Raw genomic sequence first — 71,937 nt, forward strand, 5'->3', positions numbered from 1 at the left:
ATTCATAGCCCTTTTATATACATTAATGCCCAATTTAGAAAGGCTCTAGTTCAAAATTACAAGGAAAAACTGAGATATATACAAATTCTGAAAAGCATATAAGACCTGAGTAATTGGAGATATACCATGTTCTTGGATGGAAGTCAGTATTGCAAAGATGTGGCATGCCCCCACGCCCAACAGATCTATAAATGCAATGCAATCCTAAAATCCCAATAGGACTTAAGTAACTCGACAAGCAATTTATCTAAAAGTGAGGGGCATCTGGGTGGCTCGGTGGGTTGAGCTTCCAACTCTTGATTTTGGCTCAGGTCATGATCTCATGAGTCATGGGACGGAGCCCTGCAGTGGCTCTGCACTCAACAGGGAGTCTGCTTGAAATTCTTTCCCTCTGCCCCTCACCCCACTCGCACGCACGCTCTCCCTCTCTCTAAAATGAATGGATAAATCTTTTAAAATAAGATAAAATTTATCTGAAACTGAAAATGTGTAAGTTTACCAAAGGAAAAAAATAATTTTTTTTTTAAAGATTTTATTTATTTGAGGGAGAGAGAATGAGAGAGAGAGAAAGCACATGGCGGGGGGAGGGTCAGAGGGAGAAGCAGACTCCCTGCCGAGCAGGGAGCCCGATGCGGGACTCGATCCAGGGACTCCAGGATCATGACCTGAGCCGAAGGCAGTCGCTTAACCAACTGAGCCACCCAGGCGCCCCCCAAAGGAAAAAAATTTAAGATAACTCTACTGACCTGCCTTAATGGCTAAACAGAATGTAAAGCTAGGATAATCAGTGTTATATTGGACCAGGAAAGTGCAAATTAAAACATACTACTTTTCTCACATTGGATTGGCAGAAATGTAAGATAAAAGGAGTTCATGATTGTGAGGCAGGAATGTCCTCATTCAGTGCTGATAGAAGTAAATTGATAGAGCAAGGTTACTAGATTGGTAGAATCTACCACTACCAAAGGAGTGATTAAAAACACACGCAATCTTCAACCCAGCAAGTGCACTGACTGGTAATGTGCCTCAAACAATGACTCGTACAGAAGAAGGAATGTGCAAGGATATTCGGAGAAGTACTGTTTATGACAGAAGAAAATTGGCACTATCCTTGAAGTCTATCAATAGAGTTCAAATAAACCTCCACAATGAACTTCAACAGGTCACTCGAACATTCACACTAGGGATTATTATGCATAAGATAATTAGGTAGATTGATGGGGGCTGACTAGGTAAGATCTCCAGATGTATTTTAAGAAATAAGTTGCAGAATACGCACAATGTAAGATTTGTGTTTAAAACAAGCAAACTCTGTCCCCATTGTAAATGCATGAAAAATGTCTGCAAGGACATACACAGTGGTTTCCTTTGCAAGATACCATAATTGTAGTAAAGATAATCAAGGGGCCCTTTAATCTCAACTCCAATATTTTATTACAATGTAGATGTATTTATGATTTATTCTGGATAAAAAAAAAATCAGCTAGCTGACAGACCTAGAGGTAACTTTAATAACTTAGGTACTAAAAGATACCAACAGATGAGGGGTAAAGAAACATGTGAAGTAGAGAAAATGGAATTCAAGACAAATTCTTGTGGGGTGTCACAATTGGGAGATACTGATTACCTGGAAATTGGAGGCTGCTGAAGGGACAGAGGCTCTCTGAAAAGCACACTACCCAACAGCCTAATTTTGCCTAGAGGACAAGTTTACCTCAACATAATTCAACCCAGAATATCTAATGTGTGAAAAGAACTGTTAGGTGTTGGGGATTTGGACTTTGTCCTCACTCCAACCAATTTGATCCTTGCCACAAGGTAAGGCAGATCAGGATCCCTGTTCTTTAGATGAGGCTTATGTTAAGTACAAGAATGAGCTAGGGCTGCATGACAGGATTGAAGCTTGGCTCTGACTCTGAAACCAGTATTCTCTCCTAATGCCATTCTCCCCACACTGGACAAGTGTGCAGTCCTCTATAATCAGAGTGGACTATTACGTGCCTTTGCATCTTATTTTTTTGTACCTGTGTATTTTAACAACTTCCTGATCTCTTCCACCCCCAGTCCAATCTAGACTATGCTGCCAGATGGATTTTCCTGAGGACTCCAACCTAGCTCAAAAATCTTTATTCTCTGGCCCCACCTATTGTATTTCCTACTCCTTTTGGGTCACTTTCCTGTAGGTCCCCTAGACTGTAATTTCCAATTTCTGCTGTTCCATATTGCAGTACTGACTAGGTGCAGCGTAAACGCAGCTTCCACCCTGAAGCTTTCTCATCCTCTGAGCACAGACTGCACACAGATTGGTTAAGGGCCTTCCAGATCAATGGCAATCTGACAGCAGCACTCTCCCCTCTCCTCCACGAGCAATTTCAAACCTGCGTTCTCTGCAAATCTACATTCCCTCAACCCCCTTTCTCAGCATGTGACCTTGTTTTCTAACTGGAGAAATTCAGAGATCAGAGACCTCTGATATAAGAAGGCTGGTATGAAGGTTGGGAATGTGGACTGGCTTAGAGACACCAGAACAAGGTGGCAGGTTGGTGTTAGATTCATGAGTGTAACGAGCCATTGAGTGATTTTCTGACAGCCCAACTATAAATTAAGCTTCTAAACCCTTCTTTTTCTTCCTCATGCAAACGTTATCAATCCCTCCTTTTCTCTAGGCTCCATTCTGTCCTCTTTCCTCAAAAACGGAATTCCTTTCCTCCAATTAGTTGCTTTTCCAGAAGCATCCAAACATGCCCATCACTCCTTTACAAAATTAAAACCTCCAAACTCCATGTAACACTTCTCCTTGCCTCACTGCCCTCTATCCCTCACACCTTGACAATAACCAACATACTTTCCGTGGCTTCCATGTCCACCTCCTGGTTTCCCACCTCTGATCACTCCTTCCCCATCTTTGTCTCTGTCCCTGGGCAATCTTGAGTGACTGCTTACATACCCATGAACCCCAAATCTGTCTTTAAGAGCTGTCACAACTATCCCGGATACTGCTATGAACCAGTCACTGGGCTGTCCAATCATGACCTACTTCCCTACTCCACAAAAGTACACCACATAGGAGGCAACCAGGCTTGAAGATAGGAACATGCTTAAACCACACAGCTTTTCAGCAGCAGAGCCAGGACCTGAACGCAGGTTGTCAGCACCCATTATCTACCAGACTGGGAAGTCTGTGTGGTGCCTTAAAACTCCTATCCCCGGAGTAACCTTGCTCCAGCTCTCTTCTTCCACAATGAACCAAAAGTACAAACCAGGAACTGTTAGCACATTTGGCTTTCTTACTTTCCTTCTAGCCCAAACCATGAAGGCCTACTAAATGGTGGCACTACTGCCTCTTGGTTTGGACCACCGTCAAGGTGAGGAATACTGCCAAACCTGGTACCACCTTTGACCTTCCCGTACCCTTCCCTTAAGATTCAGTCCCAACAGCATGACCGAAATCTGAGGGATCACCATTTGGAAATGCTCAATGGCTTGTTACACTCATATATCTAACACTAACCTGACACCTTGTTCTGGCGTCTCTCTAGCCAGCCCACCACATTCCCAACCTACATACCAGCCTTCTTGTAGCTTAAAATCCCCATTTACCTAGACAACTCCCCACCCTTCAGGAAAGGCTGGGTAACCCCAAACTGCCTGCATTACCCCTATCTACACCACATCACTTGCTTATTAGTATCACCAAGCAAAATGAGTTTTGTCCCCATGAATCCCAGTGAGGCTCAGAAGCCAGCTTTTGGTTAGAAATAAAAGGAAATAAGAACAGAAAAACTTTATTATACCATAACGTTATTTAGTTTACTTGTCTTGGTTCCCTACACTTTATTTTTTTAAAGAAAATTTACTAACCTCTCAAGCATCAAAATCTGCTGGGACTTTATAGGAAATATATTTGTACAAGGGGAAAAACTCACCCAGTGCTATAAACGATCCATTTCCTATGAGCACGCTAGTTATGACTTTGTGATGGCTTTATACTGGACAGACCGGGGCTAAAAAACAATACTCTTAACGGTAACATCAACAATCCTATCAATCTGCTCCATAGTCCTGACCCTAGCAATAGACTTTATGCCACAGATCAAGTACACTTGCCAGCGTGTCAAAAAGAACCTTTATTACTTGTTTTTAATAGCCTCTTATGCTCTTTATGCTTTCTTGCCAGATGCCTTTGGAGCAGGTGCTTTCTGAGCTGGAGCTTTCTGACCCTTCTGAGCCTTTGGAGGTGCTGCCTTCTGGCCTGCAGCTTTCGGGGCAGGAACCTTCTGGGCTGGAGCCTTCTTGCCCACAGTGGCCATCTTTTTGGCTGGAACCTTTGCAGCAGCTGCTGCAGCCGCACCCTTAGCAGCAGGTGCTTTTTTAGGAGACGCTTTCATGAGAGCTGCTTTTTGTAGCTTCCTAACTTCAAGCTTGATTATTCTGTTCCTCTGAAAAATTTCAATGTAAGTTATTTATCATGTATGCACACAAAAAACTCTTTTGTTGTTCATCCTATATGTAGCGAATACATATGCAAGAAAACAAACCTTATGTCTAAAACCCCTATGAATTCAACTTTGATCTACCAAGCTTGGGCAAGCAGAATTACCAGACAAGTTTAGGGTTAGAATATAAAAATCCTGTATTAATTTAAAAACTTACCATTTTCTTTGCCTTCATGACTTTATAACGATCAAAATCTGTCATCTTGGCTTTCTGTTAAAAATAAATAAATAATCGCTCATGCCACCTATCACCCCTCCCAAAAAGAAAAGGTCACAATTCAAATGACCCTAAGCCATTACCCTTTCTCTGGCTTCAATCTTCTTGGCCCATCTTGTGGCTGCCCATTTTGTATTGATATCTGCCTTCTGCCAGGCTTGTCGGACATACTTCTGGCGGGCACTAGGAAAGAGCCAAGATCAGATTAAGAAATCAGCTTTGAAGCCACACAGATCCAAGGACAGCTTTGAGCCCTCTGAAAGCACAATTTATACTCCCTTAAGTTAAAAAGCATAAGCAAAATGATGTCAAAAGTACCTTTCTCATTCATTATACCTCCAGCCCTAGGTGACACCATATGCCACATACCACTTGGCACACTATGTCTTACTTGAATGTTGTTCACTAAAACAGGATGTCTTACAATCCCAAACACATGATTTTATTTATTTTTAAAGTAAGCTCTAGGTCCAACATGGAGCTTAAACTCACAATCCCAAGATTAAGAGTCACATGCTCTACAGACTAAGTCAGCCAGGAGCCCCTCAAACACACCATTTTAATAAAAAATGCAAACCAGCTCATTTTCTGTGTTTAAAAATTACCTCTGATCTTGCATATAACATCACTCTACTGTAGTGGATGTATACAAAGCAATTTCCTTTTCATAAAGAATGAGGTAAAGCTAATCCTCAGGCCTTCTGTACAATAATGCTTAAAGAGATGTGGCCAAACACCACAAAATCTAAGTATAACCATTCTGAAGTTTCTTTCAAATATTTCAAGTATCAAAACCCTGCATGCTTAAGAAATAAACTAGCAGGACATGTTACAACACATGTTCCACTGCGGCTGTCTGCGATGGTACCGAGAGTAACCACCACAGTGTTTTAACTTCCATAATCTACATCACATCAAAAAAGAATCACTACTGATTCCCTCAATTCCCTATAAAGAGTCGGGAATAGAACCTCCTTAGTAGCTATTAAAACAAGATGACATACGTCAAATACTTAATAACTGACAAATACTAAAAGCTCAACTAATGACAACTAGTATTGTGAGAGAAAAGAATTAGTATTTTTGTTTTGAAGCTAAAGGTGACTAAAACATGTTTGGGAGACCAGAATTCCTTAGGAAGGTCTTTGTTGTGAAAATCCTGAAAGGGGACAAGAAAAAGGACGGCAAATCTGGATAAAGACAAAGCCAGAGAACTGGCAGGGTGGAAAGATAATCACAGGACATTTAAAAAGTAAACAATGGCCACCTACTTCTATTCTGAAAATCCCTCTTCTGAATTGCTTACTCTTCAACACTGTATACTACATTCTCAAGAAACAAACAAGATAGCAAAACTTTTTTGAATTAATCTAAGCAAACTTTTACCAGTATATAAGCAAAGCTGAGGGAGGGGTATTGGGTGGTGGATAGTTACCTGTGAGGGAATTTGAGGATGAAGTCAGTGAGCTGCATGCACTTGAAAGGCATAGCCTGTCTCCTTACCTGAGTGCAAGGTCCATCAACCAAAGCCTAGAACAAGTGAGATAAAAAAATCTCAGTGCAGAACATAATAGTAACCCAAGCGGATCGTCTATATATAGGTCTTTTCAGAATCACCAAATCTCTACTACTTAAATGCTTTTAAGAAAGATAAAACTATTAGTAGTGTAGCCTATAACCTAACTCCATGTAACTTACTGGACAAAAATTTTTAAGTCTTTAATCCTTATGTTTCCAACAATCAATGTTATGTTCATTCACAATCTTTGGTCAATCCCTTAGTTTGTGGTCCTCAAATACCAACAGTAGCATACAAGGGCACAGAAGGCTATGTGCCTGGCTTTGTTCTAAATTCGCTTTACACAGACGAACTCATTTAAACCTCACCAATGTTTCAACCCATAATTTGTTAAAAGGTATGCCTTAAGTGGCAGAGGTAATACTCAAACTCAGTAATACTGGCCAACTCAAGTCTGTGCTTGAAATCCCCATTTCGCACTGCCTGTCTCCTCAATGGTAAAATAAACCCACCACCCGCAATATTCCTACCTTAGAGGGCCGTTGGGAAAATTACCATCTATACTGCGTATCAGTCATAACATGTGAAACTGATACTTTTCCTTACACTTACCCTGTTCTGATCAATAACATCTACAATTGCGACCAGCTTCCCAGCATGAGGCCCAAAGGAGACGTAGGCCACCCGGCCAACCTCCACGAAACGCCTGAACACCTAAAATCGAGGGGAAGGGAGAGAATGAGACTTATTAAAAATACTCATTTGTTTATAAGGTTTTGCTGTTCAAAGGCAGGGTAACTAAGTATAGCGAAAAGAACGCTGGGGGAACACGCCCAAGTGCCATGGGACGACCTGATGGATGGACGAAATACGCAGAGCCGGCAGCGGCAAAAGCCGGGTTCCCGCAGGCTTCCAGGCGTATGGGGCCTTCAAAGCCCCAGTCCGGCTGGGCCCCGGTACGCCCCGGGCCGCTCCAGCTTTCTAGCTCTGGCGGCCACGGCGCGCACGCGAGGCCCACGGCGTGCCGGGCCTGCACAGCCCTCCACGCGCTCGTCGGCCGCGCGCCCGGGAAGCTCCTAAACTCCGTGATCCCCCCGCCCAGGGACCCTCACCGCACGCTACCTAAGATCCGATGGGGGTCGTCCCAAGCTTTCGTTTTCCCTACCAGGCGGAAGTGGAGCGGCATGGCCGCCAGACCAGGAGCCCCAAACAGCAATACTCACCATGTTGGCGGCGCTCGGCGAGAAGGAAGAAAGCCCGCCGGACCGTGCGCATGTGTAGAAGGCCGCCCCGCCCCTGAGATTAACGAGTCGTCGACGTGAGCACCGATTGGTTGGGGTAGTACGTGCATACGTGCATGCATGCTCACTGGGAAAACATGGCGGGAGCCTGTCGGAGGTTTGCTACCTTTTCACAGCAACGAGCAGTGAGATTAGCTAGCGTTGGTGGTACGTCTTGTCTAGCGGGAGGCAGGTCGTCTCAGGATTTTCGGGTGAGGAAGAGCACAGAAGCTATGCCTTTCATTATAACTGTGTCCACATTTCATTTTACTTCTTTTAACGTTCTTCCGTTTTTCCTTCTGTTACTCATAAGTATTTCAGATTTTGGTCTAAATGTTGTTACTCATGGCTTAGTACTAGATTTTTTTCTCTAAGTGATCCCAGCAATTCTGTTAACATTTTATTTTAAAGTAGTTAAGACTTAAAAGAAAAGTTGCAAAACTAGTACAAATAATTCCCATAAATGCTTCTTAGATTCCCCAAATATATACATACTTATGTATGTGTGTATGTATGTATTTATTGAGAGAGAGAGAGAGAGACGCAGAGGGAATTTATTTATTGAAAGAGAGAGACAGACGCAGAGGGAGAAAGAGAATCCTAAGCAGGCTCCACACCCAATGCAGAGCCCGACGTGGAGCTTGATCTCACAGCCCTGAAATCATGAACTGAGCAGAAATCAAGAGTCTGATGCTTAAGGACTAAACCACCCAGGCACTTCTCCCCAAATGTTAACATTTTATGTTTGCTTTATTGTTCTATCATTTTTTTTAAAGATTTTTATTTATTTATTGAGAGAGAGTGATAGCATGAGAGGGAGGAGGATCAGAGGGAGAAGCCGACTCCCTGCTGACCAGGGAGCCCTATGCAGGACTCCATCCTGGGACTCCCGGATCAGGACCTGAGCAGAAGGCAGTCGCTTAACCAACTGAGCCACCCAGGTGCCCCTGTTCTATCATTTTTTTTCTGAATCATTTGAGAGGATGTTAGACAAAATGTTCCTTTATCTCTTAACAGCCATTTCCTAAAAAATGAGGACATTATCTTACATAATCAGTACAATGATCAAAATCAGGAAAATTATACTAACATAATCTATCATTTATTCTGTAGTTTTATTCACATGTTATCAGTTGTCCCACTTATGTCCTTTAGTGCAAATAAAGGAAAATTTTGTTTCCTGCTTCATGATCTAATGGAGGGTTACAAGTTGGAAGCTATCATGTCTAGTCTTAATATCTATAATAGTTCCTACATCTTTGTCTTTCATAATACTGACATTTTAAAATACAGGCAAATTGGTTTATAGACTTTTTTTTTTTTAAAGATTTTTAAATTTATTTATTTGACAGAGACAGTGAGAGCAGGAACACAAGCAGGGGCAGTGGGAGAGGGAGAAGCAGGCCTCCCGCTGAGCAGGAAGCCCGACGTGGGGCTCGATCCCAGGACCCTGGGATCACAACCCAAGTTGAAGGCAGACGCTTAACGACTGAGCCACCCAGGCGCCCCTATAGACTGTCTTTCAATATGACCTTGTAGTTTGCCCCATGATCAGATTCAGATTATGCATTTTTGGTAGAAATGCTGTGCCCTTGATGCAAAACATAAGAATACACGCATAGGATATCTCTTTGCCTAAATATACAGTGTTACCTTTCATCGCTGGATTAAGGAGATCGTTGTACTGGCAATTCCCAATTGTCTTTCAGTCCTTTCTTCTAAACTCTATGCTAGTATTTTCCAGGACTGTTCTACCAGCCTCCTAAATGACCTGCTTTCTCCACTGCTTCCCTTAATCTATTCTCTGCTCATCAGACATAGGGATCTTAAAAAAAAATAAATCAGATAACATCACTTTATTGTTAAAACACTTCAGTGGTTTTCTACAGTATTTTCAAATAAAATCTAGGGGTGCTCAGGTCATGATCCTGCGGTCGTGGGATAGAGCCCCACATTGGGCTCCCTGCTAGGCAGGGGAGTCTCTTTCTCCCTCTGCCCCACCTCCCGCTTGTGCTCTCTCTCTCTCTCAAATAAATAAAATCTTTAAAAAAAAAATAAATAAATAAAATCTAAACTTCTTACTCTAGCCTATAAAGCCCTGCATCATATGCTCCTATATTCAAACATACCTGTGTCATCCCTCCTTTCCCATCCTACTGTGCCTCAGCTACACTGGTCTTGAACAGGCCAAGTTCTCTCCTTGTCTGTGAGTTTTTCACATGGTGACTCGTCCTGCCAGGAATGCTCTCACCTCTGTTCATACTCAATGCATGGCAGTGCCAACCATCTCTTGTATTTTTTCCCAGATATTTCTTCTAAGAGACTTAACCTATCACATAAAAAAATAGGTTAGTCCCCTTCCTCCTGTCTTAGCTCAATTTCTTTATTTCCTCAGAGCTATTATCACAATTGCAATTGTTTGACTTATTTTTCTGTCCACAGATAATAGTTTTGTACCAGTTGGAATCAGTTCCATGAGGGCAGGACTTTGGCCATTTTTTTCTTTGTACGGTAGCCTCAATAAACAGGTAGTGAATGAATTAGTATTTAGACCTTGGGATCTTGCTTTATAATTTCCTTTTTTTTTTTTTTAAGATTTTATTTATTTTTTTTTGACAGAGACACAGCGAGAGAGGGAACACAAGCAGGGGGAGAGGGAGAGAGACAAGCAGGCTTCCCGCTGAGCAGGGAGCCCGATGTGGGGCTCAATCCCAGGACTCTGGGATCATGACCTGAGCCGAAGGCAGATGCTTAACTACTGAGCCACCCAGGCGCCCTCTTGCTTTATAATTCAAAGCAAAAGGCATGAATAAGAAAGTTCATAGCAGCACTTTTTTTCTGCTAATAAGCCCCAAACTGGAAACTACTCAAAGGCCATAAGTAAGAGAATGGATAAAAGTTGTTAGGAATGGAGTCAACAGCAACTATAAGGAACAATACTGATGAATTTACACATAACACCGAAATAAGCCAGATACAAAGAGTATATGCTGTATGATTTAATTTATATAAAATTCAAAACAAGCAATCTATGATTGTTAGAAGTAATGATCATGTTTAACCTTGGTGCAGGCAGCAGTGGCTGGGGAGTAAGAGGCTTCTGAGCTGTTGGTGATGTCTCTTAATTGTCAGCTTGTGACAATTCAAATCTTTACTCTCAGATTTGCACATAATCTGATTTGCAGGTCTAGGGAGGGGCAAGAATCTGCATTTATTTTTTTTATTTTTTTTTATTTTTTAAAGATTTTATTTATTTATTCATGAGAGACAGAGAGAGAGAGAGAGAGAGAAGCAGAGGGAGAAGCAGGCTCCCAAGGAGCAGGGAGCCCGATGCGGGACTCGATCCCAGGACCCTGGGATCATGACCTGAGCCGAAGGCAGATGCTTAACCATCTGAGCCACCCAGGCGCCCAAGAATCTGCATTTAAAAACAAGCTCCCCAACTGGTTCACTGAAACACTTGAAGAAATACCTTGGGATTCTCCAGTTACAGAATTATTTTTCTAAATTTCACTATCTGGGGGCGCCTGGGTGGCTCAGTCGTTGAGCGTCTGCCTTCGGCTCAGGTCATGGTCCCAGGGTCCTGGGATTGAGTCCCGCATTGGGCTCCCTGTTTGGTGGGAGGCCTGCTTCTCCCTCTCCCACTCCCCCTGCTTGTGTTCCCTCTCTCACTGTGTCTCTCTCTGTCAAATAAATAAAATCTTAAAAAAATAAAAATAAAAATAAATTTCACTATCTGATCATGTCACCCCTGTTTAAAGTTCTCCAAATGTTCATTTTTATCCCCTATTCTACGGGATAAGGTCCAAACTCCCTAGCCTGGCATTCAAGGACCCCCAAAATCTCACCCCAACACCTTCCTAGGTTTTCCCCCCAGCAATTATGCATCCCTCACTCCTAATCCCGTTGTAGCTATAAGTCTCGCGGCTACTCATGCAGTTGTGTCCCCTCTTCCAAGGATATGATCCCCACTCTCCCTGAAGAATGACACCACGTCCATGAAGAAGCATCTAAAGACCCCTCCCCAAGCAACTCCAAGGAGGTTTTCAGATTTCTTCGAAGCTCCATTAGAATGGGTAGGTAAGTCCAACTAAGACTTACGTACCTCGCGAGGTGGCGGGCGTCCAGGAATGAGCAAGAAAATCAACAGCTACAGACCTCAGAAACCAGACGACCAGCCCAAGCGCACAGCTGAAGTTGGCTGGGTACGCCCCTTCCAGGACCCCCAACGGGCTCGTCCAATCACCGGGAGGAAGGGCAACTTCAGGACCACGCCAGGACCCAATATGGCGTCATGGACACGCCCAGTAGTTTATCCGGCTCCTCCCTGCGGAGCCACGCTTCCCGCCCTACGCCGTCTCTGCTCGTCCAATCACCGAGAGGAAGGGCTAGCTGAGCGCCGTGCCTGTTAACAAACGTGGCAAGCTGCAGGCATTCTTAGCCTTGGGTCCTTCGGGGGTCATTCGCGTGGGCTATTTTGGAAGATCTGTCGGTCTGAAGCTGCGCCCTCGTGCGCTTGCTTGTGGCCAGAGATGGATGTGACGGGCAAAGACGGGCGCCCCGCTTTGGTTTTCTGCCAGGGAGCACCGAACAGAGAGGTAGAGCTGGTCCCGGGTCCCGGCTGGGGGACGCGGAGGACGGCAGCAACACGCCCAGTTCCCCTTAGAGTCCCTGCGGGCGTCAGTGTGTCCAGAGCTGTACTCCTGTAATCAGCTGGATCCCAGAGTACCTGTCAGCTTCAGCTGAGTAGGTGTGTCTCCTTTGTTTCTTTCAGTCACGGGGGATGGAAGCGTCAGTTTAGCAGACAAAATGTTTGTCGAGTTCCCAAAAGAAATCTAAGCCTGTTCAAGAAGTGAACCGGAAGCTACCTAGAACCCTGACTTACTTCTTGTTCCTGTAACCTTTCCGAGGTGTGAACACATCCCAGTTATGACCAAACTGGCATGGTAGTCATAAGCCTACCTGGCACGATATATTTAGAGTGAAAAAAAAGTGCATGTTACATCTACTTTCAAAATTTTCATTTTAGGAGCCCCAAAGCCGAGCAAGACAGTGTCTCAGCCCAAGCAACCCAAAGCCATCAGGAATAAACCTGTAGTCCTGCAAAATCAGGTGCGTTGATTCATTGTAATGAGGGAGACTGCACACCAGAGACACCATGGGTCATTTAACCAAACGAAGGAAAAGACTGAGCTACAGAATTGTGGGCAGATGTAAAGTTTAGATGAAATTTAAATGAAACACTGTTTTGATAGGCTCGATGCAAAGCAGGACTGTGTAAAGGGGTCAACATCAGTCCTAGATAGCAAAATGGACCCATAGTCCTGTGTCTGAGAATTTTGTGTAGAAACCCCTTTTCTGAAGCTTTGCATCTGAGTGGTTAATTGAAACTTTCATTCTCGGGGCGCCTAGTGGCTCATTCGGTTAAGCGTCTGCCTTTGGCTCAGGTCATGATCATCTGGCTCACTGCTCAGCGGGGAGTCTGTTTCTCCCTCTCCCTCTGCCCCTCCTCCCCCTCGTGCTCTCTCTCTCAAATAAAATCTTACAAAAAGAAACTTTCATTCTGAGAGTCCTTGATTTTAGAGAACAAAGTTTCTACATGAGTAAGAAAGTGGTAGTGCTCAAAGAAGAAGGTTATTATGACACTATACAGATGTAGTATTGGTTGGCAGACATAATGTTTCTTTTTAACTTTATAATGGTCTTTATATGTATCTTTTTTTTTCTGCCTGAAGGAAGAGCCATGCAGATTTTACTTTTCTCAGTCAGAGCTAATGTTTAGGTCACAGAAATGCTGATGAGACATATAGAAGGAAAGAACTCTGAAGGTTTTATCAATGGCGAAGTTTTAGATCTTTTATGTTGTAGAGCAGAAGGTAAGGTCACAAACCACAGGTGATGGCATATTCTGTGATGAGAAAGATGACCATGAGGAAGACATTGGCCTATTAAATCATGGGGACCTTAGTAAGAGCAAATGAAGGGTTTGTTGTTGTTGTTGTTGTTTTAGCAACCCATTAGTTGCCTCACTTCCAGCTACCAGTTCCCAAAGAGGTGATGGACTCTGACATGGGTCAGGACTACTGGGATGTAGCACCCAGCTCTTCAGCAGTACAAGTTTGTCCAGTACTCCAAATGCCTGGATGGGGTATTTTGTGGTCTGTTTTTTGTGTTTAGCAACTAAAGAGGTAGTGTTGGGTTCTGTGCTTTCAAAAGATTGGTCCAGTGTCAAGAAAATACTTGGGAAATATAGCAGATCTAAGGAACGTGTTAAGGCCACAGCAAATGTGAAGGCTTCTGTTGCCTTTAAGTATAAGGAGTTGACAGAAAGAAATCATCATGCCCTAAAATAAATAATTAAACTCCTTATTCTCCGTGGAAGACAGAATATTCCTTTGCATGGAAAGCTCACTAACACTAAGATTATATATACATTCTCACATTATATTACAGAACTGGACCCACTGTTAAAAGAAAATGTTAGCTATGTACTCTGGAAACAGCTGAACACTTGTAAAATGAACTGGTCAAGCTAATGGGCCCCTCAATCCAGAACAAGCTCCAGGAACGGGTAAAAGCAGATACATTTTTTAGTGTAATCATAGATAGCACTGGTATCTCTCCCAAAGGAAGTCTCCCCCTCTTTGTGTGCTGTTTTCACCAGAGTGCAGAAGGTAAGGTGGAACTTTGTTAAGATCTGATTGATTTTGTAGAGGCTGTTGACATGACTGAGAATCTCTTCCAGAGAATAGCAGTCTGGGGTTTACCAGAGGAGCTCCTGCGGGGTTTCATTTTTCCATCAATGAGCAGCTGGCAAGGATTTCTGACAGCTTTCCCGAGGTCTTGTTCTTGACCTCTAAGATGTGGGAGATGGCTTCAGCTATTACATGGTCCTATGCAGTGGAGCCAGTTACCAAGCTTCTAGATAGTGTAGGCAAAGTCATGGACTTCCAAAGGCACTCTCAGAACACTTCACCACTTGGCTGGGATTGCTGCAGGCATTCCTGAACGAGGAGGGGGAACGAGGAGGAGGAGGAGTGGGAGAAAAGCATCAGAGAAAAATGCCAGGTGGGGCAGACTCTCAGAGTCTGAGCCTTTTCCCAGTGAAGTATACAATCACCATCAAAGTTTTCCAGGAAATAGGCACCTACAGGGGTGCTGAGAGGCCGTTTTTATTCTATCAGCAAGTTTGACTTTACGGTGATGACGCTGTGTGTTGAGTACATCTTCATATACTAAATCCTTGCCTCAGGCTGGATTGGCTGAGGCAGGCTGATACTGACCCCATTCACTTGTCTGACGAAGCCAACATTGTCATCCAGAGGTTCCTGAAGATGAGGGGCAGTGGGACCCAGGCTTTGTGTCCAGGTACAATGAAGTAAAGCACGAGAATTGAAGAATATCCTCACACTTTCACTTTTCCCCATAATGTGTGGCCAGCAAGTTTCCCATAATGTCTTCATAGCCACAGGCCTCCAAGAGAACCACAGAAAGTCCTTGTTCATTCCCCCTTCTGAACCATGCCGTTTCTGAGGTGCAGGAGCAGCTGTTGAAATGCTTGCTGGGATTCATTGCTCAGTACCTCATCCCACACCATCTGCATCTGCTGGAGAATGATGAGCCTGAGGTGGCACTGTATGAGGCATTCAAGGGAGATGGTCCCTACCTGGACCGGTTGTAGAGCAGAGCTGTAGAGGTGGATGGCTGAATGGATGGATGTTCCTAGGCAGGGGCAGCCATATAATATCCTTGCTGCCATACACTTGAACTTCATTTCCTACCCCAGCATCAGTACATCCACTATGCTGGCCACTATGCCTATTCATGTCCAATCTGCAGCAGGAGAGAATCTGAATCTGATGAGGCACTCTGGAAGGGAGGAAAGGCTTGTTTGGCCTGGCCCTGACATGAATTCCTCAGGACATCTGATAGGCATCAGGTCTTGGGTGAACTTGACCCAGAGTGGCCGGCAGGCTCTCGGGATTGCTGAGCTTATAACTGGTACTTGGAACTTGCCCCAGGGCACATATTTTTGAGTTTCGCTACTTGATTTATGTGATTGTTTTAAAAAGGCTTTCCAGTGTAAATGGAGCTTGCTCTTTTACTAGGGGAGGTAAATCTTGTGAACTTTTAATGTGGTCAGGTTGAAGGACAATTGCATAAAAAGCAATCAGGCGTGCTCAATATATTTAAAATTTAATCACCGTGGTTCAGTAAAGAAAATAGAATTACGTGTGGAGTTCTTAAATGCAAGTGGCCTTGTATGTTTTCTTTACCTACTGTTATTAGATTAAAATTTTGCAGAGAAACCCTGGGTAGAAACGCAAGCACACTTTTTTTTTTCTTAAAGCAACAATATTTAATCATTAGTACAGTCAAGGAATCCTTTTATGGGACCTGAGACAAGGAAGAGAGAGGAAAAAGGGGACCTTAGAGAGAAGGGAAGAGATAGAGAAAGATAGCAAAAAAAGACATGTACATAGTGAGGAGGCCATCTCTGTTCTGGCAGAGAGAAGCAGGGTGGTTTTGCTGGAAGAAACACAGGCTGTTGAATCAGCCCTGGGTTCACATCTCCCCTCTGTCCCTCTCTGGTTGTGTGATGTTGGTTGAGTTAGTTAACCTTTTAATGGCCTTTCCTCTCTGAAATCGAGGTTTGAGAGCTCTCTGTATTTCCCTAAACATTCCTGGAAGTGTGCACTGGGGTAGAAGATGTGAAAAATACTTTGTAGATTATAAGTTTGTAGATGTGGTTAACTACCCGGTGCTAAGAGATTTGTTGTGAGACCATCATTCATTGATTCATTTATTTAGCAAACTCATATGCACGCATAATGATTACAGCTCTCATTTGTTGCTTACAAGTGCCAAGCCCTGCCCTAAGTAAGGCCCTGTGGTCAATAAGACAGCCTCCGCCCTCAAAGAGCTCTAGTTGTGGAATAGGTCTTCTCTGAGGAGACTGCTCTGTAGCTCAGCACTGCAGCCTGGGATGAATTCACTTGATAGGACTGGGCTCCATAGCCTGGGGCAGCCTCTCCCTCAGAAGCGTTGGATTTGGTTTATTCTCACCTCTGTGCTCATTTGAGCTGGGAACAGGGGAGGGCTTTTCCTCCGGCCTTGAGGGCTGGCAAAGCTCTGGAAGAGTGGGACAGGAGCACCCTCTGTGATGGCTGTGTTGGAACTCACTGATATTCCCTATTCAACTGTAGAATGAGTTTATCTCGGAAAGGTCAGGCTGTCTGCTTGGGGAAAGGGTGGCAGAGATGTAGGAGGTTTGCGGGAGAGCTGGAGGGTTGGTTGGGATCCTACGGTGAGGTTGGTGCTCTTGCACCAGTGGACAGAGTCACTTCTGAAAAAGTAAAGAGACAGAGACACACAGAATGGCCGTTAGCTCCAGGAAAAGTACTTATGATGTCTTAGCTGGCTTGACACTTCAATACTTTGGATATCTTTGACCTATGGTATCTCCTCACTGAGGGTCCTGGGAGGTGGGGAAATGACTGTGATGGGAGACCATATGCTATTGTCAACAGACACTTTGATGATGTTACCAATATGTCTATGACTGAGCAAGTTACGTGCTTTCTCTCAACCTCAGCTTCCTTCGTGATAAAACAAGGATGACGGATGTCAACCTCAAGGGCTGTTAGGACTAAATGGGACCATCTGTATCAGGGCTCTGCAAACTCTTCTTGCAGAGGGCCTAATAGTGAATATTTTAGACATTGCTGGCCATACAGTCTCAGCCACAGCTATTCAACTCTGCTGTTGTAGTGCAAAAGCAGCCATAGATACTATGATAGTGTGATGGAGACCATTTCACACCAGAGTGTATTTTTATCCCTGACCATGGTTCTGAAATGCAGAGAAAGGCAATGAGACTACCCCTACTGAGAGGTCAAGTTCTAAGATGATTCAGAAGTGAGTTTTAGATAGACAAGAGCAAAGCAACAAAATCAGAGGCCTCTTGGAACACCACTGCTTTTTAGGAAGGAAGAGGGCAGGTGGCAAAAGGCATGGGAGGTAAGCAAACAACATACAGACAGACTCTTGGTAAAGATGGCTGATAGAATACAAATATCTAGTTGCATTCCTTCTTTACACTCCACTGTAAAACTGTGATGAGACTCCTTAGACACTGGGCAATCCTTGTTTATCTTCTCATATTTAAGGTAGGGGGTGAAGTAAAAATGGAGGTTGTCAGTAGTTGACTCAAGCTTCACTATAGGATAATTTTACTGGGGAACTCCAAACGCCAACAACCCCTTTTTTTTAAGAGAGTGGGGGAGGGACAGAGGGAGAGAGAGAGAGAGAATCTTAAGCAGGTTTCATGCCCAGTGTAAGCCCGACATGGGGCTCAATCTCAGAACCTTGAGATCATGACCTGAGCTGAAATCAAGAATCAGACGCTTAACCTTCTGAGCCACCCAGACACCCCACCAACAATACATTTTTCCTTCATGGGCTGCTTGGATTCCCCATAAAAGAAGGCTCTTCCAAAGTTCTGCCTGGAGGGCAGGAGTAGCCTAGAGCCCCCAGGGTTAATGGGGGTAGAGGGCTTGAAGTCTAAACACTGAATACACCCCACTTCCCTTAATCCTGCTGTTTGGGGGTATGATGCCTCCACCCTCAACTGATTTGTGCCTTTCAGTTCCTCTGCCTGCACTAGGGAGAGGTAGTCTCTCATCAGCAAAGAGCGGGAGAAGGGATCCAGGGAGCTCCTACTTCTCAAACAGCTTTAAACTAATCTTATTTATTTTATGCCCACCAACCCAACTTCCAGCTGTACCTAATCCACAAATTCCTGAGCTTTTTGAGGATGCTACTATTTAATTGGTTGATTCTTAATTTCCTCATTGATTTAGGTTAGGATTTCTTGGGTCTGCTAAGTCAATTACCGCTGGCTGGTCAGCATTTCACGTGCAAAATGTTGTTGCTGCCTTCTTTTCTCCTGTTCTCCCCATGCATGTGGATTTGTGCTGGTATGGACAGCCTTCTTCAAAAGCAGTCTGGATCCTAACCTTCTCCCTACTAAACCCTTTTCCTCCGCTGTTTTCACATCTCAGTTAATGGCCACCCTGTACTTCCAGATGCTGAGGCAAAATTTCAGAATAATTCTTGAATCCTCCTGTCTCTCACTCCACATACACCAGCAATCTTGTGGGCTCTATTTTCAAATATATGCAGGATCTGGACATTGCTTACAGCCTCCACTGCTACCACTCAATCTAAGCTACCAGCACCTCTCATCTGGATGATTCTAATTGCCTACCAATTGGTTTTCCTGTTTTTGCCCTTGTACCCTTCACTTTATTTTTCTCACTGCAGCTAGACAGTAGACCCTTTAAAACAGAAGCCAGCTGTCCTTCCTTTGTCCAGACCCTCCAGTGGTTTCCTCTTGTCCTGTCTACTTCCTGTTAGCTCTCTGACTTTATTTCCTATATCTTCTAGTTCCTTTTGCTCCAACCACACTGGCCTCCTCTCTGTATCTTGAACATGTTCCTACCCCAGGGCCTTTGCACATACTGTGTCCTTTGCTTAGAATGCTCTTCCACCAGATATTCAAACAGCTGATTCCTTCACTTTCTTCAAGTGTCATCTCATCAGAAAAGACTTTCCTGACCTATTTACATGAAGTAGCAATCCCCATATCCTGCTTCTCGCACTCTCTATCCCCCACACCCCGCTTTATTTTTCTCTGGATTAGTTACAAACCCCTGTGCATTATGTGTTTAGTTTCTTAGTATCTGTTTCCCCCACTAGAATGTCAGCTCCATAAAGGCAAGGATTTTGTCTGCTTTGTTCACTGGTATAGCCACAGCACCTAGAACAGGATCTGACTCAGAGGACACACTCCATTAATATGAATGAATGAATTGAATAATTCTATTAAAAGAAACTGAGTCACAGGGAGCCTAGGAAGTTTAGGTCAAGGTCACTCAGCAGTGAACAGCAGAACTGGGATTTGAACCAGGTTTGTGTGGTGCCAGAGCTTGAGTTCCTAATAATTTTGATATTTGGGAAGAATTTTGTTTTAAAGATTTTATTTATTTATTTAATTGACAGAGAGAGAGAGACAGCATGAGGGGGAACACAAGTAGGGGGAGTGGGAGAGGGAGAAGCAGGCTTCCAGTCGAGTAGGGAGTCTGATGCGGGGCTCGATCCCAGGACCCCGGGATCATGACCTGAGCCGAAGGCAGTCGCTGAACCAACTGAGCCACCCACGTGCCCCTTTGGGAAGAATTTTTAATGAGGTGTGAAGGTGCTGATGATATACCACTGTGAAAGAGGTAAGATATAGTAACTCCAGCATGATCTTAGCTATGTAAGAATGTGTGGAGAAAAGGATCCAGAAAGAAAAATATCAAATATAAAGCAGTGAGTTTCTGAGTGTTTTTAAAAGTATATTTAAAACTTTTTTATTGTAGACAATTGTGAAGTACAGGCAGACAGAAGTACAAAGCAGACAGAATAGTATAACGAACCTCCCCTGTACCTATCACCCCAGCCTCAAGGACTATCAAACCATGTGCCAGCCCTATTCCATTTACTCACAGATGCGATGGTCAATTTTATGTGTGAACTTGGCTAGACTACAGACCCTAGTTATTCATTAATTTAGGTGTTGCCGTGAAGGTTTGTAGATGTGACTAGAGCCCACCATCTGACGTTTTTAAGTAAAAGAGATTATTCAAGATAATCTTGGTGAACCTGACTAAATCAGTTGGAATACCCTAAGAGCAGAGCCAAGGCTTCCCTGAGCAAGCAGAAATTCCACATGTAGTCTTTGCACATACTGTGTCGGTTGCTTAGAAGGCTCTCCCAGCAGGTGTTCAAATGGCTGACTTCTTCACTTGTGGATGGAAGTGTTAGCTCAAGCCCTTCCTGACAGCCTGCCCTGTGGATTTCAGACTTGCCTTCAGCCCCCACGATCACATGAACCAATTTCTTGCAAAACCAGTACCTTCACATATATCTCCTACTAGTTCTCTTTCTCTGGCTAAACCCTGACTGATACACCAGGTATATCATTTCATCTGGAAATAGTTTAGTAAGTATCTAAATGGTAAGGATTCTTGAAAAACAAACAAAAAACAACCCACAATTCCATCATCCCCCCTAAACAAAAATTAAAAGCAGTTCCTTGATATCATCAAATGTTCAGACCTCCAGTTGTCACATTATTTTATAATACTAAAAATATTTTTCAGCTACTGATTTTTTTCAGCATCTTTAGTGAGGGGGAGAAAAAGAAAACGCTGTGTGGGAAGAAATTTCTCCTTGGCGCCAGCAGAGGGCCTCACGTCTCCTGTGTTTTCAGAGGAAAGATGTTTGTCTGGTTTCTCCTATAACCTCGGTCACTCAGCCCAGCGCTCAGCACATAGTAGTCTTCTGGAAAATGTATGGTGAGTGAATGAATGAATAAATAAATGGGTGAAAGAAATACTTTTTAAACCTGTATTCATTGGCTATACTCTGTGCCAGACACTGGCTATGTGCTATATTTTCTCTTTTCTTATAACCATCCCATGAGGTAGGTATTATCCTTATTTTATTTATGAGGAAATCAGGGCTCAAAGAAATTGAAAGGCTTTCTGAAGATCATAGAGGTAGAAAATCTTTGAGTTAACCTAGATCTATGATTTTATTTTATTTTATTATTTATTTATTTATTATTATTATTTTTAAAGATTTTATTAATTTATTTGACAGAGAGAGACACAGCGAGAAAGGGAACACAAGCAGGGTGAGTGGGAGGGGAGAAGCAGGCTTCCCGCCGTGCAGGGAGCCCGGTGTGGGGCTTGATCCCAGGATCCCAGGATCATGACCTGAGCCAAAGGCAGACGCTTAACGACTGAGCCACCCAGGCGCCCCTATTTATTTTTTATTTATTTATTTATTTTTATAGATTTTATTTATTTATTTATTTGACAGAGAGAGAGAGACAGCGAGAGCAGGAACACAAGCAAGGGGAATGGGAGAGGGAGAAGCAGGCTTCTCGCCGAGCAGGGAGCCCGATGTGGGACTCGATCCCAGGACCCTGGGATCATGACCTGAGCTGAAGGCAGACGCTTAACGACTGAGCCACCCAGGTGCCCCCATTTATTTTTTTAATAAAGATTTTATTTATTTATTTGATAGAGACACAGCGAGAGAGGGAACACAAGCAGGGGGGAGTGGGAGAGGGAGAAGCAGGCTTCCCGCGGAGCAAAGAGCCCTATGCGGGGCTGGATCCCAGGACCCTGGAACCATGACCTCAGCCGAAGGCAGACGCTTAACGACTGAGCCACCCAGGCGCCCCTATTTTTTATTTTATTAAAAAATGTTTTTTTAAAGATTTTATTTATTTATTTGAGAGAGTGAGTGAGAGAGCATGAGCAGGATTAGAGGGAGAGGGAGAAGAGTCCCCACTGAGCAGGGAGACCGACCTGGGGCTCAGTCCTAGGACTCCAGGATCATGACCTGAACTGAAGGCAGATGCTTAACTGACAGAGCCACCCAGGCACCCCTATAATTTTATTTTTTAAATGTCATATAAGGGGCACCTGGGTGGCTCAGTTGGTTAAGCGACTGCCTTCGGCTCAGGTCATGATCCTGGAGTCCCGGGATCGAGTCCCGCATCGGGCTCCCTGCTCAGCAGGGAGTCTGCTTCTCCCTCTGACCCTCCCCCCTCTCATGCTCTCTCTATCTCATTCTCTCTCTCAAATAAATAAATAAAATCTTTAAAAAAAAAATGTCATATAAGACATATACAAAGTGTATACATGGTTGGAAAAAGGGGACACCTGTAACTGCTGGCTAGTTATAGAACATTCCTGTCACCCCCAGAAGCCCTGTTGTTGTGGACCAAATGTTTGTATCCCCCAATATTCATATATTGAAGCCCTAACCCTCACTGTGATGTTATTTGGAAATGGGTCTTTAGGAGGTAATTAGGGTGAGATGAGGCCATAAGGGTCAGACCCTCGTGATGGGATTGGTGTCCTTAAAAGAGGAGATACCAGAGAGCTCACTGTCTTTCTCCCCACACAAGCACAGAAGAAAGGCCAAGGGGAGCCTCAGTAAGAAGGCGGGCTGTCTACAAGCCAGAAAGAAGCCTCTCACCAGGCACTGAATTGGCTGGCACCTTGGTCTCAGGCTTCCTGGCTTCTAGAACTGTGAGAAAATGAATGTGTGTTGTTTAAGCCAGCTGGTCTATGGTACTTTGTCATGGCAGCCCTATTACACTGAGACACTCATGTATCTGTTTCCAAACACTACCTCCATCTTCTCTCAAATTTAAGAGTAATAATTTCCTTGCTTTCTTTGAGAGTTGACTTTCTGTGTTTAGTTTTACCTGTTTTTGAACTTCATATAAATGGAATCATATATATATATATATATCTATATGGCTTTTTTTGTGTGTGTGACTTGCTTTTTATCCTCAGTGTCACCTTGGTAAGATCTACCCATTTGAGCATAGATTTGCAGTTCTTTTGTTTTCATGCTGAATGGTGCTTTCTAGTACAGATATATCATTATATATGCTTCCATTTTATGGGATGGGCATCTTGGCTGCTGGTAAAAACATTCTTAGGCATGTAGCCTGTTGTACATTCGAACATATATGTCTAAGGTATATACCTTGGACTGGAATTTTTGAGTCATTTGGTATGCATACCTTCAACTTTATTAGATAATATCAGTTTCCCAGAATGGTTACATTAAATTACATCCCCACCACAGTGCATGAGAGTTCCAGTTGTTCCACACTCACCAATGTTTAGTGTTGTCGGAGTTTTTAATTTTGTCAAACAATGGGTGTATTATGTTAACTCATGTAGTTTTAATATGCATTGCCCGATCCATGAATGAGGTTGAGCACCTTTTCATATTTATTGGACAGTTAGATTTCTCCTTTTTGTAAAATGGCTTTTCACAGCTTTTGCCCATTTAGGAAAATTAGATCATTTGCCTTTTTTTCTCACTGATTTGTAGGAAATCTCTGTATAATCTGGAAACCAGTCCTTTATCAGTTATATATGTTGCAAATACCTCCTTCCACTCTGTGGCTTGTCTTTTCACTCTTATAATCGTGTTTTTTGAGGAACAGACGTTCTTAATTTTAATGTAATAGAATGTATCACATATTTTCTTATTGTTAATGCATTTTGTGTAATGCTTAAGAAACCCTTCCCTTACTCAAGATCTTAACAATTTTCTCCTCTTTTCTGTTCTAAAACCTTTGTACATTTATCTTTCACACTTAGGTCTTTGACCTGCAAGTAATTTTTGAAAATGGTGTGAAGAAGGGGTCGAATTTCCTTTTTTCTCCATATGGAAATCCGGTTGTCCCACATCTTTTCTGCTGCTCTGACATGACACCTCTGTCATCAATCAAGTGTCTGTATGTGAATGAGTATGTTGGACTACCACATTCTAAAGCCAAACTCCTATCTGCCATGTGATACTGCCTTTTTCTGTGAAGGAAATGTGACAGACATAATGGGCTTTAGATTCAACCAGAGCAGAATCTCAACTCACAGTCTCCACCTCCAAAAATGCTTACTAGCTGGGTGATGTTGGCAAGTTATTATATCTCTGAGCCCATGCCTTTCCTGCATGGTCATTGTAAGGAATAGACACAACTTGTGATACCTAATCATCTTTATCTTTACTCATATTTCAAATGTAAGCGCTTCTTTTGGTTGGAGTCTTGGGGCCTGGGTTCTGTAGTATTAATTTTCTATTGCTGTATAACAAATTGCCATAAACTTAGTGGCCTCAAACAACACCCACGTATTACGTTCCAGTTCTATAGGTCAGAAGTCTGGGTGGGCTCAACTGGGTTCTCTGCTTAGGGCCTCAAAAGGCTGAAATCGATGTGCTAAATCTGGTGGAGCTCTTAACTGGAAGTTTATGCAAGTTTATTTCAAGTTTATGCAAGCTTCTGTAAGTTGCTGGCAGAACATAGTTGCTTGTAGTTGTAGGACTGAGGCCCCTGCTTTCTTGCAGGCTGTCAGCCAAGACATTTTAATTTTGTGCAAACTGAGCCCTGAGGTCAATTCTTCAACATCAAACTGTCATATTCTCAACTTACTATTCCTCTAGGGCACTTGGAATAAAGAGCCTGACCTTGATGGCCTGTCTCTCCTCAGTTCCCCAATAGGTCAGCGAGTGGGCGGTAGGGTTTTTGGAGGAGCAACGTACCCAGAACAGATGGGGGACTCCCCAAGAGGTGCTTTGGTGTAAATCAGTCTTGGAGAGGCACTTAGTTGGAGTCTTGGAGTTGCTCTTAGTTCCTAGAGGTTGTTCTTGGGTTCTCTCATGCCTGGCCTCCTCCATCTTCTAGTTAGCAACAGCACATCAAACCCTTCTCATGCTTTAAATCTCTCTGACTTCTTGAGCAAACACTCTGCCTTTAAAGAGTTCATGTGAGGAGAAAAAGCCTACTGGATAATCTCTCCCTTTTAAGGTCAACTGATTGGTGATTACATCTGCAAATCCCTTTTGCCATCTAACAACATAATCTCCCAAGTAACAGTAGGGGGCAAGGCGGTGGGGATCATGTTAGACTCCTGTTTACCATAGTCTTACGAGATACGTTACTTGGACTGCAGATTTCATGATGGTCCATTTGGTAAGAATTTTTTGATATATGTTAGAAAACCCAAAATACTTCATCAGCTTATTCCAAGTTCCTGAATCAGCTAGAAACATTGACTATGACTTGCCTTCATGAAATGTTGGCCCTCTTCCCTGCACAGACATATCTGTTTTTTTCATGCAAACTCTTGGTGATTTGGATGCTATTTTTGTCTGATATCTCCACACTTTATTGCCCACCCTTCTGTCCTTTATGGAAATAACATCAATCAACAAATATGTTGAGTATATTACTCAATATAGCATTTATCCAAATCCAAGATCACACCTGACAAGGTATTAGGCCTGTAGTAGGTATTTCTTAGAATTTTGTTGAATGAATGTGTGATGAATGGGATTCAAAAGGGATTTGCCCTTAAGTAGATTACTGTCTATTTTAGAAATAAGCCATATGTACACACAAGATAAATAATATAAGAATTTACCTAACTAATATGTATGTCCGTATGTATGTATTCCTAACTAGTTTTTAAAAAGTGGTCCAGCAGATCATTTTGTGTGTGTGTGTGTGTGTGTGTGTGTCTGTCTGTCTCTCTGTCTATCTGTGTGTAAGGAAAGCTTTGTGGAGGAAGCAGAGCTAAATTAGGCCTTGAAAAATATGCATTGTTTGGATGTTTGGGAGGATGACCCACAGGTGGGGTAGGGAGAATTGTGTGAGCAAAGGTGCATTTTGGGAAGGGAGCAACCATTCTGGGTGGGAATCAAGATTTGAGTGGCAGGTTGTAGCCTCACAGTTTTGAATGTCAAATAAGATACAGAAATGTTTGACTTGGTTATCTCAAGGAGCCAAAGGTTTATCAAAGTGAAGTACTTCTACTTCTCTGGAATAAAGGTGATATTAATGCATAATTTTCTTAGTTCACTAGGAAAGATTTCCTAAGAAATTTTTCCTCATTTTAAGAACTTCCTCTCAAAAATACCACCTTGGGTCCTTAGGAGAAAAAGTACTGTTTGCAAGGTAACAAACACATTTCAAGTCAAAACAAAATAAGAGTCCTTTATTCCATATTCAGCTAACCAACAACAATCTGAAATAACGTTGATTTTTAGTTTGTCACCATTGGACTTGCTGGAGTTCTTTCTCATCCTTTGTAGGAAAGTGGTAAGCAAGGCTATCTGAGGACAGCATCAAGTACATTTGTGGGAACAGTGGGCAAAACACACACCACACTGTCAATGGAGAAACAGCCCTAAGCAAACACCTAGCAAAGGCAAAAAGATCTGTTACATGATAGCCTCACTAGGAGTCAATGTTTTATGAGAAGACCCAACCATGTGAAGGGCAGGTGAGAATGAAGACATACACACAGGCTGCACTCGACCAGAGTGGGAATCCCACTCTGGAAATGGACTGCAGTTTCCGGGGAGATTTTCTGTGTGTCTCTGTCCTTCAGGTTCTGCCCATATGACAGAGCCTGGCCATAGCCACTGTCCTTGGGGTAAAGGAGCTTTCTCCCCCAGATACTCTATTCTACTAGTCTGAGGGAGCTCAATGTTTATGGGATTGCCAAATTTTAGTTAAGAATCAATGGGCCATAATGCAACATATCTAACTATGTTAAATGCTTCATGGGTGCCTGCCAGCTTCCAAACTTGCCAGGAGGCATATGGTGTTTCTGAGGAAGGAAAAATGCAAACTGAGCCCTGAGGTCAATTCTTCAACATCAAACTGTCATATTCTCAACTTACTGTTCCTCTAGGGCACTTAGAATAAAGAGCCTGACTTGATGGCCTGTCTCTCCTCAGTTCCCCAATAGGTCAGCGAGTGGGCGGTAGGGTTTTTGGAGGAGCAATGTACCCAGAACAGTTGGGGGACTCCCCAAGAGGTGCTTTGGCGTAAATCAGTCTTGGAGAGGCACATGATCTAGGTATTTGACTTTAGGTGCATTTCCTGAAGATGGACATTTCGCTGGCATTGTCTGGTGCTACCCAGGCTGGTTCCGGGCAGGCGTCAGGCTCCAGGAGCTGCTTCACAAGGCTCACTCAGAATCCACTGTGTGGTCGAAGGCATGCTGGGAGCGCCTCTGCTTCCTGGACGAAGCATACAGGCACGCCAGAAACACCAGACACAGCAAGGCCACTGCTGTGAAGAAGGCAAGGATACCCATAAAGGCAGGTGGGTCCATGGGCAGGTGGATCAGGGGGCTTTCGGCTGGGATCTGGTTGGTCAGGCTGAGCATGTAGCCCAAAGACCAGGCTATGCTGCTGTTCCCCACCTGTATGGTAGAAAGATGGCTTAGTTCTCAGGGTAGGGCTCGAGGTGGGAATTACACACATACACCACTGTCATCCTCATGAAACACCCACCAGAAACTGTGGCCTAACGTCAAAGGACTTGCCCAAGTTCAGACACTGCAGAGATTGGGCTAGAATCCAGGTCACTGAGACCCTACCCTCAACACTGTGGAGAAATCGTCGGAGTCCTCACAACCTCGTCACAGGCAAGTAGGATGATGGCACAGTTAATAACAGTGGGAGTTTCTCCACTGTCCGGTACAGAAGTATCTGTGGCTAAACAAAGAGGGTAATGAGCAGTTTACTGAACCCAGGACCAGTTTCTCAGCACAGGGGGTCAGTCTAAATAGGAAACAGACTTTGTCAATATCTTATGTTAGTTCCATCAGTTTTTGTTTCCATGTTTTTAGGCTGTTTTATTAGATACAAAAAAGTTTAAAATTTGCAATCTTCAGAAGGAACTCTATATCATTATGTTGTATTCCTTTGTATCTTGAATGATCCTCCTTATTTTAAAGCCTATTTGGTCAGATATTAAATAACTATACTGAAATTTTTAGAAAATAGCTATACCGTTTTCTTTTGGGTAGTGTTTGCCTGATAGCTAAATTTTTTTATTTTTTATTTTTTAATTTTAATTTAATTTTATTTTTAGATTTTATTTATTTATTTGACAGAGAGAGACACATTGAGAGAGGGAACACAAGTGGGGGGAGTGGGTGAGGGAGAGGTAGGGGCTTCCCACTGAACAGGGAGCCCAATGCGGGGCTCAATCCCAGGACCCTGGGATCATGACCTGAGCCGAAGGCAGATGCTTAACGACTGAGCCACCCAGATGCACCTAAATTTTTTTTTTTAATTTTCAAACTTTCCATGTCCTTTTGCTTAACACCTAAGGATTTCTCTTACAAACAATATACGCTTGATTTTTAACAATCTAATCTGACAATATCTGTCTTCTAACTGGTAGGTTTAGTCCATTTATGATTATTGTGATTATTGATATATTTGGACTACTTCTTTCTAATATCTTAGTTTTAAATTCTCAATTAGTGCTATTTTCCTTTTTCTATATTTTTTTCCTTTCTTGCCTTAAAAATGATATATAAATAAAGTCTGCCTTTACAAGATGAGCATTTTAGGCAACTGTTGTGACCCTTTACCCTGCTCCCTTCACACTGGATATTAGCTATATTTGAATGTTGGGTTGTTATGAATGGGTTTTCTTTTTCTTTGGTGTAAGTTTTCTTTTTTCTTTTTTTAAATATACAGTTTAAGCCACCACATCATTTATTCTTCCTGCCTATATTTTTATAACATTTCCTGGATTTATTTCTCTTACTTTTTTTTCCTTCAAAAATATTTTTGACGTCTCTCTGTGGCAAATCTTCTAAATCTTTTTATGCCTTCATGTTTGAATACTAATTTGGCTGTATATAAACTTCTTTACAAATAAAAGAAAGGGATTTGAAGGCTGGAATTCTGTATCCATCCAAACTAGTATCCGAGGGGACATCACTTTCCGTTCTCAGAATGTACTTTCCTGCTAATTAGATTCATTAGAAGCAAAGTGTAGAGAGTGCATGCCACCAAGAGTCCTTATATGTCTCCAGACAGCCTTATCTTTTTGTAGATGATTCAATTTTGTTTATGTAAAAGTAGACAGTCACAGGCCTAATGCTGGCTATTGATTGGTTTAAACTAATTATTGCTAAAGCTAATATCAAACAGACTGACTCCAGGCTTTATATCAGCTATTCCTGAAATGAGAAAATTCTCCCCAAATCCCGGGAACATAGGCTGGGTGAACATATCAGCAAGGTTGAGTCCTGCCTGGAAACGAGGCCTGGAGGGTGACAGGCCAGTCACCAGTAAATACAGTGACCTCAGGCACATTCCAAGAGAAGTTCTTACTTCATGCTGCTGTAAATCCCTAATACTCTATTACCCTGACATCTGTGTAAAATGGAGAGCAGTTAGTTACTAGCCTCTTAAGAATCACTGCCCTATTTAAAACTTCTTATCCAGCTGAAAAGTCTGATCCTTAAGATATTTATGTATACACTCAACAAACATTTAGTAAACACCTTCTAGGTTCTCGCTCCTGTACTGAAGATAATGAAACAGGTCCTGCGCTCGCAGAGCTCAGGGTCTGTGAGCTCTTGGCCTCTGATTCCTCACCCATGTGGAATGGTCTCCAGTGACACCTTCTCTGGATTCTCCACCATCTCTTCTGGAAAGCTCACAAGGGATTGAAGTCTCTTCAGCTTCCCCTCAGCAAACTGAAATCACCCTCTTCTACATTTCTTCCGCACCTATATACACAAGTCTTTTGAGAGGAAGAGGAGAAAACAACCTGTGCCTTGACTTACTTCTTTTTTAAAATGTATTTGGGGCCAGGTCTCCTCGGTGAATCTGTATCCATTCACAAGCAAGTGGTAGATATAGTGGGCTGAGAAGCAGTAGGAGCGGGCGTATACCTCGTCAAACCTGGGGAGCAGCAGCGGGAGCTGAAGAGGAGGTCCCAAACATATGAGGCAGGCACGTTTGAAAATGCAAGTTTTAGAACACATTTTAAAGACTCTCATCCCCTAGAATTTCATAATACCATCACCATAAAATCATCCAATTGTATCAAATCATAATGAAAATACCCCTATGCAGTATGGAGTACACCACATGCTGTTGTAACCATTGTGCCTATGGTCAGAACATTCATCCACAATGCGTGTATGAGGTAGGTTCCCTTATTACCCCATTTTGTGGATGTGGTGAAAGCAGAACGGCATAAAGTCCCAACTCGGAACAAGCGTACACATGCACACAAATGGAATATACTCGGCTCCGCTCACTGTGTTGTATGGATGCTGCCCCTTTCCCTTTAAATACTGACCTGACTCCAGCTCTCTGAGCAGAAATCCCAGGTGCTTGAGTTGAAGGCTTTCAGGGAAAAGCTCCCCGAAAGATTGAAAGCACTGGCTGTGTAGTAGAATCCTGCAAAAGCCTGGAAGGGGGTCGCACAGAAGGAAGTCAGTTCTCAGAACGTGATATGTTATGGAGCTTTCAGCGTGGGGAATAAAGAAGTGGGAAAACAGGGCAGCAGAAGAGAAACAGAAAGGGGAGAGCTAAATCTTCAATGGGGGGAAAAGGGAATCTTTTGGTGGTTTTTGCTCTTACCACGAATGCCCCTTTAACTTTTGGCTGATAAACCCCATCAAAGGAACAGGCTTCTTGGTCATGGCAAGCTTTGAAGTCAAACAGGAAAGCCACCTTTTCCCTACACAGTGATGGGTCTCCGCTTCCTTCAAAAGTGATGATGTCATCAGGGTCATAATTTACAGGCCTCAAGTCTGCTGTGCACAGGCTGTCAAATATGTAGCCCCCAGTGAGGGTGGTGACATAATTCCGAGGGTAACAGGGGTTGATGATATTGGTTTTGGTGGGAGAATCCTGTAGGTACAAGAGGGAGGTGTCAGAAACCACTCTTTTGTGGAGGGCCAAAGTGTTTCCCTCTTGCAAATCCTCAGTATTGCACCCTCCCATGCCAAGAAAGAAATGGATGGAAAACATGCCATTTTGTGTCAGTGTGCACTTGAAGGCAACTCCCAGGTTGTCTTGAGAGCTCCAGTGGGGGTGGGTGAACCTGCACCAAGCACGATGCCAGGCTCTCGCTCATATTATCTGACCCAGTCCTCAAGACAGTCCTGGGAAGCAGGTTTTATGAAATCCATTTGGATGGGAAAACAAGATATGTTTAGATTAATTGATCATTTTGAATAGAATATCCCCTATCCCCCTAACAAAATAATCCAAAAGGTTACAAATAAGTATATTATGAAAGTTAAGGTTCCCTCCCAACCACTTCTAGCCACCAGATCCCCTCCCTAGAAGTAACCACTATTGCCAATTTTTGTGATTTCCTGCCAGGGATACTTCTTGCATGCATATGCAAATATCTTTTCTTCTCCTCCCTCTTCCTTTTTCTAAAAACGATAAATCATAGTACTCTATACACAGTTATGCCCCTTGCTTTTCTTACTTAAAAATATACCTTTCACATCTTTCCCATCATACGTGTAGAATGGCCTCTTCTTTTTAGTAACTGCATAGCACTCCACTGTACAAATAAACTATAGAGGAGATTCCTTAGATAAGGAATATGAATATGAATATTTAGATGGTTTCCAATCATTCTGCATTATAAACAAGGCTGCAACAAATATCCTTCTTACGTATAAATCTTTGATCCATTTGTAATTTATTCGGTGTAAAGATTGTAATAGGGAACCTGACTTTACTTTTTTCAAATGACTATCCAATATTTTATCTACTGGTGAAAAATATTCTTCTTATCTTATGCTAAATTCCAAAGTGTGTTTGGTTCTATTTATGGACTCCCTTTTCTAAGGAATTGGATTTGAACTCTGTCCAATTTCAAAGCCACTAAAGCATCTCCTGCCGTAAAGTCTTGACTCAGACAATATTTATTCCAACTCTTTCAATTTACTGATGTAGGAAATTGAGATACACAACAAAGTAATGCAATCATTTAACAAAGGCCAGTGACAGGACTCCACACATAAGCGTCCAGAAGACAAGCACTCATCCAATGTAACTCTAATGAGCGTCCTCCAGAAGATCTTAATATGACTGAGTCATATTAAGAAGGTTCACCAAGATGACTGGGAAACCAGACCCAGACTGGTGGAATTTACTTAGTCAGTGTTCGTGATGTAGTCATCTTGGTGAACCTTCTAAGTCGGGGTTTGCTAAGGAGCAAACAGGCTCCTTTCTGCTTCAATGGTATGAAAAAAATTCACAATTTTCAAAAATTGGTATGTCTAATTTGTAACATGTCACACCAGGGTCACCCTATGGCTGAAATATTGGTTTAAAGGGGGAAAAAAAAAGAAATCAATCAACTGGTTATTTAATTTACCCCTCCAAATCTGACATACTTTTTAAGTAGTTAAAATGAAATAAATTATTTCTGGCTTGGCCTGGAGAAGAAGCAAGATAATATCAATTATTTCTAGCTTGGAACACAGAAGAAGCTCAGGAAAGATTCTTTCTTTTTTTTTTTTAAGATTTTATTTATTTATTTGAGAGAGAGCGAGCTTGCGGGTGAGCATGAAGTGGGGAGGGGCAGAGGGAGAAGCAAACTCCCCACTGAGCAGAGAGCCAGACGCAGGGTTCCGATCCCAGGAGCCTGGGATCATGACCTGAGCTGAAGGCAGACGCCTAACTGACTGAGCCACCCAGGCGCCCCTAAAGATTATTTCTATGCTCTTTTTGGAGTTTGAATGATTTGTGATGGCGTTCTTTAAATATAATTTGCCAATGGTCCAAGTTGCTCAGGCCCTCAACATTCAACAAATCTCCCCTGAACTTAGTATTTGCACGGCACTGACACTAAAGGGTCAACCACTAGGCTTGAGAGCAAAGAAGTCCACTGGAAAACTGCAGCATAACTTGGTCTTGGAGTAAATCCCATCAAAAGTGGAAAAGTGGAGATAGGAACTATCTTCTATAGTGATGGAAACTATTAAAGGAACACACCAGGAAACTAATTTAAAAGGAAGGCACAGGACCAATAATGAAAAGTATGTTTTATTGAAGGATACAAACCAAGAACTAAATAATTGGAAGGATATTTTATAATTCTATATGGGAATTCATAATATCATCGATTAGCCAATTTTTTACCAATTAATTTTCAGTCAATGCAACTGCAATCATAATTTCAATGAAAAAAAGTTTTCCTTTCTGTTACTGCTTAAGATGATTTTGAAGTTCAGAATAAATGTCTGAGACTAGAAAAACAAACTACTGCAACTAGAATAATTGGCTCAAGAATGGAAAAATGGATGAATAGAACAGGAAATCCAGAAACAGATCCTCCTTATCCAAGGGATTATTACTGGAATGTCCCAGAATCCCTGAAATAATCAGATTGCAAAAAGTCATCACAACCTTGTTGGTGGGAATTTGGATGGTTTTTAATTTTGTTGGAAGATTGCCTATTTATCCACTTATATAAAAAATATACCTACCCTTCAATTCTATCCTACAGAAGCAAAATCACTATTTCATAAGGTTATATGCACAAGAAGCTTTACTGGATTATTATTGCTGCAGCAAAACAGGACATAGCCTGGTGTCCATCAGGATAGGAATGATTGACAAATTGTGAAATACTAGAGGGTAAAGAAAATAAGTTAGATATCGATCTGGAAAGTCTAGAACAACGTATCAAGCTGTGAACAGTGAAGACATTTGGTGAATAGGGTTGGAAAGAGATTTCTTTCATTGTTACTTTAATATGTTTTTTGCATAGTTTGACTTTTTAAAATAAAAATGTACTTTCTTTTATAACAAAATGACCAATACAATTTTTCTTTTTAAATAATGGTACTTGGAATATTATGTGTCTATAAAATAATAATTTCAAAGGATATTGAACAACACAGGAAACTGCTCATGGTATATTGTTAGGTAAAGGAAAAAGCTGGATATAGGGGCGCCTGGGTGGCTCAGTCCTTAAGCATTTGCCTTCAGCTCAGGTCATGATCCCAGGGTCCTGGGATCGAGCCCCACATCAGGCTCCCTGCTCAGCAGGAAGCCTGCTTCTCCCTCTCCCACTCTCCCTGCTTGTGTTCCCTCTCTCGCTGTCTCTCTCTCTCTGTCAAAAATAAATAAATAAAATCTTTTAAAAAAAAGCTGGATATAAAGCTATATATACCATATGAAGCCAAATTTGTAAATACACATATTCGTGCATGAAAAAAAATAACTGGAAGAAAATGCAACAGTATGTTTAAAGTGGTTAATTCTAGGGTTTTTTGTTTTGTTTTATTATTTAAATTTTTTGTGCCTGCTTTTCTAAATTTTTTCATTCAACATGTCTTACTTTAAAAACAAAAGAAAGAACTTTCTTAAATAGAGGGGAAGAAGGACCGTGAATGCATGTCCCTAGCGTCTAACAGGCTGTCAGAGACTCCAGCCCTGGGGCAACTGGAGGCTTGTTCATACAAAAACAGTTTGCAAAGCTTATATTCAGGTATTGTTCTCACCACACTGTGACAGATGAGGAAACCAGACCCAGACTGGTGGAATTTACTTAGTCAGTGTTCGTGATGTAGTCATCTTGGTGAACCTTCTAAGTCGGGGCTTGGCAATATGTATTTGGCACATGAAAGTACTGGTCAAGCAGGTCTGGACATGCATTTGTGGGTGATCCTCAGCACACCTGGATCCTTCCCCTCACCTGAGTCAGAAGACTTTGAGGGCAGAGCCATCCTCTCAGGCATCCAGAGGTTACCAGGCAAGTTGGAGGGCTGCCCCCGTCCCTGTGAGCTGATGGGCCACAGTAGAGCCTGGGGTCTCCCACACTCTGTCCCTAGGCCTGGGCTCACACCTTGAGACCTACGTTCTCAAGCCCAAATGAAACCTCAGACAGGTGGAGTATTTGCTTCTCCACCGTAGATTCTTGGATAGTCATTCTTTAATAAACATTATAAAAATAAAAACCACACACACAAACATTCCTCAGGGCCAGCCAAATTCAAGAGGTTACCTTCTCTGACCTTCACTCACCCTGGAAAAAGGATGATTTCACATGCTCCCTTTCTCCTGTTTCAAGTTCAGAGGAGACCCTGCCCTCCACCCTTGTCAGGACTAGAGCTGGAGGGAGGGGCTTTAAGCATTGCTAGAAATGAAAGGAGATGGGGAAAAGAGGTGTTTCCAGAACTTCTGTCTTGGGAAGAAGCATCTTGGCTGACGTACGTTAGTGAGCAAGTGGGGAGGAGTGGTGGTTATGGAGACCTTGCTAGGGAGGATTGATAGGGTTCCCTGTGGGGTTTGGCTTGGCCAAGTGGGTGTGATGAGCCTCTGGGGTGGGCACTGGGTCTCTTGAGCCCCAAGGACTGCCTGCAGGATCCCCCACTCTGTCCTTCCCAGGCAGTGCTCAGCCTCTCCCAACAATGCCTGCCACATGCATGTGTACTGAGGCTCCAACCTTTCCTGTGAGGCTCAAAGAGAAGCTCTGGGGAGCAGGCCGGATCTGGAGGGTGAATTCTCACACACACCCCTGCATGACTACTCAGTAAATGCAGGGGTCTGAAGATGTCGGTTTTGCTGATGGCACTTTGGTCAGCCAGACCATGTTTCCCTGCAGGCTAGTGGCTGGGGGAATACTGCTTCCTTCCTTAATTGCCAAAGTAGGTGGGAGGGGTGGGGGTTAACCTATGGTGCTGTGTCCACTATGTTCACAGGCCGACCCAGCCCTTGTCCCCTGTCCCTGGGTCTCACCAGAAGCCAGGATCTGTGGCTTCTGATTGGCCTCATGCCCCTCTAGGTGGTCAAAGTCCCTTTCCTTCATCTTCATCTTCCCTTCTCAGCCATGCATGGCTGAGATGGATGTCCCCCGAGCACTGGAGTTTGGGGTCTAGGGTCTCATCCACGGAGCTTGTGCTTGCTGACACACACCACACTAACACTGAGTTTACCTTAGGGACAGCCTTCCAGCTGATGCCTGAAGTAGCCATCTGTGCCATGGAACAGTTACTGTGTGAATTACTGACCATGGTGATGGAATTCTGTTACTCCCAAGTCCCACCATATAAAGGGCATCAAACCTGCCTAATATAGGCCCATCTAAAAGGAGGCTGAGCCCAGGGAAGGCTGAGTCCTGTCCTCTCCCCTGTCAGCAAGTATATTTCTCTTGGTACCACTTTTGTTATTTTGTCTGCACTCAGGGGAGTCGCAAAATTCTCAGGCTTATTTAGCTATTGGTTTAAAACAGTTTGTGTCCATAAAGGGATCCCAGGTCTTGAATCATATACAAAACATTTGGTGCCCTGGAATTTCCCTAGACTTCTGACTCAAATTCACTGGAAGTGGTCAATACAACAGAGAGAGAGAGAGAGAGCTTGGACCCCCATGAGTAAACTGGAACATGCTCTCATTTCTCTCCACATTCTAATTGGAGTGGAAAGGACAGACCCCAGAAGCCAAGGCCCCCTCCCCTCAAGACCCCCAGGGAACACCTGCTGTCCCCCCTACCTCCCCCGCCCCGGCTCAGGTACCTGAACGAGTATCGCCAGAAACCTCTTCTCAGCCTCGTTCCGGCCATAGCACTGGAAGCTATGTGTGTAGAGCGTGTACACATAGCCATACAGGGACACTTTCATGATGTTGCTGGTGTTCAGCCCTACCTTCTCTCCAGCCGCAAAGGATATTTGGGTGGAGGCACCACCTAAATCCAGGGCACCTGTGGTCTCCACTCCATTTGGATGCACCCACATATGCCACAGGTTCTTCTGCACAGTGGGAAAAGGAAGCAAGAGAAAAGTCAAGAGGCACCATCTGTTTGCCCAGGGCTCTCCACCCAAGACCCATATCTAATTGCTAAGAAGTATGACATGGGGAACATTTGAGGGCCAAATCTCTCCCTTATTTCAAGGGTGGTGAACTCAAATGCTTTCCGAGTCTGGGCAGACAACATAAGTGAGTGAAGCAGATTAGGTGTCGACAATAGGGAATGGTGGGGACTGTGGCAAACTGGGGACTACATGGGCTATACTCTATTCCAGTTAGTTGTTGTCATGTGGAATGTGAGTTCACTGTGACCAGTGCTTCCAATTTTGAGGGGGTGTGGGGGTCAGGACAAGCTATAAATGTGGATTTTTATGTGAAATTTCCAAAATATTAATTGTTGGCAATTAATTAAAATATAAGAATATATTTGAGCGGGAACAACATAGGTGTTGGGCTGGATATGGTTTATGCCCTCTGTAACATGGTGATTATCTCTTGGAGTTGGCCTTCCTTTGAACAAGGGGCAGGGCATGTGGGGACTGCAGTGTAAGGGACCCGGGGACACAGGATGGGTTGGGAAGCCTGAGGGCTCCAGAAATTTCAGAGGGCTGTGGAGCTTTGGGAAGGGTCATTCTCTAGCTACCCTTCAAAAGACCCATAGGCTTTAGATTTAGGTCCCCCCCCACCTCCAATTTCTTATTAGTTAGTAAAGTGATGATATTCCCTCTCCTCTGTGCATGTGGTCCTGCTTATGATACAATGTTTTTGCCCCAGCTATATGTGTCTTTTCTTGGCTATTGTTTCATAGGTGTATCCTTAATGCATTATATGATAAGGATGACACAGGACAGATGCCCCCGTCAACATGCACCTCTGCTTTAAGTGGCCACCCACAGGGGATGGGATAAATAGCAAGATTAAAAACCATGCACTTGTTTTCACACACCTCCAGGAAATTTCCCATTAAATAGTTGGCTGTAATCCATCCATATATCCCTTCCTCTTGCCCAGAAATGATTTGAGCACCCCTAAAATCAAAGGGCTGGGACTTGAAGTAGTTTTGGATCCTTGCAAGGACTTCATTAGCTGCTGTTTCATTTTGTAACCTATGCAAGGCACAGAACACAAAAGGCTGAGTGCCTGGACAAGAGAGTCTTAAAATAATCTCACTCAGGTGAAAAGGTAAACCTCCCCACCCCTCTGCTGGCAGGGACGATTTTCCAGATGTGTGCAAAAATGGCAACCCTTTTTGCAAGTTGAAGCCTCCTAGGCAACCGTGAAGGCAGATGCACTTGTTACCTGTCAAACTGCCAATCAAAAAAATAGCTTCAAGTAAAAATACCCCTCATCCTCTCCTCCCTTACCTATTGCCATCCCATTCTCTAGCAACCAGTTAACCAAAAGATCTTCCTGCTTAATCACCATTGCTCTGTCTCAGATCAGATCAGCACAGGAAAAGGGATTGGTGAAGCCATAGGGGTGGCATAAGTAATCTCCTGGGGGCACCACATAAAGGAGCCCTCATCAGGCCAGAAGGAAGGGGGATCTGAGGAGGAGGGGGGAAAGGAAGAAGGTTGAGTTTTCAACAGTCCCTGCTTTGCTCTTGGGGAGGGCTTTATCATGAGGGGATATGATGGCTATCATGGCCGTCATTGGATTGAAATCCATCAGTGTGCTGACCCACGGAAGAGTGGCAACACAGCATTCTTATATCACCCAATGATATAGCATTATAATATTCATTTGCTGCCATTTTACCTTATGGAAGAAGATTCACTTGGGAGATTATTTTCCCTTTCATCAGTGGGTTAAGAAAGCCAGGGGCACCAGCTCATTCTTGGCTCAAGAAGAAAGAGCCATGTTACCAGCTGAAGGTCATGCTAATTCAGCAGCAAATTGTCACTGCTTAGAAAATAATTCAAGAGTTTTCCTAGTTTTATCAGTTCCCATCCCAGAGGATTCTCATTATTGCTTTTTTTTATATTTGACTTTTCTAGCAATTAAAATGTCAGCTAGTTCCTTAGAAGGAATGGATCACCATCAGAAAGTTTTACAAGGAGGAGTTAATATTTAATTTATTCAAATGGGACATTCACCGTGTTCCCAAGTGGTGCACTTCCTATTCCATGGTTTTTGTCATGGGCTATAAATCACAGAGTCTATTAATTATTCCTTACCGGGAGGACTGTGAGAAAAAGTAATTGAGAAAAAGTTGGGTGCTTTTTTTCCATAAGACAGAAAAGTCAGAAGGAAGGAATTTCTATATCATTTCTATTTCAAGGAAACACAATAATTTTGAAACACACTTCAGATTCCAAGAGGGAGCAAAGAAATCCAATTTTCTCCCACGTTTTACTTGGTCAACCAGGACTTAGGAATAGAAACAAGGAGAGAAAACCCACAAGGAAAAGGCCCAATCCAACTGAGGGTGCTTCCTGATTTCTTTTAATGATCATGTTGAAGTGGCTCTGTTTGTTCCTGTGTATCTTCTTCATGCCCACACATATAATTTTATGTTACTGGCACCACAGACAAAGTGGCTTTGAAGCAAGATAAATGTCATCTTTGGGGGCTAAAACCTTATTTTCAAAGTTTGGAGCAACCTCTACCCTGAGTAGATTTAAGTTTGATGTTTTAAAAACTACTTTTCTTTTATTTCAAGGTCAAGGAAATAAAATAATGGAAAAAAAAAAAAGAGAGAGAGAGAGAAAGGGCTCTCAAAGACAGTACAACTGGGCTCAAAGTCATGGCTACAAATTTAGAAGGATCTGCTTAATTGAGTGAAATGAGCTGTTTATTTCTTAATAGCTCCAAAGACTTTGGGGTGAAGTGCAGAAATTCCACTATTTTCCAGCAGATTCCTGTGGCATTGTGTACATGGGTAGAAGCCACATAAATATGGGCTGCACTCAGTGGAACTGGTTGCGCACAGGTATCAAAAGACCAGGCATCAAAAACAATTTTTACTTTTCTAAAGAATTAGAGGTACACCTCATGAGATTTCATGTTACCTTCCTTTCTTCCAGAGTTCTCAGGAAAATCACCAACGGGGAGGGAATCCATTTTAGAACGATTTCTTTCTGGGTATTAAAATAAAGCCTGAAATTTTTCCAGCTTTTGGAGCCTCAATTTATGGCAGAATATGGGCTTCTTTCTTTCAGATTTGTTCCCAGGAATAGAGTTACATTCTTGGCAGGGTTCAACACATTCTTGGCTATTTTGATCATATGGGCTCCTTGGGGCCATTCCAGCCCTTACCTCAGCAAGCGCATCCCAGCCGTGGCCCCCAGGTAAATGTGGGTGGATCTATGGAGGTGGGCTGGAATCTGCCCCTTGACTTTTTCCATGCAATCCTCAAAGGCTTTGGGGACATCTTGGGGGTTTTTCCCATAGCTGGAGATCCCAGAGCCTGAAGAGCAAGCAATCAGCATTTCTTAGCATTCCCAGAAACCAACAAGAGCAGTACAACTTCTGAATAAAAAACAAATCAGCTTTGGAAATTAATGGGTTTGAGTAGGGGGTTGAAAACAGGTGGATGTGGTCACACTGATGAGTCAACTCCCAAAATATGGAAGGGAGGAATTACAAAAGTGAAAAAAATGAGCCAGGATCTGCTTAAGAAAAAGTCTCATTATGGAAATTTCAAATATAAATAAAAATAGGGAGAGTAGTATAATGGACCCCAATGCACCCATCTCCCAGCTTCCACAATGATCAATTCTTACTTCATCTGCTCTCTCTCCCCACAGAGCAAACTGCAGATATGGTATCATTTCATTCTCTAAATACTTCAGTATGTTTCACTAAAAGACAAAAATTCTTCTTCTTCTTTTTTTTTGTTCAGAAATAATCAATCTTATTGGCCTTTTGCTTCTCTAGTCTCCTTTCATACTACTTGCCTTTGGTAAGTTCACTTGTTTTTTGTTTTTTTTTTAAAGATTTTATTTTTAAGGAATCTCTACTCACAATGTGGGGCTTGAACCTACAAGCCTCACATCAAGAGTCACACACTCCACCAACTGAGCCAGCCAGGTGCTCCGGGAAGTTCATTTCTTGACAGAACTTCTACCAAATAGGTTTAGAGACATAGTGAAAGGTGGAACAGGAAAAATGAAACAAAAATTCAAATCTATGTCCCATGTGTTCAAACACAGAGGGTAAAAAGGAATCTTGCCATGGTTTATCTTCAGGAGACATTTTGGTATAACTATATATAATTTAACAAGACATCATCCTAAACATTAAATATAAAACAATACCCAAAAGTCCACATTTATAAATTTCAAGAAGTAACATACTTAGAGAGACATATAACCCAAACAAACCCATGACAGATTTCCTCAGTTAGGTCAGAAATCTCCATGAAGCTGAAATGAACCGTCACAGACAGAACTAAAAGTAGAGTTAGGCAAGAATTCTTTTAAATAAGCATAGCCACTGCCCTATTATTATGCCCATAAAAACTAAAAATAATCTCTTAATAGAATCAAATTCTAGCCAAGGTGCACATTTCCTCCATATTCATATATTTTCCTCCCCCCCCATCCTTGCCCCTACCTCCTCTTTCTCTCTATCCAGTTTGTTTGAATTAGAGTCCAAATAAATTCCATCCATTGCAGTTGGCTGGTGTGTCTCTTAAGTCTCTTTTACCCATAAGTTCTGTCCTCCCTTTCTGTTTTTCCCTTGAGATTAAAAAAAAATTTCTTTGCAATTTCATTTGTCTTATAGAGTTTCCTACAGCCTAGAATTTGCTGACTGCGTCCCATGATTCATGTAACATGCTGTTGAGTCCCGGCTTTTTCTATAAATTGGTAACTGAATGCAGAGCCTCAGTCAGATTCAGGTTTGGACTTTTTCAGAAGAAATAATTTATAGGGTTTAATGTGCACTTCCAGTGCAAATCACGCATATCTGGCTATTTCTCTTTGTGCTTGAGCAAGCATCAGAGATCATTGCTTAGACCCATTAGCCCAGTAGGATTTATGAAATGGTGATGTTTCATTTCCATCTTTCTTGCTTCACTTATAACCTAAATGCTTTCATAAGAGGAAAACTTCTCTCTCATTAACTATTTGGTTACCCTACAATACAGTTTGTACAGGGAAAGCAGGATAAGTGCTTGAATTTTTCCCCTTCATCAGCTTAAAAAATAGAGATTGCATGTCTTGTATCCTCCTAATTTATCCAGTGAGGGATTTTATTTGTTTGTTGTGTATCTTTAAGAACATATGAATTTGAAGATATATTTGATGTGTTTCGATTCATTGCAGTTATTATTCTTATTGATGGTCCTGGGGTTGGCCAGTGGAGTTCTCTTCAACATGACCCCTGAGTCCTTTAGATGTGATCTCAGAACCTTTGAGAGCTTCTTTGCTCTCTGATATTAGATGTGTGATCTTATGCACTTCTTGCCCCCGCTCTGGAATCAGCCACTTCTCCAAGGAGTGCTGGCTTCTTTTTTTTGAGTATGGTATTTAGTGTCTGAAATTTGGAAGCCTTTGCAAGGCTTTTCAGAGGACAGACTTAGGAAAACTTTGTTTCAAGAGAAAATGCATCGTGAATTCTTTTTTTTTTTTTTAAAGATTTTATTTATTTATTTGACAGAGAGAGAGAGACAGCGAGAGAGGGAACACAAGCAGAGGGAGCGGGAGAGGGAGAAGCAGGCTTCCTGCCGAGCAGGGAGCCCGATGTGGGGCTTGATCCCAGGACCCCGGGATCATGACCTGAGCCGAAGGCAGCCGCTTAACCGACTGAGCCACCCAGGCGCCCCTGCATTGTGAATTCTTATTGGTACTTCCACTTCAAAACTACAGGTTTTTACTTAAGTTGATCTTGACCTTTTTTTTCCTATGCTAAAAATCCTGCTTCCCAGCAACTCCAACTGAATAGCTCGCTTGCTTTATTTCACAATCCACCCACAAAGGTCTTAGGATGACAATACAAGCACTATCACCAACTGTGTGGTTATTGAAAACGGTTTAAGATTTTTTTTTTAAAGTTCTTTTTGTCCTAGGGTATATCCCATTAGGCATTATGGACCCTATGTACAGCATCCATGAATAAAATTTTCTTGAAACACATATATGTACATGCTCATTTGTTGCACATTGTCTGTGGCTGCTTTTGTGCTAAAGTGACAGTTGAATGGTTACAACAGAGACCATATGGCCAACAAGTAACAAATATTTATCACTTAGCTCTTTACAGAAAAAGTTTGTGGGCGCCTAGGTGGCTCAGTTGGTTAAGCAACTGCCTTCAGCTCAGGTCATGATCCTGGAGTTTCGGGATCAAGTCCCGCATCGGGCTCCCTGCTCAGCGGGGAGTCTGTTCTCCCTCTGACCCTCCCCCCTCTCATGCTCTCTCTCTCTCTCATTCTCTCTCCCACATAAGTAAATAAAATCTTCAAAAAAAAAAAAAAAGAAAAAGTTTGCTGTTCCTGGAGTTAGATGATTTATGGGCATCTCCAGCTTAATCTGTCTAAAGCCAAATTCCTTAATCCCTGCCATGCTCCCAACTGACCCACCCCCAGGGCTCCCCTCTCAAGAAGTGGTACCATCACACACGCAGTTGCTCAGGTCAGAACTGGTGCTCAGGCACCACCAACTTAGACATCTCACATTGAATCTTTCATGAAATCTTGTTGGCTCTACTTTCAAAATACCTCTCAAATCTGAGCACTCTTTCTTCCCTTCCCCCAGAACCATTCTAGATCAGAGTTTTTCTATCTTGGTACCACTGACATTTGGGGCCAGATAATTCTTTGTTGTGGGGCCATCCTGTGCATTGTACAATGTTTAGCAGCATCCTTGGTCTCTATCACTAGATGCCATCAGAACCACCAACCCCAATGGTGACAATCAAAAATGTCCCCAGACATTGTTAAATGTTCCCGGGGGAGCCAAGTTGCCCCACACTGACAAGCACAGTCTCAGCCAGACCACCACAACATCATAACTTTATGACATCATTACGTTCACTGTTCTAAAAGCCCTGGTTTCCCTGCTTCTGATCTCAGCCTCTGACTACATGTTCTACACCCAGAGTGCTCTGTTAAAAGTGTAAGTCATATCCATGTTAGTTCCTTGACCAGAATCTCCTAATGGCTTCCCAGTATACTCTGAAGAAAATGCATCTGAGTTCAAGTCAAACCTCTCACTGCTCTTAAGGCCCTCTGAGCTGGCCCTGACCACAGCTCTGGTGTCACTACTCACCTTTCTTCCTCTTACTCATTCTGCTCCAGCCACACTGGTCCCTTTGCTTTTCCTAGAAAATGCTAAGAAGCTTCCACCCCCAGGCTCTCCGCTTGCCAGGGCTTCTGCTCAGCATGTTCTTCCCTCAAAAATGTGTATGGCTCACACTCTCCTTTCACTTCTGCCTCTGCTTAACTATCCCCTCCAAACAGAGCAGGATCATTCTCTGTCCGCCTACCTCACTTGATTTTTCTTTACAGCACTTCTCCCTGACATGTTATATACCCTTTTATGATCTATCTCCTTGATTCGAATGTTGGTTCCACAATAGCAGAGACTTTGCATATTTCACTTTAGAATCCCCGGTGTCAAGAACAGTTACTGGCAAACAGTTGATACCCAATACGTATTTATTAAATAAATGAATAAATGAATCAGTCAATGAGATTTTCAAACCAGTGTGCAACTCTATACTAAGGGGATCATGTAGTCCAACCTGATCAGCTAGAGCTGGTCTCTGGAAAGGGACCGGTTAGGAGCCTTGTTGGAATGTCAAAACTTGGGGTATCTGAGCATGTCACCCAAGACCTATTTGCATAAGGTCCTATAAGCTTCCTAAAGGAAAGACAAGATTGGGCTCACAGGCTTATGGGATCCTGGGATTCACAACTCCAAGAAAGGAGGGTTGAAATCGCTATTCCAATCTGGAGAATGGTTGGACAGATGACACAAAACTTACTCGAGGTGGGACAGAAGCAGAAGATATGTACCCAAGCAAAGGATGCTTTCAACACCGTAATGGCCTGGTCCCCAACACAACTTTTTAAGGTATTTCAATGGAGAAGATGGTTACACTTAAGCTCCAGTGGAGTTTAAAGAACTTTAACTGCTGGTTTAAAGGGAACACATGAATGTCCTTTGTGGGAGGAGGCAGCCGCAGCCATGAGCACCACACACCATGAAAGAGATGAGGGTCATGTAGGAGCCCAGTGCCCTCCAGGGAATGGCTTTATAACATGCAGCCCAGAGCTTTGGACACCAGCATGGGGACCAGCAGCTAAGGCAGCACCCACTGAACTCAGAAAAATAGCAATAACCGAGGACTGATGATACTCACCAAGGCCCCTCCACCCCCGCCAAGAAAGAAATTTCCAAGAGCCTGGGTATCTGGGAAACCCGGCTGGGCAAGCAAGCATTTGTCACCCCCTCAGACTGGCCAAGGCAGGGGAGTCCTGGGAAATTTGCAACTGGGAAACCAGAAACCCAAATTATCCCTGGAGAAACCACATGTCTTCAAGGGGACAGCACTCGCCAAACTTTAACTCTGTATTTTGAGCTTTAGTTTGTGGTCTTCTGGTCATTTGGAGTATATATATGGATCCCTGAGGCTACTGCGATCAAAGGGAAGACCCATTTATGGATATGGTGTGGGCTCCATGACCCTGCCCCTCCCCTAAATCACATCCAGGGTGGCCGAGGGCCCCCACCCCTAGGAGACTGCCTGTGTCCCTCCATGAAGGTCACATCTCCCCCTACAGTCAGAAGACCATCAGGACTGACTTGGCTGAACTGTTCTCTGGGTCTAAAGACAGATCTGGGACAGACTAACTTCTTGGCAAGAATATCCACCAGGAGCTCTAAAGTGTGCTGTCCCATGAATAATAATAGCTAACACTTAATTGAGTGCTTACTGTATGCCATGCATTTGCCACCTGCTTTACATATATCATTGAATCTTCAAATGATTCCTATGGGATGGGTGTTACTATTATTATGCTTATTTTATAGATGAAGAGGTCAAGACACAGAGAGGTTAGAAACTTCCCAGAGCTCACACAGGAGGGATGAGGTGAAGTCTTAATCATTATCCTACACTATCCTCTCTTTTCTTGAAGTGGCTAGTCTCACCTTTCTAAATGAGCATCCTGCTTGAAGGTAAGCAAATGACTTAGAAGTTAGGACGAGATGGGATCTCTGGCTGAGCTTCGAGCAAGGTTGCAGCCACCTATGTCTTGTGGATACCAATGCAAGCAGTACTCAATAAACATCTAAGTCCCCTGTTAGGTGGAGCCTGGAGAGATGCCAAGCAGATACAGCTTCAAATAAAGACTTAATGTCTCAGCTGTCAGCTCCTGCATAGTTTGCTTCAGCAGCAGAGAGCTGCCTTGCTCAGTGTCTTGCTCTTCCCAGAATGGCAACATCCAACAATTGATGGCAACAGGGGTATCGCAGTCTAGCCAATTCAGGCCATGCAGGATAACTCTGATTGGCTGAAGCTTGGTCAGGCTCCTGTGGCTGTTTGACTTCTCTTTCTGAACAACCCTCCTTCTTCCTTTCTTCTATAGGTGCGGATCTCTAATAATTATCTTGCATCCTAAACTCTAGCTCAAAATCAGCTTCTTGACAACCTAACCTGGCACACTTATGTACTAGGTGAGCTCCTAGCTGCCCTCCATGGAAGGGCAGATGATCAGAACACTCTGTTATTCAAAGAAGTGTGTTAGTCTCCCTACGGGAAAGGCTAATTCTGCCCCCCCTCATCTTTTTCAATGACATGACCCTCCCAAAAGTTATTATATTTGGGAAGCTCATTGAGGTAAATGAAGGAAGCTGCTTGGGGCTGGGGGGACGAGTCCAGAATCTCTAACCTGTTGTCTTGTGGGCCAAGGGTATACCTGTTAACACATTCAGGATGTACTGGTCAGGAAGCTCCAGGCCAAGTCAAAGATCATGATGCTCTAAAGAGGCTCCTTTTAAAAAGGAGCACACATACACACACTCACTAACTGGGGTTTGTTATGAGTACTAAAGTCTTAATTGTAAAAGGCAAAATTACAAAACTTTGATTGAAGAATATCTTTATGACCTCAGGCTAAGAAAGATTTCTTGAATACAAAAGAGCAAATCATAAAGGAGAAGGCTGATAACTGTTCCTACATGAAAAATAAGAACTGTTCATCAAAAGACACAATGAAGAGACTTAGAACGGCGAACCACAAGCTGTAAGGAGATAGGAGAACAACGTAATAATACTAACAAAGCACTCATATTTACAATATATATATAAAGAACTCTAATGAATCAATGAGAAAAAGTCAAGCATTCAGTTGAAAAGTGAGCAAAAGACATGAACAGGCACTTCACAAAAACAGAAATGACCATAAGTATATGAAATATACATATAAAATATGAAAATATATTTATAATTTGTAATTTTGTAAATAAATAAAAATATAAATATACTCAACCTTATTCATATCCATCCTTTCCATAACCATGGACATACAAATGTCCAACAGGGAAAAATGAATGAGCTTCTGCTACTCCTATCAATGTAGATGAATCTTAAACACCCAAAGTTAGTGAACAAAGCAAATTACAGAGGAATAAATGTTTGATTCCATTTATATAAATACATGTTTGATTCCATTTTCAAGAACAGAAAAAACTAAATGCATAAGGACAAAACTAGAAAGGAGAACAAGGAAACAGTGAATATAAAATTCAGGCTATGTTGCGGAGATGCTGAGAATGTTCTGTTTCAGGGGTTGGCATCTCACAGGCCAAATCCGGTTCATCATCTTTTTTTTGTATAGCCTGTGAGCTAAGATAGTTTTTACATTTTTAAATAACAAGGAAAAATTAAAGCAATATGTTGTGACACTTGAGAATTATATGAATTTCAAAATTTCAGGGTCCATAAATCAAGCTTTATTGGAATAGAGCGATGCCCATTTGTTTATGTATTGTTCATCCTTGTCCATCTCTTTCTACCGCCCTCCCCCCCAACATACACAGCCAATTAGAATACAATTCCGCTACTGGAATACAATTTTCCATGACTTGCTCATGTTTCTGCATGTCTTATGAGCAGAGGCCCTGACTGCCTTTGTTCTGGATTGTATTTTCAAGGATGTTTGTGTAACAAGCAGGCTTAGAAGATAGAGATAGTGTTCTCCCCCAGATCAAAAGGCAGGCATTATAAGTGTTTCAGATTCCCTAATCTTGGGGTTCATCTTCTGTAATACAACCCACTGTGTGAACAGATACTGTCTGGCCCTCTTTACATCATCTTGTGCAAAGTGAGGCTCAGAGAACCAGCTCAAGAAAATGCCGGCACTCTGCCTGCTGCTATTACGGTGAGCAATAAACCATCCTTGGTTCTGACCTGGGAGACTTGTGTCTTCCACCAGCCTTCATTCATGCAAGCATGGCAGGGTAAAATCTCACACCATGCACCTCCATGTTTCAGACATGAGAAAACTGAAGCCCAGAGAAGGGAAATGAGTGGCCCAAGATCACTGTATGGATGAGGATCAGCACTAGCACAGGATTGCATATGTTCCTGATGCCCAGTCCAGTATTCATATCCTGCCTCCAGGCAGCTTCTTGGGATCCCTCCAGGCCTCCAAAGGCCCTTAGGACTCTCCCTTGCTTCCCTATGGGCCTCCTGCACACACTCTGGGCCTTACCTTTCACACTACACTTGAAGGTTTGACTGACCACTCCAGTATTATTCTCCTTCTCCGCTGGCCACTGATATACGTAGATGGTGGTTCTGGAAGACCCGGCATCAAGCACGATCCCATACTGAACAAAAGGGGAAAGGGAGAGTCAGAAATGGGCTGGGCTTCTCTGAGGACTCCTTTCCAATGGGCCACTGAGAACCTGGAATACTCTCAAGAGCTTAATCCACCCTGCATCATTTAGGTAGGGGCTGACCAAGGGAAAAAAAAAAATGATTTGCTCCAAACCAACTTTGTCTCCTTGGACTGTGGGGGAAGGGGATGGGGTGAGGTGGCTCAGGTATCCTGGGACATGGTTCTCAGCTTTGGCCACACATTAGAATCACTTGGGGAGTTTCCCAGTTCCAAGGCCACATCCCAGACCCATTAAATCAGAATCTCTGGGAGTGGACACAGGCATTGGCAGTTTCTAAAGCTCTCCTGGTGACCCCAGTATGCAGCCAAGGTTGAAAATTAGCACTCCAAGGATCTTGCCCATCTCCGGTTTCTTCCTCATCCAGACCTCTGAGGTAGGGGACAGAAGCCACCTGGGTCTCAGGAGGGAAATGAATAGTCAGTCACCTGCTGCCCTCTATTCTCTAAACTTCCAGGCCCATCAGCCTGGAAATAAACATAGGAAGTTCTCACAAGGGAGAAACACATCAATACCTGCATTAGCCTTCAGAAGGAAAGTATTCATAATTAAGGAGAAAAACCCCAAAATATCAACTAATGTTGACATACTGTCCCACTTTGGTAACATGGTACATGAACACACAGACAAGAGGGTGTTGCCAGGGCAGCGCCAGGACTACCTGTGCCCAGGATTGCCGGCTAGGAGTCCTGGACCATCTCTCTAGCTAGAGGCAGGCACCAGGGAGCTTCCCCTGAGGGTCTTGCCAGCCTAGGCCCTGGACCAAGCCTGAGCAGCAAAGAGCATGCATTAGCAGCCTGTGGGGATTGGAATGAGTAAAGCTGACCGAGGTCAGTATATGCTTGGACCTGGAGTCAACCCAGGGCAGCAGAGGCTTCTGGGTCACAGCTCTTCCCCAATTCCACTGCTGTTGGATTAGGCTGCTCATCTCAGTGAGGAAGATGAATCTGGGTTCTGGAGGCAGGGCGACTCAGGTGGATGCTTACTTTATGACCCCGGGTATAAGGCCTAAGCTCTCTGGGTTTCCCTATCTTCAGACAACTTAACCTTGAGAAGTAAATAGGAGACCATATGCCTGATACTCAATGGCTGCTCAATAAATACAGGCTATATAGGAAGATCAGTAAAGCAAAATAAACAAAATCACAAAGCAAGGAAAAGAGTACAGAAAAGTAAATAACACCCCTCAAATCCCACTATTTTTTTTAACACCTTGCTATATATCTTTTCTAATGGACTTCTATGTATACAGCTATATATATGAATATGTGATTAGACATATGTTTTCAATTCAGTACAGGATTACACTGTACATAGTCTTTTCCAATGCTCTTTTCTTATTCAATAAGCGTATCATGCACATCTCTCCCTGCCAGTAAAAATACTGATATCATCATTTTCAATACATTCCCCACATCTTTTGTGAGATGTACCATAATTTATTTAGCCAATTCCCTGATTCTAGACATTTGGGAGGGTTCCAACTTTCCACTATTAACAAGTGATTGTTTCATTTGAAATGGGACCAAATAAAAACATGTTGCTCCAGCTCCTCAATCACAGCTTCCCCATTATATCGAGATGGAACATCCTGTGTCCATTGGTATTTGAACTCGGACAGCCTCTTAATCTCAGCCTTCAATGTGATGAATGCTGACGGGGATCCTGACATGACACCCCCTGCAAACAAGGGAGGCATTGTTCACAGCCTGCTCTGGGCAGAGGCTCACCAAGGAGATTAGCACACAGGTGGAGCAGAAGGAAACGAGGCACTCAAGAGATCTGAGCCTCCTTACCAGTCCGCTTTCTCCCCTCCCACCTGCTGCTGACCCCTCCACGCCTGGTGCTGACTAGAGGAGGGAACACACACATGAGAGCAACCACTCCATGGGGTCCCCACCCTTCCCACATCTTCTGGATCCCAGCTCTTCACAAACAGTGCGTTTTCCCTTTGAAGGAAACTTGGGGCTGCCGGGCCAAGATCAGAAAGGAGGAAGAAGAGCCGTTCTCATTCTCATCCTCATCCCAGCTGGGATCCAGTTTTCATCAGGGTGGGAGCAGGCAGAGACGTTCCACAGTGAGCCCGGAGAAGTGGCTGCCCCTCAGGCACCTGCTGATGTGCTGACAGGGACCAGCCTAGAGCCCAATGCTACTTCTGAGTAACGACCGTCATTCCCTGACATTTTCAAACATGGAAAAATTGGTCTTTAGCCAATTTTCAGAGCTCATTTGCCTAGATCAGTGGCACTCAATGTGGTTTGATGGAGGACATGGGGTGGGGATTGAATTTCATTCAGTTCAGCTAGGTGGAAAGCAATAAGTAACCCTTCTGTCTAATGCAGTGTCAGGAAAAAAACATGGCTAGAATGTGGAACTGAAGACACACTCAGTGGGTTAACCAAAGGGAAACAGACTCCCATATGAATCGCATGATCCAAAACTTAAGGACTGTGTGAGCTTCTAACAAAGCAAAAGCAAAGATCATAAGATCAGCTTTCTTGGATTTATTTATTAGTATCATCACCACCACCATCATCATCATCATCACTATTAGCATAATAATAGGAATAGTAGTAATAAACATTTGCTGAGTACTTATAATATGCCAGGCACTACACAAAGTGCTTTAGTGTTGCATTCAGAAGGCAGGTGTTGTCATCATTCCCACCTGACAGATAGGGAAACTGAGGCTCACAGAGGTAAATAATTGCCCACAGTCCCAGACTTGGGCTCAAGCCTGGGTCTAACTGACCATCAACACTATACACAGAGCCCCCATGCTTCCACTGAGTTCCAAGGAAACCAGGTCTCCCAGGGTTGACTCCTTCATAATAAGGTGTGCTATCGCAGACTTTCTTTGTTCAGACAAAAAGTTCCTCAAAAGCAAACTCGTAGTTAAGTAGTGTGCAGATCTGGCTGGAGAGGAGGTGGACCAAAGTGATGAAGGAGTTGTGTCTTTCTGGAAAGGAGGAAACCAATTATCTAACTCTCACTCTCCGAGGGGTAAACCAGGAAGGGCCACAAGGCACCAGAGCTCCAGGCCGATGACTGAGAACCAAAGAGGGTTAAAAGTGAATGGTTTTAGCATAGCCTGGTCTTGTGGTTGTGCTTTGGAGAGTTAATGGTCAAGCTTGGGAGTGTGACCCAACATGGGGATCTAATGTGACTTGGGAGTGTGACCCAACATGGGGATCTAATGAGAGGGACTATGTAGACCTCTCTTCAACAGTGACATCATGTGTCTGTAAGGGACAATGGCAATGGGATACGGATCATATCGGACTGGGAAGCCACAGGGCTTCTAAACAGTTGTGAGTGGGGGTGGGGAGGGCAAGGTCTCAAAAGGAAGATACTAGACTTAATGATAATAAAGCAAGTGGGGGCCTGAGTGAAAAAGAAAAGTGATGCCATCATGTTTACTCTTCAGGCTGGTAGAGCAGGTCAGACCAGTAACAATGAAAATGGAACTGGGGACACTTTAACCCTTGACTAAGTTTTAATAGTTCTGCTGTTCAACTCAGATAAACCAAGGTTAGGTAAGCCAAGGCTGGATTTAAGAGCCAGCTATCCTGATTGGGGTCTTAAGGAACATTCCAGGTCCCCCCAGATAGGCCATTGTGGAGCTGGCCCCTCATAACCAAATATCAGCTGCACACAAAGGCAAAACAAACTTCAAGGTATGAAAACATAAACAGAACAATTTAAAAGCCCTTGAATGATCAGCTTCACTTCCACAATTGCCTTTCCCACCCTTAGCACACACTGCAAAACAAAAGAGGCTTGTCCTCACTCTGAAAAGAGCTGCATGTGGAATGTTCTTTCAAGTGGCCATTCTGCTCTTGGTTCCACTGGCTCAGAACATCAGTCTTTTCTCACATTTAATCCACCCAATTAAGCAGAACTGGTCTCCTGAGCCAGTATTCCAACATTCTACAACTTCCTGTCCCCTACAACTGTGACGCAGGCCTGACGGCAAGATTTGAGGACATTAAAAATCCCCGTTGAACTGTGTGCTAATGGGTGAGGGCGTGTCTTCTTTCTGGTCCTTCTAAACCCTTGTTTAAGGCCAACATTCTCTGTTCTCTTTTGTTTCTTCTGCACCACATCTGCTATTTCCAGTCTGTAACTCTGAGAACTATCTGCCCTTTCTGTTCCTCTACTTTTTCATCTGCAAAATGAGGATAACAATAATCATATCTACGTGGAATAGTCGCTGAGGGTTCCCTGCCCACATCCCTCAGGCCTTACCATGGTGATGCCCAGCCATGCACTTTCCACCTGCCTAAAGGCTTTCTGCAGTGGCCTGAGCCCACCTGAGCACACATTGTGCCAGAAACGCTAGGGAGTGAATGTCTTCTAAGGAGCAGGTGCTCAACCAATGACTAGCAGAAGTTGGTGTGTAAGTATGTCCTTGAGTGGGATACCTGTGAGACAGGTGTTCGAGATGCCCTTTGGTAGAGGACAACCCTGGGATGGGTTCTATACTGGCTCCCAGAGCTCCTCTGCAGGACCCTGGCTTCTGGAGTCCCAGGCACCACAACTTGTTCTAGAAGGGGAAGCATGGCTCTGGGTTAGCACATTCCTTTGTGCAGTGGAGAGAGATAACCCTGGAATACAACTAGAGCTGGTTCCTCTGAAATATGGGGTGTAGGAGTGGTTCCTGGGGTCTAAGAGGGTTATTAGCTTTCCCCCCATTTGGGGGATACTTCCATTTCCCAGTTCAGCAAAACTTCCTTCATCTGCACCCATCCTCCCCACCTTCCCTCCTGTGCAAAGGAGGGTAAGTTCTCCTATCAGAGGCAGTACCTTCTCCTGGGTCCCCCATTCTGAACATAGGATCAGGGAGAAGAGGGAGGTGAGTGAAGAAAACCCTGGCCTTGGGAACAGGAGGGACAAGGTTTCAGTTCTAGTCTGCCATTCACTGGCCAAACCTATGATTTCTCACTTGCAAGATGGTGGTAACAATGCTTGCTTTGTCTCCCTGCTATAGCTGCCACAAGGGAAAAGAGAAAATTCAGGGAAAAGTGTTCACTAAACTGAAGAGCAGTTTACAAAGTTTAAGGAGATGGTATTACTCCCAGTTGCAATTCTAATTTTCTATAGTCAATAGAAGAAGGCAGTGCCTGGAGCTCGGAAAAATGTCTTCTCTAGGCCTTGGCTAATGTCTTTGGACAACCAGATAATTTGTTTTCCCTCATCACTGGACAGTTGTAATAAGGTTTCTTTTTTTTTTTCTTTTTTCTTCATGTTATTCATGGGGCGGGTGTCGAGATTCTTAAGTAAAATGTCCTATAAAAGAGCCAACTGCCATTATCTAAAGGAGATTTTACTTTAATCTTTCAGAAGAGCAGCCTCAGAATGGTAGGTCAAACTCACACACAAAGCTGAGGCAATATTCGTTTCTTTTTTATCTTTTAAAAACTCCAAAAACTTTCTATTTCAAATATAGCCTTTGAACAGTCACTAAGAGCAGGAAGATGTAGAAAGGACTCATGAGGTCAAGGGTAAAGGCTAAATGAGATTCAGATAACAGTTGAATTTCTTGGCTCCTATGGCCCGCTAGCTAAGAAGTGTTTTTACATTTTAAAGAATCATAAGAAGACAAAAAAAAAAAAAAAAAAAAAAAAAACACCAGATATGTGACTGAGACTATAAATGACCTTCAAAGCCTAAAATATGTACTATTTAGTTCTTTACAGAAGAACTTTGCCAAACTCTACCCAAATGACTGAAGGACTCCTTTCCCTTTCATTTGACAAGTCCCTCATGGGATCACCTCCCCTCACCCTTACAGCCAAGGCTGGAGTGATACATATGGTTCTCAGACTGTCAGACATCATCTGAGAGGCCATGTGGGGACAGACTTATCAAAGGCTAAGAGTAGCTTCTGAAAGTGAGCATAAGATCCTGAGTAATTTTTCAAGGGGAAGAGTTAGAGAAATCATGGCACGCTTCTAGACTCAAGAGTGGTAGCACAAATACAGCTCAAGGAGACCTTTTCAAGTCCTTGATGTTTTGTTTACCAGGTTAGGCCAGAAGAGGAGGCTGGGTGTCCTGGTCTTCACTCATGATCAGGGTTGTGTGGTCTTGGGGGAATGTATAAGCTGGTAGATCTTTGGTAGCCATCTGCAATTCTTGGCTACAAAGTCTAGCTTTGGTTCCAAGAGTCAGGAGTAAAAGCAAGGCCACACAGTCCTTAGAGAAGGTGTCACCATTAACATTCTCTAGTGTCAAACGTCACAAAACCAGTATGTCCAGAGCTCCTCCCTTGGGTCTTACACCAAAGACCCTTGGGTTCTCCCTTGGGTCTTCCCCCACTGGAGGTGGGGAAAAGGGTTTTCTTCTAACTCATGGCATTACAATAATTGATGTCAGAGCTCATCCCTTCAGTGCCAATCCCTTTGCACTTACCTTCAGTCCTGGAAGGAGGACCTCTTTGTGGTGAAACTGGATAAGTGTGATGGCCACAAGCACCACAACACTCAAAAGCAAGACCACCAAGGTGATGATGGCTGGGGTTCGGGAGAGGGCCTTGAGGCCTAAAATGGGAAGATCCAGAAGACACATGAGGGGAAAGTAGGAACAAGGCACTAGTTTTCTTTGTAGAATCCACAGACTGGATGTATAACTGTGTGCATACGTCACTTCCTCTGGCTTTGGTGAGACCCACACTTTTAAGGTGGAGCAGTGATTGGGCTCCAATACCCATTTATCTTTCCTCCAAAGAGTGAACTGAGACAACATTAGCAGAGAGGGTGTGCATAGTTTAGTTTCTTGGCATATCCCCAAATGTGTTATGCATATTACCGGTTGTCCCTGAGATGTTTTACAGTAACATTTATTTCAATGTAGATTAAAAAAATATGGGTTTTCTATTAAAGTGGGTGATACAATATTTCACTTAAAAGTAATATCAGAAAAAGAAATTAATTCTATACTTCAGATATAATCAATGATGATAAAGTTCAGTACACAGTGACGTACTGTCATGCAAATAGTAACATGTATGAGTTTCTAAAATATTTGGGTTGCCAGTAAGAAGTCAACCTCAGGCAATTTTCCTATGTCTACATTGAAGGCATAGGGTCTCACCTACATCTTCACAAAGAACAGCTAGACCTCAAGCCACATGTTCCTCCCAAAGGGGTCATATCTCTGGCCTTTGTATTTTAATCAGAACATGTAAACTATACCCATTTAAAAGCAAAATAATAATAATAATAATAATAATAATGAAGCCTATGAATAATCTTCAACTAAATACACAGCCTCTGAATAAAGATAATTATATCTGTATTGTATAGAAGTATATAATTACCATAATGGACTATGTCTATGTATTAAAGTTAAACTAAAATTGCTTAACTAGATGATTTTGAACAGATATTTACTTGGGTCTTACCAAACCAGTGTGGGCTAATGGAAATTTTATAAAGTAGCAAATACATTTTTTTAAAAAAGAAACAAACAAATACTGTTCTATACTGAAATGACTTCATTCATGTGAAGTTCTAAAACAGGCAGGTGACAGAAATCAGAACAGTGACTGCCCAGGGGGTTGGGAGCAGGGACTCACCGGGAAGGAACACAGGGGCACTTTCTGGGGTCACAGAAATGCTCTATATCTTCCTAGAATTATGGGGTGTATGGATGTGTGCATTTGTCAAAATTCATCAAACCTTTCAAAGTCCTTTGAGGAAAACCTGAAAATCCAAGTAAACTAGCTCCTTAGGTACAATTTCCTTTTACAAAAAAAGATGTGTAGAAATTGCCCCTACCATCCTAAAATTATATCTTCTTAGAAGACAAGAATGCCCAGTTTTGGGGCAGGACTAAAGATCATCTGTCCAGGGTCAGGAGGGGGGTGATATGTAAGCACTCTCCTGCCACAGTTGTGCGGCCGCCCGCCCCGCCCCCATCCTCTGCGCTTCAGCACTTTTCAGGTAAATAGCTATGATTACCTTCAGCAAATCCTGGCCCCAGCAGAAAAGCCTCTCGCAAAGCAAAATGGACTAGACCACGTCTCATTCATTTAGGGAATGCAGCCCAGAGCTGTGCTGTCATTAGGAGTGAACAAACACTGTAATTACAAGGTGTCTACCTGAGAGTGGAGAGGCCAGACCATTCTGGGCTTCCACATGAGCAACTGCAAAACGTGCTCCAGAGGCAGGCAGGGCAAGCTTGGCAGTGTGTGTGTGTGTGTGTGTGTGTGTGTGTGTGTGTGTGTGAATTCTGCACATGTGCCTCCACTAGCAAGGGTAAGAACGCTGATCTAGGATGGGGGTGGGGAGTGCGGGACACTGTAGGTTCTCTGCTAGCAACAACACTGGGATGCAAGTAGAGGACAGATCTAAGTACTTTATAATTCATTACAAAATCCACAATATTCTCGAGCAAACCTCACGCGCAGCTTGGTAAGGGAAACCACAAACGGCCAAATTAATGGATTATGCAAACCGGAAAAACCATTTAAGCGAAACATGCATGTTAGTCCTTGTTTTGTGTAGCTTTGATCAAAAGCATTACTTCTACCTGAGGAATGCTGGTGGTGAAAGCCTGGTAAGCCAATGAGTCTCAAACCGCAAACGTTAAAACCATTCGCAGGGGCCACGCATGAAGAACTGTGGGCTGAAGCCGGGACTATGATTTGAGAATATCACACTGGCTGCCGGCTGCGAGATACTAACCTGCTTGCTCACAAGGTTGGCGGGTCAGCACCGTGAACATCTTTCCTCCCAAACTGTAGGCAAGAGAACACAGAATGACAGTGTGTCGCTGGCCCCTGACTTCAGTTCCAGAAACTTGCGGTGTTAAGCCTAATTTGGGGGCACGACTAAAGAACATCTGCCCGGGGTGCGAGGGGGGTGATACGTAAGCAGTCCACGCGGCTGCCTCCTGGTCCTCAGTTTTCAGGTAAAAAGCTAATGACTACCGTAAGCAAACTCTTGTCCCAGCAGAAAAGCCTATCACGAAGCAAAACCCGCTTTCAAACCCACTTCACTTCTTCCAAATCGAAACCTCTTGGGCGACAGATAAACCGAGCCCTTTGGATATAAACCCAAAGCTGGGCTTAAATTCTGGTGTCACCTCCGCAGATGTAAGGAAAAGAAGAACAGGTTTGCTGAGATTTTAAACTGAAAATTTTCAAAAAATAAGTCAATCATTTCTTGCAGATTTTTTCCACCTGTACCCACCGACCGGGGCAGAAGAAATCTTCCACCTCTTAGTAACAACATTCACAGGGCTGAGGCAGGGCTCTTCTTCAAATCACAGCAGCAAGGGAGGTTTCTGTGGGTGTTGGCGACCTGCGAGCCCAGAGTCGCCCCTGAAAGACCTAGGAGGGGTATTTTTAGCTGCTGGATGGAAAGGGATGTCGGGCCCCCGGGATGCAGCGCCCCAGGTTCTGGGAGGCCCCGCTCTGGAACTGCGTCTCCACACAGACAGGATAGCTAAGCCCCAGCGCCTCTCCGGAGCCGCAGATGCGCTCGGTGAAGACGCGTCCACCTCTCCGGGCTTGGCAGGGACCACCTCCCCGCCGACCAGGATTGGGGCGCGCGCCTCTCGGTCCCCTCCCTCCAGCCATCTACGGAATCCGATTTCGTTTCCTTCCCTCCCAGCTCCCAGCCCCACGAAGCTTCCCGCTCGTTCCTCGGCGGCTCGGGCGCAGGGGTCCCCGGGCCTCACCTGCGCGCGGACGGTCGGAGGACGGCGAGCGGCTCTGCCGCAGTGGCAGCCGGCGGCCAGCTCGCGGGAGGCTCTGCGGAGGCAGGGGAGGCGGGGCGGCTCCGGGGCGGGGCAACCGTTGCCTGGGACCGCCCCCTCGGCCGGGTCAAGGCCCCGCACCTACGCTTCACCTTCACTGTTCCAGTCCTTTCCACCCCCATCCCTCCCGGGGCCTACCTGGGCAAGGCCAGGAGGGTGTCCACTGCCTGACTCCCTCTTCCATCGATGCCAAGGCCAAGGACCCTTTGATCTCTCTTTTGGTTTCCTCCATCCTCCCCACAAGCCTACATGGAGGGGGAGTGGGGGCAGGGCAGTGTAGAAACTGGGTACTTCGTGGGTGTGCACAGGTGGGCCCTGTGCCCCATCTTTCCGTGGAGTGGAGGCCAATAAACACCTGTAATGTTGGGCATGAGGCTAGCAGGCGCACTGGTCCCTGAATCACCTGAGCCAGGAGAGCAAAGTAATACAGAGATGTTCCCTGTTGTATAGTTTAGACCAACTGCTTTAGCCATGCCCCAGGACTGCTCACTGGTTACTCAGCCGTGTCCTCCCCTACCCCATTTTATATGAGTATCATTAGGCTAAGATTCAGGACAAGTTCTTCCTGGAAGAGGTCAAATAGGACAAAAATGCAGCGACTCAAATGCCCCAGGAGTCTTGTTTTTAATGAATCAGCAGGTGGCTCTTTTGGTTCCCTTGAGTGACCTCAAGGACTCTTGGAATGATCCACCAAGAGGCTTAAGTAGGGTTCTGTTGGACCACCCTTCCTTGTGGCTCCTGAATAGCTGGAAGGAAGAGCTAAAGTCTGGGCTATGTCCTGGGCCTTCCCGTTCTCCTGGAGAGCTAGACCCTATATGCCACTTGTCTCCTGTCCTGTGCAGATAGGGCCAAACCCACTAAGAGTTCAGGGGGCCTTCAGAGAAGAATGCCCCTGATTTGAGACCTCTGAGCCCAGAGACAAGGGCTCCAAGCTAGGGGTGTGTGTGTGTCTGTGTGTGTGTGTGTGTGTGTGTGTGTAGGAGCACCAGTCACTCACCCTGAGTTATTTGAAATGGACCCTTGCTGGGAGATTTGTACAGGGTCTGTGATGGGAATGTGGGACAGTCAGTGAGTGCTTGCTGAATTACAAGACTTACTGTCTTTGAAAGCTTTGGGCCAATGAAAGGTAAGGCAACTGACCGGAAGCTGAGGGGCCTCTGCACCCAGGGGGCCATAAACCCACAAGCAGCTGCTGATGCTCTACCTACACTGGAGGTCAGTGACTTCGGTTCTAATAAGTGAATGGCTGACCTTAACATCCTCAGTGATTCCCCAGGAGCGAGAGAAGGTCCTGGGCTTAAGAGGCCTTGAAATGCAGTTGGTGCTAGTTCTAAAGTAACAGAGATCAGTCCATGTTACCAGCTTTCTTCTTTGCTTCCCTCAGTTTAGAGGCTTCATAAATGTGAGCACCAGCCTCCTTTGAGAGACCTATGGTCTCCTTTATTTTTCCAAACTTCCCTGGGGACTCTCTGCTCCAGGCACTGTCTCAAACTCCTTTGCAGGTCCCAAACTACTCCTAGTCTTTCAAAGGCACTTCTCCATCAACTCTCCATGTGTGAGAACACACACACACACACACACACATGCACACACACACACTTCCCCATCAATCCTCCACACCTAGGAGCAAACACATACACATATATATGTATGCAAACCTTTATGGCTTTTATTGATTATAAAATGATACAGATGTGTCTTACCAGATATCAAACCATACTATAAAGTTACAGTAATTAAAACAGCTTGGTTTGGGCACAGGAATATACCAAGAGATCTAAAGAGATAGAAAAGAGATAGGCCAATATTAGATTAATGGATATGGGATTTAGTTCAACATAAAGAGGAGATTGAAAGAAGACATTTTTCAGCTGAATTGAGAAAAAAATCCCAATCACTCATCAGTCACAGAAATAGATTTTAGATAGATGAAAAGTTTAAATGTAAAAAAAGGATTTAATATCCTAAGAAAATATAAGAGAACATTTTTATGATCTTTGGGAAGGAACAGCCTCTTCCAGCATGAAATCAAAGCAGGAAGATAAAGTCAACAACAGTCTTGAAGGAAAAAAAAATGTAAAACAACTGCATGGAAAAAGACATCTTCAAAAAAAAAAAAGATAAATTGTGGGGAAATATGTAAGAATGTGATAGCAAAGAGTGAAAAATCATAATATATAGTGAGGTCATACCAATCTAGAAAAATAGGAATATCTAGAATAGGAAAATGGGCAAATAACACAAGAAATATAAAAGGCCAGGAAACATAGCAAAGATGCTTAATCTCATTACTTACCCCCAAATTGCCAATTAAAACTTTGACATCTTTAAACAAGATTTTTCTTGACTCATCAGTTTAGCAAAGCTTTAAAAAGATCTGTGGTGCTCTGTGTTGGAGAAGGTGTGGGGGAAACAGTCCCCACTCAAAGCTTCTGGGAGGTGACATGCCATGGTTTTCTTCCCACCTCTCCGGATGCCCCCTACATGCTTTTTGCTGGTTTGTGCTCCTCTCCCAAGAGTTTCTCAAGATTCTGTCCTGGGCCCTCTTTCTTCCTCACTCTGTACCCCCTTTCTCAGTAATCTCATTCCTGTCCCTGGCTTCCGTTCTACTCACGGAAGCCTCTTGAATGCATGTGTCCTGCTCAGGCTTTTCCTCTTGAGCTGTAGACCTAGCGAATGGCCTGATTTCTTTTGGATGTCTTAGAGGCATCTCAGTTTCATAGGTCTCCAGCTGAGCTCCTCATCCTCCTCCAGCAAACCATCAACTTCTCCAGCGTTTCTTGTCTCAGTGGATGGCACCCCCACTCATTCAAGTGAGCAAGCCAGAAAGCCAAGGGTTCTCTTTGCTAATTGTTCCCTTGTCCCTCATCATCAATCGGTCACTATGGACTGCTGGCTTTACCCTCCTAATTATCTCTCCAATGTGTCCTGCATCTCTGCCACCACCACAGCCTGAGCCAGGGTTTGTCGATCTAGGCACTATTTCTATTTCAGGCCGGGGGTTCTTTGTGTGTCTTGTAGGATGTTTATTTTAGTGGCATTCCTGACCTTAATCTGCTAAATGCCAGTAACATCCCCACACAACGTGTGACTCTCAAAAATGTTCCCAAAGATTGCCAAGGGTCTTCTGAGGGGTGAAATTTCCCTGGTTGAGAACCACTGGCCTAAGCTATCACTCTCTTTCTCCTGGATGTTGGCAATGGTCTCACTTAGCTTTTGGTATCTACTTTCTCCCTTTCGCATCCATTTTTTCCACTGCCACCAGTCTCATCTCTTTAAAACACAACTCCCACCCTGTCATCCTCTCCTTAACAAACTTCTGGGCTGTCCATTCCTCAGTGGATGCAGATTCAAATCCTCAAGGTGACCTAGAAAACCCTGCACTGTCTGGTCCCTGCTTCCCTCTTGGGGTTTATTTGAGCACATCCTGCGCCTCACTTTATGCCCTGAGGGCATACCAGCCTTCTTTCAGTTTTTCAAATATGCCACAGGGCCTTTGCACAGATCTTCCTTGGCCCGTGGTGCCTGCCCCTTCTTCCATCCTTCCCTAATTAGCTCGTGTTTATACTTTGATTCTCAGCTCAGAACTTCATGGATAGCTCCCGACACTCCTCAGTCCGGGTCACACATCCAACCTGAGTCAGGCCCTCAGTGGTGTGCTTCCTCCGCAGGCATTCCTTTCCTTCAGCTGGTGTTTTATTGCGAGTGGCACCTGTTGCCTCCCACCAGGAGCAGCAGTCCCAGGATGTCAAGTCCCTGCATAGTTTGCAGGTGTCGGGTTTGCTGGGAGAGACATGACTCACACAGGCTCTGGGGGAACAGCACTTTACTCACATAGAGAAGAGACAGAGCAAGATCTGCTTCAATAGCCAGTGTCCGTCTCCTACGCTCAGCAGGTCTTCCCGCCTGGCTAACACAGGGAGATGGTCTGCACACACATCCCCTCTACACTTCAGGCCAAGGACCCCATGGCCTCCCCCACGGTGTCTGAAAAACAGAAAGCTGAGGTCACGCCCGAGGGCCTTTGACCCACGCTGAAGCAGAACAAAGAACGACACCTGTTCAAACGTGGGAAAGGAAAACATACTCCAGAGCAGAGAGCGATACCCAGCACAGGTCCGAAGGGCTCTTGATCTCTTTGTAAGGGAACACTGCCCTCCTATGAGGGAAGCTAGGAGCTGTGCACGACTGCCTTTCCCAATGGTAATTTCAGATTTAGTTTGTTTGTGCCCACTAGACGGTAAACTCTGTGCAAGGAGAAACCGTGCTATTCTTATTTTCCATTGTATTCTCACTGTCTAGCACACTGCACCTGGTGAGCACTCAATGAACATGTGTTGAATGAACAGTCTTTTACAAATTAAGAGTATCAACCCCTTGACTCTCTTGTCATCCACTTAAGACTCAACAAATACTTTCCCCTAGTCATCCACTTAAGACTCAACATTTTTACAAGTGTATGTTGAGGCTTGTTGTGTTTGAGTTGAACAGAGGATATCTAATTGAAGATAGTTCATAGCTCACTAGGATATAGACCAGACGGAAAACCAGGTTATCCAAGTGAGCGCGAGAGTGGTGTTCAGGAAACCTGGCTTCTAGTCTCAATTCTGCTAATTACCAGCACATACATGACTCTGCGCACATCTCTAGGTTTCTAAGATGCTCAGTTTTATAATGTGTGATGTGCAGGCACTGGGTGAAATCAGACAGACTGCCTGTGATGTTTCCATTATTTTGGAAAGCTCAAGGCTAGGGATGTACATCATTAGCACAGTGGGAATGGCTGGAATTTAGAGACTAGAGGTGACCAAGGGTACAGCTCTAAGAGTGGGGCGTCAGGGTGGAAGTCAAATTGCTAGAGGTCGTGAAGAGTGCACAAGAAGGACGTGGAGCAGGTGTGTGTGTGTGTGTGTGTGTACAACCCTAATTCCTGCTGTCCTCCAAAACAGTCCTCACCTCTACCATTTCAGCCAAACTTAAGTTCTATTGAAATTCATTACCTCATTTTTCCTGATGTTCTTTTGTTGATTTAGCAAATTTAATAAGGCACAAGGAGCAATTTATCTATGAATTTATGATGTTTGTAACAGTTGTTTTGTAACATTTTCATTGGTGAAGGGTTATAGGCAAAGGTCATTTCCATTGGTCTGGGTTCACCAGAGAAAGAGAATTAAGAGGGGATAGATAGATTGATAGATCGATCAATCGATCGATCATGGTTATGAAGGCTGAGAAGTCCCCAGATCTGCAGCTGACAAGATGGAAACCCAGGAGAGCCAGTGGTGTGATTCTAGTCTGAGTCGAAGTTCTGAGAACCAGGAGAGCTGATGGTGTAGGTTTCAGTCTGAGTCCAAGTCTGAAGACAGGAAAAGACTGATGTCCTGGCTTGAAGACAATCAGGCAGAGAGAGTTCGCCTTACTCTGCCACTATCTGTTTAACCAGATATCTGGGCATGCGATGAGACCGTCAAGTTGATGCATAACATTAACTCGTATGAAATCCAATTGTCTTTTCTTTAGTTCTGATGCTGGCCCCAGACCCAGGGTTTGCCTGGGCGGTGTCATATAGGCAAGCCATCCTTTGCAAAAGAAGTTCTGGGCTGGGAAAAGCCTTGTCCTAACCTGCTTCTGTGGAGACAGGCAGGAAGACTGACAAATGTGCTTTGTGGCAATGGCTCAAGCGTCCCATGTAAAAAGGAGAAAAGGCAAATTTGGAACAAGATCAGTGAAATTAAAAACTAAGACCGTTGTGTGCTTCTGGGCTATCCTTTCCCGTCGGTGGGGTCACTGCGAGTCTCCATCCTTCCTACCTGCTCCAGTGGACATCCAGACCCCACTGGAATGCAGCTGGGTTAGATGCAACAGCTTCTATCCCCCTTGATCCTTCCTTCTTTCTAACCTCATAAACCCACTCGCGGGACCAGCCCATTATATCCTCCTTCACAACGGCTTCCCACGCCAGTTACATTTTCCATTCATGTAACAAATTTGACTTGGTGGCCTCTATGTTCCAGGCACTGTGCTAGGTGCCGGGGCAGGGCAGGAAATGAGTCCATCTGAGCTGTAGGACTGAGCATGCCCCATGTCCTTCACACCCTCCCCCCCAGCCCTGCAATCCCCAGAGCAGACTGCTGTAGCAGCCTTCACGCATCTGCTCTCCCCTTCCCACTCTTGGCCATCTGACTTTCCACACTTGTTTGGTGCCATGGACCCTTTTGCCAGTCTGGTGAAGCTTATGAACTGTCCCAGAATTGTTTTTTAAAATGTACAAAGTGAAACACAGAATTACAAAAGAAATCTTTATGTTGAAATGCATTTTTGAAATGTTTTAAAAATCAAATTTAGGAGGATGCCTGGGTGGCACAGTCAGTTAAGCGACTGACTCTTGATTTTGGCTCAGGTCATGATCTCAGGGTTGTGAGATGGAGACCCACGTTGTTCTCTGCACTGGGCATGGAGCCTGCTTGAGATTCTCTCTCCCCTTCTGCCTCTGTCCCCATCCCCTGCTCGTGCTCTCTCTATCTCAAAAAAAAATGAAATTTGGGATGTAATATATATGTGTTTCTTTATCAACTTATTAAGCAATGAGATCCAGCAGTAGATCTAAAGCCTACTCTAATTTCTTTCTTTCTTTTCTTTTTTTTTTTAAGATTTTATACATTTATTTGACAGAGAGAGAGCACAAGCAGGGGGAGCAGCAGAGGGAGAGGGAGAAGCAGGCCTCTTGCTGAGTGGGGAGCCTGATGAGGGGCTCAATCCCAGGACCCTGAAATCATGACTTGAGCTGAAGTTAGACGCTTAACCGACTGAACCACCCAGGCACCCCAAAGTCTACTCTAATTTCAAAGTGTGATGAGCTAAAGGGTATTTAAAGACATCCACTACAACTACACTGTGATATGAAAATATCTATGATTTTTGTTGGTGACAAAGTCACGGGTCCTGCCAATAACATTGTGCTTTGTCTACTACACTTAAATGTTCCATTTCCTAAAAATAAAGATTTTTTTTTTCCCCTGCAAGGACACAAACACCCTGCATTCTGTCTGTGCACCCCAGGTTAAGAAACTGCCAGACTGATCTTATAGCAGAGGTGTGGGTTTCCTGCTCAAAATCTTCTGATGATTCTCTCATTCAACAATGAGCTCTCGGGGCGCTTGGGTGGCTCAGTTGGTTAGGCGACTGCCTTCGGCTCAGGTCATGATCCTGGAGTCCGGGATCGAGTCCCGCGTCGGGCTCCCTGCTCGGCGGGGAGTCTGCTTCTCCCTCTGACCCTCCTCCCTCTCATGCTTTCTGTCTCTCATTCTCTCTCTCTCAAATAAATAAATAAAATCTTTAAAAAAAAAAAAAAAAACAATGAGCTCTCACTGCTTGCTGAAGTAAGTCTAAAGTTAGCCTGGCCTTCAAAGATTTGCTTCTACCAATTAATTCTTTTTCTACCTTAAAAAAATGACATAAATGAAAAAAAATTACATAAATGGTATTGTATCTTCTGTTCTTTTGCCACTTGCGTTTTCCGTTCAGGTTTTTTTCCCCCAAGATTTATCTATATTGTTAACTATAGTTAGTTAGAAATGAGACGTATAGTATTTCATTGAACAAATGAAGCTCGGTTCACTCATGATTTCCCGTATTTGTGGGTATTTGGGTTGTTCTCATTTTACATCGTTTGTAAACGATGTTGTATTGAATTTATTGTTGTTATTTTTAAGTGAATGAAGTATTTTTAAATTCAAATACATTAAATATTGGTAGGTAAAACCCATGAAAATAAAAGCCCCTTGGTGTCCTGAGAACTGTCCTAGGCCAATTCTACCTGAGCCACAGATCAGCACATACCGAGCCCTTTCTCAGGATGGGGCCTTGTCTATGCCAGGATCCGTGGGCACGGCGGGCCCGACCAAGCCATTCAGGTGGGTTGAGATTTATAAACAAGGGCTTCCCCTGAGCACCAATTTTCATTGTAATCTCTCTATTTTTTGGGCGCCTGGGTGGCTCAGTTGGTTAAGCGACTGCCTTCGGCTCAGGTCATGATCCTGGAGTCCCGGGATCGAGTCCCGCATCGGGCTCCCTGCTCGGCGGGGGGTCTGCTTCCCCCTCTGCCCTCTTCCCTCTCGTGCTCTCTGTCTCTCATTCTCTCTCTCTCAAATAAATAAATAAAATCTTTAAAAAAAAATCTCTCTATTTTTTAATCACTTGATTTCAGGGGATGAACTTCTGCACTCCTCGCTGGAGTATGCCTAATTTCCTTTTCCACGTGACCAGCTTCAGTTTATGTTTTGTTCTGCCTGATTGGATTCTGCATTCTTGTCATAGTTTTCTTGTCTGGCTGGCAGCCGCAATCCTACTGTCATTTTATTACCAGTCCTCTCTGCAGTGTGCCTTGCTTGCAATTACAGCGAGTTTTGTTCTCGTGTGTATTATTTCCTTCTTAAATTGTCATTGTCCATTTTCTAACTTCTTGAACAAGATGGTTACCTTACTATTAAAGTGTCACTTTGGCTACGCGCCACACATTTTCGTATTTAACATTGCTGTCATTATTCAGCTTGAAATAGTTTGTGATTTCCATCATGATATTCTTTGACCCACTGATTTTTTTAAAATGCATTTTCTTAGTTTCCACAAGTGTGACATTTGGGAGCTAAATTTTTACAACTGACTTAGACTTTTATTGCACTATAGTTAGAAGATCGGGTGTGTATAATAACTGATCTTTCATGGTTCTTAAGATTCCTTCTGTGACCACGCACGTGGTCAATTATGCCGCTCTTTGATTGAGCTTGAATAGACTATGCTTTTAAAATTTAATTTAAAAGTTTGTTTGTAGGCAATAACATTCCTGGTTTGGGTGGACAGTTCTGTGCGTTTTGCTCGAGCCATATCGGCTCTATCACCCTCCAGAGCAGTCCACCCCTCCCCCACCCTCAGCTCCTGGCCATCATTAATCTGTTTTCTGTACCTTTAATTTTGCTTCTTCTAGTCATATAAATGGAACCACGTAGGTACGTGACTTTTTTAGTCTGGCTTCTTTTATTCAGCATAATGTGTTTGAAATTCGTCCATGTTGTTACACGTATCAGTAATCATTTCTTTTTATTGCTGAATAGTCTTCCATTATATGGATATAATGCAGTTTGTTTATCCATCCACCAAGTGAAAGACATTTGTATGGTTTTCAGGAACACTGTTTGTTTTAAATTTTGGGGAGTAGAATGCTCTACATATCTCTTATATGAAGCTTATTGTGTTGTTTAAATTTTCTGTAGACTTAGAAAATTCTTGTGCTTTGGATCCATCACTTTCTGGGAGAGATATGTTAACCTTCCACTGTGATAGTATATTTGTTTTTGTCTCCGTATAACCTCTGTGGTATTTTCTTTATATACTGCGAAGCCGATGTTGTTAGATTCATATAGCTACAGGTTTGTTATATCTTCTAGACAAATTGTTTTATCATTATGCAAGCCCCCTTTCCCTGCCTCACAGTGTCTTGTGTCTTAAAGTTTTTTTTATCAGGCATGAATACTTTGCCCACCTTCTCTCTTCTCTCCTCTGCTGGCCCACAAACTGTACCATGCAGGCTCTCTTGCTAACCGCCCGTGGTTAGGCTGCCAAGGGGAGGCAGGAGACGTAAGAATGGAGAAGAGAGGTCAAGTATCTCTTGCTTCTTCCCTCTCATGCTAAACTGCATTATCTGGCAGGGGCTATGTTTTGCCATGACTGTAGGGCTATGGAGACCCCTCCTCCCAGGCTCTGGCATCCTTTGAGGTCTGGCAAAACTGTCTTCCCCTTGTCATGTCTAGGCTGAGAGTATCAACAGCTTCTTCTTCTTCTTTTTTTTAATTTAATTTATTTATTTGAGAGAGAGAGAGAGAACAAATGGGAGGGGCAGGAGAGGGAGAAGCAGACTCCCTGCTGAGCAGGGAGCCCAATCCGCGACTCATTCCCAGGACCCAGGGATCATGACCTGAACCAAAGGCAGACACTTAACCAACTGAGCCATCCAGGCACTCTGAGTACCAACAGCTTCTCCCTGCTTCTCATCCCTGTTTTATTTCCTGAATCTACCTCTACCTCCCTCTGTGGGTTGTCCCTAAAGTCTTTTGAACCATTTGATTTGGATTCTACTGGGGCCCAGATTGATCTGCATGGTAGATTTTTTCCATCCTTTTATTTCAACCTTGCTGTATCACTAGATTTTACATGCCTCTTAAGACCTTTCATTTTTAAGGTGAATTTGTGATTACTGATATATTTTCATTCATTTTTCTACCATCTTATTTGGTGATCTTCATTTACTGTGCTTTTTTCTCTGTCTTTGCTTCCCCCCACTTCCTTCCTGCCTTCCATTGGATATATGGAGCTTTCTTTATTTCCTAGTTTTCCATCCACCAGTTTTGACCATATACATCCTATTTTATTCTTTCATTGGTTACTGTGACATAATAAGTATATATTTGGTTTCTACCCCTGGTTTGTGACAGAGCTCCCAAAAGACTTGGAATTTCTTAGGTGATGGAAACATATTTTGTTCTAATGAGACAGCTCTTGGCAGGCTCCTGGATGGGGCCTGGTCACCAGAAAGACCAAGCATTACTAGAAGCTTGAAACTTTTAGCCACAACCCACATCCTTCTAAGAGGGGAGAGGGGCTGGAGATTGAGTTAATAATCAGTCATGCTTATGTGATGAAACCTCTATAAAAATCCCTAAACTATGGGGTTCAGAGAGCTTCTGGGTGAACATAGCCATGTGCCAAGAGGGTGACTTATCCCAAGTTCACTACACATGGAACACCTCTGGACCTCGCCCTATGTATCTCTGCATCTGTATCCTTTATTATCTCCTTTATAATGAATCAATAAATGTGTTTCCCTGGGTTCTATGAGCAGTTATAGCAAATTATTGAGCTTGAGGAGGGGGTTGTGGGAACCTCCAATTTGTAGCCAAGTTGTCAGAAGTACGGGAGACATCCTGAGACCTGTCACTGGCATCTGAAGTGGGGACAGACTTGTAGGACCAAGCCCTTAACCTGCAGGGTCTGCACTCACTCCAGGTAGTTAATGTCATAGTTGGATTCTAGGACACCCAGCTGGTGTCTGGAGAGTTGGAAAGTTAGTGTGGGGAAAACTCTCACACGTTTGGTGTCAGAAGTGTGGAGAGTAGAGGAAAATAGGTGTTATTTTTCCCTTTTAGTTACTCTTTAACATGTACGAAGATATAAATTGTATGCCTGATGAAGGTAATCGGTAACTTTATTTCAGTCCCAAACAATGCACAGTCTATAGAGTGCAATCACTGTGTTCCTGTCTCCCGTCTGCCACTCCTGTCACCATGCATCTATTGTATTAAAGCAGCTTGGACCGCCATGACAAAACACCACAGACTGGGTGGCTTAAACACTAGGAGTTTATTTTCTCACAATTCTGGAGGCCAGAGGTCCCAGGTCAAGGGGCTGTCAGGGTGGGTTTCTGGTGAAATCTCTCTCTTCCTGGCTTGTAGACAGTCACCTTTTCACTGTGTCCTCACATGGCCTTTCCTCTGTGCGCATGGGGAGGGAGGGATGGAGAGAGACAGAGACAGAGAGAGAGAGATCTGTTCTCTTCTTCTTATAAGGACATCAGTCCCATTGGATTAGGGCCTCACCCTTAGGACCTCATTTAACCTTAATTACCTCCCTAAAGCCCTATCTCCAAATATAGTCACAGTTAGGGATAGAGCCTCAACATACAAATTTGGAGGGACACAATTCAGTCCATAACATCTACATATGCATCTCTCTTTTTCTCTGTCCTTCTGTGGCTCTGTCTCTTTCTCAGGCACTATAGAAACTAAGTATGCCTAACATTCACCCCCAGTGACTTTGATTTAAGTGACCTGGAGTCAGTTTTGCTATTACATTATCTTTACATTTGTATCTTTCACTTCCTCAGAACTAGTCATTATTTAAAATGAGGTTTTTATTTTAGAATGGTTTTAGTTTTACAGAAAAGTTGCCAGAATATCACAGAGTTTCTGTATTCCCCATACCCAGTTTTTCCCATTGTTAATACAGTGCTACACTGATCATGACTAATACATTGATTTAGATCCATTATTATGAATTCAAGCCCATACTTATTCAGATTTACAGTTTTTACCTAACATCCTTTTTTTGTCCAGGATCCCATCCAGGATGCCACATTACATGTAGTCATCATGTCTCTTTAAACTCTTCTAGACTGTGATCGTTTCTCAGATTTTCCTTATTTTTGATGACCTTGATAAGTTTGAGAAACACTATGCAAGTGTTTTGTAGAATGTCCTTCAGTTTGGGTTTGTCTGATGTTCTCATGGTTGGACAGGAATTATGGGTTTGGGAGAGGAAGCCCACAGATGTGAAGTGCCCTTCTCATCACATCATATCAGGGGTACCTGCAGTCAGCACGACTTGTCACTGATGATGTTGACCTTGAGCACCTGGCCGGAGCTTGTTCCTTAGTTCTATCCAAAGTTACTCTTCTTTTCTTCTTTTCCACTGTGTACTTCTTAGAAGGAAGTCACCATGAGCATCCCATATTTAAGGGGTGGGAAGCTATGTTTCACCTCCTTGAGGGCAGAGCATCTACATAAATTATTTAGGATTCTTCTGTACAAGAGATTTAGTTATTTATTTTTTCATTCAATTGTTATGTTCACCAGTTTCTTTGTTCTCCATTGCTGCTGCTTCTTCTCTTCTTCTTCTTTTTTTTTGATAGAGAGAGAGAGTTGGGGGCAGGGGCAGAGGGGGAGAAGGAGAGAAAGAATCTTAAGCAGGTTCCATGCCCAGCGTGGAGCCTGATGCAGGGCTCAATCTCACAACCCTGAGATCATGACCTGAACTGAAATCAAGAGTCAGTTGCTTAATAGAGGAAGCTACCCAGATGCCCCTCCAATGCTTCTTTTTAAACATTTTTTATTATGGAAATTTTAACCATACACAAAAATGAAGAAAATAGTGCTATGAACTCCTAAAATCTAGTTTCAGTAATTAACACTTTGTTGCTTCCATATGCCCCTGGCCAACACTTTTTTCTGCAAATATTTTAAAGCAAGTATCAGACATTATCATTTCGCTGGTAAACTGATAAGGACATTAAAAGCTCCTGTTCCCTTCCCCATAATAGAATAATGGTAAAAGTATCATATAATAGGTGTCTTTTATAGTTGGTTTATTTGAGTCAGAATCTAAACCACGTCCATATATTGCATTTGGTTGTTACATTTCTTAAGTACTTTTTATTCTGTTATAGCCCACACTCATCCTTTTTCCTCCCTGATGTCATTGATAGACTGGTTCACCTGCTCTCATCATGACACCAATTATAATAACCGTTTTTATCTGAGGCTTTCACAACAGGTGACTCTGGACATTTAGGCAGAGATTCAGTTTGGTCAAAATCAATAAACAAGATATCCACTATGCTCTGAGCTATGGACTGGGGCTAAGAGGCCCCCTTATTTCATGAACTATTCCCCAATAATAGTAACAATGAAATATATACTACATACACGCATCTACTCTAACACTCACACTTTGAGAAATACAAAAGCAGAACTTGCCAAGCAAGAATTTTCAACATTTGCCCCACTTCCCT

The 71,937-nt window shown here is 43.5% G+C and overlaps 2 protein-coding genes across 2 annotated transcripts; both read right to left on the reverse strand.

Annotated features, from left to right (window-relative positions):
- Positions 1 to 4,107: 4,107 nt before the first annotated feature.
- On the reverse strand, positions 4,108 to 7,711 carry RPL14 (ribosomal protein L14). Its single transcript, XM_021677548.2, has 6 exons — positions 7,456 to 7,711; positions 6,845 to 6,946; positions 6,149 to 6,243; positions 4,797 to 4,896; positions 4,654 to 4,707; positions 4,108 to 4,439 (listed from the first exon to the last, which is right to left on the reverse strand). The coding sequence occupies exons 1-6, from the start codon at positions 7,456 to 7,458 to the stop codon at positions 4,161 to 4,163; spliced, it is 633 nt and encodes a 210-aa protein (XP_021533223.1). The 5' UTR covers positions 7,459 to 7,711; the 3' UTR covers positions 4,108 to 4,160.
- Positions 7,712 to 27,134: 19,423 nt separating this feature from the next.
- Positions 27,135 to 58,267, reverse strand: ENTPD3 (ectonucleoside triphosphate diphosphohydrolase 3). Its single transcript, XM_021705847.1, has 11 exons — positions 58,242 to 58,267; positions 57,245 to 57,297; positions 54,969 to 55,096; positions 48,371 to 48,488; positions 39,967 to 40,117; positions 37,655 to 37,814; positions 36,477 to 36,710; positions 30,568 to 30,840; positions 30,284 to 30,394; positions 29,763 to 29,900; positions 27,135 to 27,371 (listed from the first exon to the last, which is right to left on the reverse strand). The coding sequence occupies exons 2-11, from the start codon at positions 57,282 to 57,284 to the stop codon at positions 27,135 to 27,137; spliced, it is 1,590 nt and encodes a 529-aa protein (XP_021561522.1). The 5' UTR covers positions 57,285 to 57,297; positions 58,242 to 58,267.
- Positions 58,268 to 71,937: the final 13,670 nt, after the last annotated feature.

This window comes from Neomonachus schauinslandi, chromosome 1 (genome assembly GCF_002201575.2).
Source record: "Neomonachus schauinslandi chromosome 1, ASM220157v2, whole genome shotgun sequence".
NCBI classification, from domain to species: Eukaryota; Metazoa; Chordata; class Mammalia; order Carnivora; family Phocidae; genus Neomonachus; species Neomonachus schauinslandi.

Coding starts and splice junctions, on each gene's coding strand:
- ENTPD3 (XM_021705847.1), bottom strand. CDS start 57,284: ATGTTCACGGTGCTGACCCGCCAACCTTGTGAGCAAGCAG. Junction 40,118..48,370: donor CTTCAAGTGTAGTGTGAAAG/GTAAGGCCCAGA, acceptor CTTGCTCTTCAG/GCTCTGGGATCTCCAGCTAT. Junction 30,395..30,567: donor AAGTTAAAGGGGCATTCGTG/GTAAGAGCAAAA, acceptor ACCCCCTTCCAG/GCTTTTGCAGGATTCTACTA.
- RPL14 (XM_021677548.2), bottom strand. Junction 6,244..6,844: donor ATGTTATTGATCAGAACAGG/GTAAGTGTAAGG, acceptor CACTTGTTCTAG/GCTTTGGTTGATGGACCTTG. Junction 4,708..4,796: donor AGATTGAAGCCAGAGAAAGG/GTAATGGCTTAG, acceptor TATTTTTAACAG/AAAGCCAAGATGACAGATTT.